General features: G+C 43.3%; 1 protein-coding gene across 1 annotated transcript; it reads left to right on the forward strand.

Moving 5' to 3' along the window:
• The first annotated feature begins 16669 nt into the window (after positions 1-16669).
• LOC126291466 (myristoylated alanine-rich C-kinase substrate-like) lies at positions 16670-21455 on the forward strand. Its single transcript, XM_049984977.1, has 3 exons — positions 16670-16753; positions 16910-17144; positions 21253-21455. The coding sequence occupies exons 1-3, from the start codon at positions 16670-16672 to the stop codon at positions 21453-21455; spliced, it is 522 nt and encodes a 173-aa protein (XP_049840934.1).
• Positions 21456-72089: the final 50634 nt, after the last annotated feature.

Raw genomic sequence — 72089 nt, forward strand, 5'->3', positions numbered from 1 at the left:
CCAGCCTCTTCCACGCTCCGCGTGGCCCGGAAAACCCAAAGATGCCATTTCCGGCACCAACCTGAAGCAGGTGGACTTCTCATAAGTAGCGAAAACCTCTTTGCCTACTTGACCACTACGAGAGTTGGATATTCTGTACCCTCGTGCTGAATCTGTACGACTATCGCAGACTTTCTGCAGCAGATTACGCCACCGTCTAGCAACGTGACACAACAACCACATTCATTCAATCACACCACTATGATAATTATGAAAAAAGAGAAACAAGGAAGGAAAGAGAAATACCAGTGAAAATGGGCTACCGGACTAATGAAAGGTGGCTACAGGACCCTTACGAAGGTGTTTTGGGATTCCTTCTACAAGCGTATAAATGTTCTGTACTGAGTAAAAGCTCTGCACTACAGATACGAGTGTGCTCAAGGTGCGGGGCGGGGGGTGGGGGGTGGGTGGTGGGGGGGGGGGTGGCAGTTGGGGGAGGGGCGAGTACTCCCCTCTTCCGTTACGCTCCCCTCCCACTGCTGATGCCTACAAGTGAAAAAGAAGAGACAGGTTCTGTGATATATTTGAACGTACGTCTCTACTTCCATAAATTGTATTGCAGTGTCACTTTAATACTAGTAGAGTTAGACACGCAAATTAGCTAAAGTTTTAGTTACCCAAACATAGTAACACCATTACTCATCTGTGGGGATGGACTTTTTATGTACTGAAAAAAAAAGATTAAACATCTAACTCTTCAGGCTTTCCCGGCGAGATCTTGACATGTGGAATAATCGGGTCTACTGCCGGATGTCTGTGTCGCTCTGGCACTATATTTCGGCCACGTAACTCGTTGTCTTCTTCAGGTGCTACCTGAGACTGCTGTGTTGGTGTGTGGTTGTCGGATGGGATATCTGTATCCCACGTTTCGTTTCGAAGAACCGGGCCTGCTCGAGCCCATACCTTCTGTCGGGTAATATAGGGGTTTGGAATGATGGGTTTGGGAAAAATCGTGAGTAATGTTTCTTTTGCTGTTGGTAGGATGGTCTTGGAAAGATATTTCTGGGAGGATCTTGTCCAGTATTAATGCCCAGAGGGCGCTAGGTGCTCTCTTTGCCGTCCGCGCCCTCCTGGCTCGGACATCCGAGGGAACACCGGGAAAGAGACAACACATTACAAGCAGCGCCAGGCGGGCGCGGACGGCAAAGAGAGCACCCAGCGCCCTCTGGGCATAAATACTGGACACGATCCTCCAACACGGCAGTCTCAGGTAGCACCTGAAGAAGGCAACGAGTTACGTGGCCGAAATATTGTGCCAAAGCGACACAAACATCCGGCAGTAGACCCGATTATTGCACATGTCAAGATTAAACATATCGCAAGGACATGAGTACACTGGAATGTAAGTTTGGTCCAGCGCTCATTCAAAGTGCTCGCGGTGTAACATTTCCCATGCCGTCGCTGGTGGGCTGCCTTACTTCTGCCAGTGACTGTTATTAATTATCCACAGGACGCATATCGCCCTAGACTAGCCTCGAGACGCTCCGAAGGTCGCGCGCGTAACGTTCCGCTTTAAAAGCTATTTCGGTTGTAACGGCAAACAGACGGACGTTTTCTGTCCACAATGCGTGTTGCACGAAAGATGTGATGGGCAGTACACTGCAAAAAAGAAATTGCAAGTGTCTGCAGAAACAGCAAAGAAAATACCCCTGACGATCTAAGGAGACATACCCTGTGTTATGATGGTGGTGTCGTCGTGCATTCCTGAACGGTTAGTGGTGCAATTCTAAGGTAATGGATAACAATAACTAATACCCAGCTACTCTCACAATCAGTACAGGTAAAATATATATAGAAAACGAAGCAATGTCTGGTGCATTAAAAGTTCTACGCTACTGCGGAACGTGTCAAAGTACAGAAGTGTTAGAAATGTAATGAAAAATTTTGCAGATATGTTGATATTAATTGCATCGTACTAATTTGTTAAATTTTAGACAAATGCTGACCAAAAGGGAAACCTACGCCGGCAGTCAATAAGCCGACCAGAAAAACGGTGTTTTTACACACTATTTGTAATGAACGCAGCGTGTATGTATGCTCATTACATTATCATCATTTCCTTTTTGTTATTTATTGGATGACGCAACAAGATCTTTATTACTTTATTTAATATTGCTGAAATTGATTTATAGTGTACTAACCGAATAAGACGATACTAACACCTATTTATTCTTCCTTCTTCCAATATTTCCTTTGCGGAGCGAGATGCATTGCTCTAAGTTACATCTGGTTAGGACCAGTCGACTTACACAGCAGGACTACAGAAGTCCCATGGACAGGATTCTTAAATTCTCATTTAGGAGGGACTGAACGGAACCACAATGACGGAAAAAAGTCGCAAATTGAACCGCATCCAAACTGTTTGCAAATGCACAGCGTTTCTTGGCTTTGAAGGCTGAATATTTCTACAGCAGCATTTATCAGAGAATTAAACTCCATTCTGGCTGAGGAATTAAAGAACAGAATCACTACATATGCCGGTGACATATTCATTGCGGAGAAAACGTGGCACCAACACAACAGCACTTGGAACTCCTTGTTAGAAATTGTTTCAAAATATGGAATTACTGTGGATCTGAATAAATCTGAATTTCGAATAACTTCAATAATATTTTTAGGACATATTATTCCAGCTTCTGGAGTTACACCCGACCAAGACGAACTTCAGGCCATTCGAGATATTGTTACTACAACAAATAAACGGCAAGTGAGAAGTTTTCTTGGCCTCATAAATTTCTTTCGCCGTTTCATTCATTACAATGCTCTTGACAGTCCACGGTTATGACAGCTTAGTGGTACAAATACACCCAGGCTCAAAAAGAATTTGACACTTTAAAACAGGCTTTTCTAGATACACCTTTACTTTCACAGCCCGATCTTTCTCGCGACTTTTGTTTGGCTACTGACACTTCAAAGACGGCGACTGGTGTATGTCTATTCCAAAAGATTGGAGAAAAGGAAGTTATTGTTCAAAAAAATATCGCAGTTGCAAACCGAGTATTATCATCTTCCGAACGTAATTATACCATCAGTGAGCTCAACGGATTTGCAGTAATTTGGACTTTCGCTGAATTTCGAAATTTCTTATGTGGAAGACACACTAAAGATTACACAAACCACCAAGCCTAACAGTTTCTCTCGACAGCCAAATTTATTCATGATCGATTAACAAGACGGGCAACGTATTTACAAGACATAGCCTTAGCTTTGCATACGTTCCTGGTAAATAAAATGTTGTAGCAAATGCTTTATCACAATCTTTTGGAGAGTAGTACAAAGTAGCTCATCTATAGATTTTATTCAGTCCAATTTCAGCGTACTGTACAAACAAGTAGCACTGGAAAATTACGTTTCATCAGCTTTAACTGACATTCCAAGGGAACGAGACAAAGACCCGATATGGAAAAACGTTAAGCAACAGAGGCGTGACGAAACCAACTCTTCAGTAAGGATCTTTTAGCTTCTAAGACAAGACATTCTTTTCAAACAATTGAAACCTGACAGTACTACAGGACATGTTTGTACACTCCTGGAAATTGAAATAAGAACACCGTGAATTCATTGTCCCAGGAAGGGGAAACTTTATTGACACATTCCTGGGGTCAGATACATCACATGATCACACTGACAGAACCACAGGCACATAGACACAGGCAACAGAGCATGCACAATGTCGGCACTAGTACAGTGTATATCCACCTTTCGCAGCAATGCAGGCTGCTATTCTCCCATGGAGACGATCGTAGAGATGCTGGATGTAGTCCTGTGGAACGGCTTGCCATGCCATTTCCATCTGGCGCCTCAGCTGGACCAGCGTTCGTGCTGGACGTGCAGACCGCGTGAGACGACGCTTCATCCAGTCCCAAACATGCTCAATGGGGGACAGATCCGGAGATCTTGCTGGCCAGGGTAGTTGACTTACACCTTCTAGAGCACGTTGGGTGGCACGGGATACATGCGGACGTGCATTGTCCTGTTGGAACAGCAAGTTCCCTTGCCGGTCTAGGAATGGTAGAACGATGGGTTCGATGACGGTTTTGATGTACCGTGCACTATTCAGAGTCCCCTCGACGATCACCAGAGGTGTACGGCCAGTGTAGGAGATCGCTCCCCACACCATGATGCCGGGTGTTGGCCCTGTGTGCCTCGGTCGTATGCAGTCCTGATTGTGGCGGTCACCTGCATGGCGCCAAACACGCATACAACCATCATTGGCACCAAGGCAGAAGCGACTCTCATCGCTGAAGACGACACGTCTCCATTCGTCCCTCCATTCACGCCTGTCGCGACACCACTGGAGGCAGGCTGCACGATGTTGGGGCGTGAGCGGAAGACTGCCTAACGGTGTGCGGGACCGTAGCCCAGCTTCATGGAGGCGGTTGCGAATGGTCCTCGCCGATACCCCAGGAGCAACAGTGTCCCTAATTTGCTGGGAAGTGGCGGTGCGGTCCCCTACGGCACTGCGTAGGATCCTACGGTCTTGGCGTGCATCCGTGCGTCGCTGCGGTCCGGTCCCAGGTCGACGGGCACGTGCACCTTCCGCCGACCACTGGCGACAACATCGATGTACTGTGGAGACCTCACGCCCCACGTGTTGAGCAATTCGGCAGTACGTCCACCCGGCCTCCCGCATGCCCACTATACGCCCTCGCTCAAAGTCGATCAACTGCACATACGGTTCACGTCCACGCTGTCGCGGCATGCTCCCAGTGTTAAAGACTGCGATGGAGCTCCGTATGCCACGGAAAACTGGCTGACACTGACGGCGGCGGTGCACTAATGCTGCGCAGCTAGCGCCATTCGACGGCCAACACCGCGGTTCCTGGTGTGTCCGCTGTGCCGTGCGTGTGATCATTGCTTGTACAGCCCTCTCGCAGTGTCCGGAGCAAGTATGGTGGGTCTGACACACCGGTGTCAATGTGTTCTTTTTTCCATTTCCAGGAGTGTATTACTGAAGATTTTGGTAGCAAACTTTTATGGTACATTCGTCTGGGTTACAGGCACTATGTTATTACATAATTCGACAAACTACTTACTTTTCCAACATGAAAAATGGATTCGACGCGTTCTAGCGAAATGTAAATTACATTAAAAGGTTAAAACATCAAATGCTTCATATTTTTCTCAGATGCACCCTCTGATTCCTGTTAAACTACGTCATTTGACAGCCGTTGACCTGTACGGACCTGCTGCGACTAGCAGACAACGTTATCCACACATTCTTGTAGCCGTAGAGCAATAGTCCCAACCCTAAGGGGTAGAAAATAGTTTCCTGATGAGTGAAAACAAGTAACGAAAATAAATTATTTATAAAATACCATTACCATCATGACCATTTGGTAAGACTGTGATACCACTTACACACGTTTGATCCCATACGTTGCCAATAATAGCATTTTTTTTAAAACCGCAGTAGATTCTCGCTATTTCTATTCCAGGAATTACGAGTGTTCCATACATCCGAGCCTCTTAAAAAAATAATAATAAAATAAAAGATTACTGTACAGCGTATCGAACCTCGATCCGCTTCCCTCAGCTGCGGATGGCACAACAAATGTTCCACGGCTCCACACATACGCTTCTCCTGGTTGTCAATTGTTTACATAAGAACACACTTTCTTGAAAGTGGTGTTTTAAGTTTTTCATCATCAGTAAAGTACCGCGTTGTGTTTCGTCTTACTTGTTGGATGTTTTGCTTGTACATCTAAAAATGACTGCTGAAGTTAGAAGAATTGAAATGACTTGGCAAAGAAGAAACAAACAAAAGGTTGCTCTGGAATATGATGTAGACGAAGGAACTGACTTAAACTGGAACGGTTTTCTTCAAAGAAATTGACTGAAGAATCTCCCAGGCGAAAAGCTATAAGTAAGTAGGGGTTTTAAGAAAAAAAGTTGAGCCGTTGTTCACGTGGTTTATTCCTATAAACATCTTTTTTTCTTACCCACATCGATTGCTATAGCCCGATTTGGAGTAGTTCGAGATGGCTCCGGTCCGGTTCACTTGGAACTATCAGGACTGTACTGTGCCAGCATAAATATATGGTAATGTGGTAGAGGCTGCAGCATGTCGAACTAATATATGAACAACTGCTTGCACACATAGACCAAACACTATACGCATACGCTCTACCACGTATCTATGAGACAGGTGCATCATGTATGCTTAAACATCTCACAAAAATGCCTTCTCCATGTTGTTAGTAAAAGTGGCACCCAAGTAAAAACGAGACACATGGCAAGAAATAAGCAAACTGTTTATCATTTCAAACATTATCCCTCTGTGATACATGGCGGTCAACGCCTTTATAGAAAATGAGTGCTTAAGTTTCCCACGGAACCACTATTGTACCCAGCCGTTTGAAGCAAATCAAGGGCTTCAGAAATATGGAAACCGCATTAAGAGATATCAGGACTGTGTAAAGGATGTGTAAGCGCTTCTCAGCGAAACGTCTCCAATGGAGTCGAAACAACCTTAGCAAACAAGCAGAATAGTGCTGTCCTCTAACATTCCTGGGCGTTTGGATTTGATGGGAAGCTTAAATTTTTGCAAAGTGCCCGCGTACAGCTCTGTGTTAATTGTCGTGCCCTGTTCCAGAAGGTTAGTGAGCAGCGGGTGGCCCTTGAAGTCAAATAAAGCTGCTACACATCCTCCATACACCCCACCGATTTACATGTTTTTGATGTCGTGGATGTGGATTTGCTTTGGACGAAGAAGTGCACTCCTGAGTACAGTCATGGTTTCAAAGGAAACTGCAAACATTTTTGCACGAATGCAGTGACCGTCCTGTCTCATAGTGGGACGAATGTACTATTCGGGCAAAGTAAGTTGACACTGAGAGCAGCGGATGTTGGGAGCGACATAAAGGCATTTCCCATTCGCAGTTGCTCCCTTCAGCCACCGCACCGAGTGTCAACTTGCTTTAAGCGTTTCGTATTAATAGTGGGATAAGTGTAGAATTCTCGTCGCCACTGTAGAGTCTTGTACGGCAAGGAAGGAAGGGAGAAGATGCTGTTATGGGTGGCCGGTATCCTATTTCTGTAACACAAATGCAAACATGGTTTAATAGGTCCTTTATGTACATGAACATGTACTTATCTCGAATAGAGTCCAAGTGTTGTGGTACAAAGTCATCAGTAATAATCCTCTTGCATACAATATCGGTATTCTTGCTATTGCTGCGCGGGATTAGCCGAGCGGTCAGAGGCGCTTCAGTCTTGGCTTGTGCGGCTGGTCTCGGCGGAGGTTCGAGTCCACCCTCGAGCATGAATGGTGTGTTTGTCCTTAGGATAATTTGGGTTAAATAGTGTGTAAGCTTAGGAACTGATGTCCTTGGCAGTTGAGTCCCATAAGATTTCACACACGTTTGAACATTTAGTCTCACTTTTGGTAAAGTCGAAGTCCCACTATCGTCACTAATCTGGTCGCAATGTACTGCCGTAGCCTGTGATGTGCGCTGACGGACACTAACTGGAATAGTGAGTCCACGAGGCTCTCCAGACGGTGGCGCCGGCCTAAATATACGCGGTCGAGAGGGCGATGGCGGCGTGTGGCTTGTAGGTGTGTCTATGGCCCCTCTCATGAGTGGCGTGCTTGATCCTGTACGTACTCATCGATCTTTGCACTTCATCTTTGGCAACCGACGTTGGCGACAGCTTACATCAGCACATTCCCTCCCCTACCCCCCCCCCCCCCCGGCCCGAAATGCTGCACCGTTGTCATGGTCCCGTGAGATCTTGAATCTGGGGGATGAAAAGCAACTGAATCACAGGGCAAATGAGACGCAGGAATTTGGTTTTGGTTGCAGCGCTGCAAACCATTGCGACCTGCTATCAAGTATACTCTCTTTCAAATTCTGAAGGTGGCAGGGGTAAAATACAGGGAGCGAAAGGCTATTTACAATTTGTACGGAAACCAGATGGCAGTTATAAGAGTTGAGGGGCATGAAAGGGAAGCAGTGGTTGGGAAGGGAGTGAGACAGGGTTGTAGCCTATCCCTGATGTTATTCAATCTGTATATTGAGCAAGCAGTGAAGGAAACATAAGAAAAAATTTGGAGTAGGTATTAAAATCCACGGAGAAGTAATAAAAACTTTGAGGTTCGCCGATGACATTGTAATTTTATCAGAGACAGCAAAGGACTTGGAAGAGCAGTTGAATGGAATAGACAGTGTCTTGAAAGGAGGATATAAGAAGAACATCAACAAAAGCAAAATGAGGATAATGTAATATAGTCGAATTAAGTCGGGTGATGCTGAGGGAATTAGATTAGGAAATGAGACACTTAAAGTAGTAAAGGAGTTTTCCTATATGGGGAGCAAAATAACTGATGATGGTCGAAGTAGAGAGGATATAAAATGTAGACTGGCAGTGGCAAGGAAAGCGTTTCTGAAGAAGAGAAATTTGTTAACATCGAGTATTGATTTAAGTGTCAGAAAGTCGTTTCTGAAAGTATTTGTATGGAGCGTAGCCATGTGTGGAAGTGAAACATGGACGATAAATAGTTTGGACAAGAAGAGAATAGAAGCTTTAGAAATGTGGTGCTACAGAAGAATGCTGAAGATTAGATGGGTAGATCATGTAACTAATGAGGAGGTATTGAATAGGAATGGGGAGAAGAGGAGCTTGTGGCACAACTTAACTAGACGAAGGGATCGGTTGGTAGGACATGTTCTGAGGCATCAAGGGATCACCAATTTAGTATTGGAGGGCAGCTTGGAGGGTAAAAATCGTAGAGGGAGACCAAGGGATGAATACGCTAAACAGATTCAGAAGGATGTAGGTTGCAGTAGGTACTGGGAGATGAAGAAGCTTGCACAGGATAGAGTAGCATGGAGAGCTGCATCAAACCAGTCTCAGGACCACCAATTTAGTATTTACCAATTTAGTATTGGAGGGCAGCTTGGAGGGTAAAAATCGTAGAGGGAGACCAAGGGATGAATACGCTAAACAGATTCAGAAGGATGTAGGTTGCAGTAGGTACTGGGAGATGAAGAAGCTTGCACAGGATAGAGTAGCATGGAGAGCTGCATCAAACCAGTCTCAGGACCACCAATTTAGTATTTACCAATTTAGTATTGGAGGGCAGCTTGGAGGGTAAAAATCGTAGAGGGAGACCAAGGGATGAATACGCTAAACAGTAGGTACTGGGAGATGAAGAAGCTTGCACAGGATAGAGTAGCATGGAGAGCTGCATCAAACCAGTCTCAGGACTGAAGACCACAACAACAACATAAAGTATATAAAAGAGGAAATGCGTTCCTGGATCAAGCCTCTTTTCCAGCTCCAGAGATTGCCATAAACCCTGAAAAAAAAAAAAGGAACCAGATGGCGCGGCGCAAAGCGATACTTGCGGACGACTGGCGCACCGAATGCTGCGGTGGTTGTAGCAAGGGTAGCAGGGTCCGATGGCGGCGGCCGTGGGAAAGTTCCTCTGCTGAAGGTCCGTCTTGTGGGTGGGGGCGATAGCAGGCGAGAAAGAGTTACAGCGCCTGTGCACGTGTGTGGCTGCTGCGAAGCGAGTATTTGTCGTTTGAAAGTGCGTACGAAACATTCTGTTTCTCTGTTGGACTGTGTGTGAAACGGAGCACTTGTTAGATGATGAATGCCATTTCGTTCACAAAACTGTTGAAAATCACGTGAAGTGGACTATGGTACATTGTCTGACACGAGTACTTCTGGCAAACCTTCTATGCAAAATATGGAGGAGAACGCTTGAATGGTGCTACGCGGTGTGGTAGAAGCCATAAGCGCCGCAAATGGAGACTTGCTAAAAGTATCTGCCACTATGAACCAATGATTGTTCCAAAATGGTCCTGCAAAGTGTATGTGCAATCATTGCCATGGCGATGGAGTCTTACGCCATGCTTAGAATGTCTGTGGTGGAACACAGCGAGTTTCCGCGCATGCTCGTCACTGTGACGTCATCTGTTCAACGTGGGCGTCCATGCCCTGCCAAGTACGGTGTCGTCACGTTAGTGTGAACAATTCTCCGATGTCCTTGGTGGAGCAATCGCAACACATCCTTTTGCAACACTTTGGGAATAACCAATAGCTATTATCCGGTGCAATTTTGAACTAGAACCATACCATCGGCTCCCAACTGAGTTCTGGATACTGTTCAATGAACGCGGCTAAGACGTGCTAATGTAATGCAACAAAATCTCGAGATCTGGGTCTTATTCCGTGACCTGCGCAATTTTTCTTTAGTGCAAGGGAAAAGATTTCAGAAAGTCAGAGCTGTGCACCTCGAAATGGCAAAAAGATGCAGCAGATGCATCAAATTTAGAGTCTGGGTCAAGCGGAAGGCAGAGGTAGGGCGTCTGCAATGCCATGTTTTGGCATAGATCCTTACGCAGTTTCATACTGATACTGCGAAAGCAACAAAGCCAAACGTTGAGATTTTTGAGCAGTGCGTGTAGGAACCGGCTTTTTCGTATGAGAGAAGGACTGCGAAGGCTTGTGATCCGTCACCAAAAAGAAAGAATAGTGATGGATTTTTGTCACCCCGTACACAACAGCGAGAGCCACTTTTTCTATTTGCGAATAATTGCACTGAGTTTGAGTTACCAACTTTGAGACAAAAGTAATGGGTCTGTCTTGTGTACCAATTTAGCGTGAAACCACAGCATCGATTCCGTAGGAAGAAGCGTCAACTTGCAAAACTATTGGCTTAGCAGCGTCAAATGCTCTACACATCTGTCACTGAGCACAGCATTTTTGTGTTCCTGAAATGCATCGTGATACTCTTTGGTCAACACGAAAGGTACGTTTTTGCCGCGCAAGCGATGAAATGGAGCCGGTATCTGGGCTTCATTCGGTATGAACCGAACGTGGTCTGTCATCTTCGCTAGTACTGACAGCAGTCCAGAAACTTTGCGAGGAACCGGCAGGTTACGGATTGCACGCAAATGAGACTGGGGGGGGGGGGGGGGGAACTACACACCCTAACTGCTTATCACATGACCTAACTACTGTAGCTCAGTTCGAAGAAAGTCACACTTTTCGAGACGACACTTGAGTCAGGCTTCACACTCATGAAAAGTACACGGATCGCCAACATGATCCTCTGGTGTAGCACCAGGGACGACAATATCGACCAGGTAGTTTGAACAAAATGACAGTTTTGCAGTCAGCCGTTCCAAGTAACGTCGAAAAATGGCAGGTGTGGAAACACTGCCGAAGGGCAAACGCACTTTCTGTGATTCTTCATCCAATAGAATTTGCAAGTAGGCACCACGAAAGTCTATCCTAGAAAAGTAATGTCCTGTAACAAGCATGTCCATGAGTTCCTCAGAGCGAGGTGACGTATAAGCGTCAATTGCTGTCTGTGGGTTGACTGTAGATTTGAAGTCAACACCAATGCGGATGCGACCAGAAGGCTTGGGCAACAAAACGAGAGGCCTTGCCCATTGAATAGCTTGAATGGAAGCAATTATACCATTATCTTGCAATTCTTTCAATTCACTGGCTACTTTGTCTCTTAAAGCAATTGGAAGCCCCGGAAAAACGTAGGCTGAGCATTGTCTTTAAATGGAACATGCGCTACAAAATTAGTAGCTTTTCCCATTCCTTCTTAAAATAGTTCTGGGAAATCTTTAAGCACGCTAGCTCTTTTTCTTTTGGAGAAAAAGCTGTCATTGAAAGTACATTGCCTTGGACAGAGGCATCTGTCGACTTCAACACAGTAAAATTCACTGTCCTAGTGTGGGATCTATAAGTGGCAGACAAACCACACTGTCCAAGCATTGCAATTTCCTGTCCGTTCTAAGCAGTGAGGTGCTTTCTAGATTTAGAAAAGCGTGGTAAGCCTAACTGTTCGTATGTACGACGATTAAGCGAAGTTACTGAGGCACCTGTGTCGAACTGAAAGTTCACACGACGGCGATCAGTTCGTAATGAGACAAATACTTCGTCAGAACGTCGTTGCACAGCACTAGGGAGAGAAGGAGGCACAACCTTAATCTCACTTTTGTCAGAGCCTGTAGCAGGTTTTGAAAACACAGCGACTTTTCTGGAGACTAGAAATCTACTCTATAGGAATCAGCATGGGTTTCGAAAAGGACGGTCGTGTGAAACCTAGCTCGCGCTATTCGTCCACGAGACTCAGAGGGCCATAGACATAGATTCACAGGTAGATGCCGTGTTTCTTGACATCCGCAAGGCTTTCTATACAGTTCCCCACAGTCGTGTAGTGAACAAAGTAAGAGCATATGGACTATCAGACCAATTGTGTGATTGGATCGAAGAGTTCCTAGATAACAGAACGCAGCGTGTCATTCTCAATGGAGAGAAGTCTTCCGAAGTAAGAGTGATTCCAGGTGTGCTGCAGGGGAGTGTCGTAGGGCCGTTGCTATTCACAATATACATAAATGACCTTGTGGATGACATCACTAGTTCACTGAGGCGTTTTGCAGATGATGCTGTGGTGTATCGAGATGTTGTAACAATGGAAATTGTACTGAAATGCAGGAGGATCTGCAGCGAATAGACGCATGGTGCAGGGAATGGCAATTGAATCTCAATGTAGACAAGTGTAATGTGCTGCGAATACATAGAAAGATAGATCCCTTGTCATTTGGCTACAAAATAGCAGGTCAGCAACTGGAAGCAGTTAATTCCATAAATTATCTTGGAGTACGCATTAGGAGTGATTTAAAATGGAATGATCATATAAAGTTGATCGTCGGTAAAGCAGATGCCAGACTGAGATTCATTGGAAGAATCCTAAGGAAATGCAATCCGAAACAAAGGAAGTAGGTTACAGTACGCTTGTTCGCCCACTGATTGAATACTGCTCAGCAGTGTTGGATCCGTACCAGATAGGGTTGATAGAAGAGATAGAGAAGTTCCAACGGAGAGCAGCGCGCTTCGTTACAGGATTACTTGGTAATCGCGATAAACTCCAGTGGAAGACTCTGCACGAGAGACGCTCAGTAGCTCGGTACGGACTTTTGTTAAAGTTTCGGGAACATACCTTCACCGAAGAGTCAAGCAGTATATTGCTTCCCCCACGTATATCTCGCGGAGAGACCATGAGGATAAAATCAGAGAGATTAGAGCCCACACAGAAGCATACCGACAATCCTTCTTTCCACGAACAATACGAGACTGGAATAGAAGAGAGAACCGATAGAGGTACTCAGGGTACCCTCCGCCACACACCGGAGTATGGATGTAGATGTAGATGTAGATCATTGCATGTGCACGAGACTGGTTTTTTGGGAGCGGGCAAAAATTGGCGTTTTTGTGCCATTGCGAAGAAACTGCTTGGAAATGGCCTTTTCTTTTGCATATGTAACACGTTGCGTTACGTGATGGGCAGTCCTGTATTTTATGGCGACCAAAACATGTAGGGAAAGACTTCATTAAATTCACAGGCCTGTTTCCATGTCTGCGTGGCTGTCCGTGCGGCTGTGTATCCGCTCGTTGTTGTGGCTGCTTGGGGCGGTCGCCTGCAAGGGGCGACTCGACCCGACAGATCGGGGCCTGGTCGGACTTATCGGCTGGTATAGCACCCGAATCATAGAGCTCTAAGTTTTAATTAATTTCCTTATTAATACAATGATAACTATACAAAATAACCCACCACCGAAACTAATTAGTAGGCCTTTAATTTATACAATAACAAATGCAGCTTCTACTTAATTTGTGTCTGGCACTATTTCTATGGACAAGGTTAATTTAATCTATTAATCTACTCTAATGCTGGTCTATTGTGCAGCGTTACTCATTGTGGCCTGCCCGCCGAGTTGATCCCAGTGGGCGTGCCTCTTGCACTGGCCTTGCAGAATTACTTAAAATCGCTACAGTCCCTAATCTTGTTAGTATTGTTAGTTTACATCTACATTCTAACTTATGCTTCTAATACCTAGTATCTAACTGGAAGTGCTGTTGCTGTTGAATTTTCATACACCTGCCTGCCTGATCCTGGAGCGCGGCGGATCTCGGTCGTAACAGCGGCCGTCCATTCCACAGCCGGCGATATTGGGCACGTGCACCTCAGTCTTTGCCGGTGTTTTGCTTATTGACCATTTTGGTTTCTAATAAATTCCCTCATAATCTTACATGACACCTCGTTTGCCAAGCCTATTTAGGACATGAAAGGCGTCAGCACGTCGTATTAGGGAATAAGTGTCTCTGTTCGGTAGCAGATGTTTCAGTTCATTCGCCACGTCCTCATGTATTGGATAGTCATAGATGATGTGATCCGGTGCGCCGTCTTAAGCGCCATAGTCACACATTGGTGTAGCCCGTTTACCAAATCGACATAAGTATGCCAGATATGATCCATGCCCTGTGTGAAACTGCAGCAGACGTCTACTTGGCTCGAAGTAACCCATCTCTAATCTTTCCTTAATACTAGACAGCAGCTGAAATGCCCTCGTAAGCATGTGTGCCCAGACCCCCACATCCTACTACTGAAGTTAACCTATGTTGATGAGATTGCTTAAGACTTACCGCTCGTTGAGATATGGTATCTATATGTGATGTTTAATTCCACTCTTCATCAATTATAACCCTTACATATATACCCTCGCAGCACCAAAGAACTGGTGTTCCCTCGATTCTTACGGTTGTATTTGTAATCACGCTATTTTTCAGCAAAAGACATGTGGATTTGTGTATAGCAACCTCCATTTTCACTTCGTGGCACCATTAAACAAGTGATGTTACTGTTCGTTCCAGTTTGGGTTCTAGGCCCTCACAGCTATGGCCGCCAACCAGCAGGAAGAGGTCGTCTGCGTAGGCTATCAAGTCTAGCACGTCCTCACTGAGTTTTAATTTTTCTAGTAGCGGTTCGATATTTACATCCCAAAAGAGTGGCCCCAGGACAGATCCCTGGGGGCACCCCTTCGTAATGGTTTTACTTACTTTTCCGCTAGGCAATGATAACCAAACCTCCCTGTCCTCACAATAGCTCCTCAGACAGCCATAGAGGGGACGTGGGCACTCCTTCTCACTCAAGCGCGAAAAGAGTGAGGGGCAACACAGGTTGTCACTGATATCCACCATTATACCTACCACATACCCCGGCCGCCAGGGCAATTGCATCAGACGCCCCTCCGAAAGCCAAACTGCATATTGGGAAATATCCTGTGTGCCGTCAGTTTGTCAGCCAATAGTTATTCCAGTAATTTCCCCAACATATCCAGCAGACATATTGGGCTGTAGGACTTGGCTTTCATAGAGTCTTTGTATTTCCCTTTCTTTACAATTACAACATTTAACGTTTTCCGGATTTTGGGAAATTTACCAAGCCTTAGGCACTCATTGAAGCACCCTGTGCTATTAGCTGAGGGGTGAGGAATTGTACAACCTCCGTTACTATGCCATCAGGTCCTGGAGCCTTCACCATATTGAGTGATTTGATATGTATCTCCACTTCTTCCTCCAAAAAGGCGTACACCACGGTTTTGTTTGTGTACTCTTCATGATCTTCCCTTCGGATCTGACGTTGCATTTCGTTGTCCTCATTCTCCTCATCGTGTGTTACCAGTCCGAGGAGTACCTCGGCATGCCATGACTCTGACATTCGGCCGCCATCGCTGATCGTCGAAAGAACCGCTGGAGATCTTATTTTTTCTCTGACCAGCTTATAGGGTACTCCCCCAAGGGTAAGTGGCCAGTTGGCACAGCACATATCTTTACAAGCTTTCATCCCTAACCCCGTTCAGTTCTTTCTGCAAGACGACTTTGGCTTCTCGGTATCGTTGCAGCCAGAACTCTTTTTCTTGCCAGACAACACTTCGCTGGTAGTACTTCCTCGCCCGTCTCACAGACTGGAACATACGTTCAAGGTCGGCAGTCTATGGTGATGGGGAGGCCACAATGGCTCTGCTCCTGGTTGATGCAGCAGCTTTCACCGCTCTAACTACTGACCCCACCAGTTCTTCAGTATACGTCTACGTCACCCTCAGGAAATGGAGTAATGCCACACTCCCGAGCTAGGCATTCCTAGTCTGTCTTACTGAAGTTGTATTGCATCTCCCATCCCAGGTCCCAGTGGCACCCCGTCACTAAGGCTGAAAACAATCAGATTGTGGTCACTTGTTGTGACTTGATCTAAGACTCTCCAGTTCTTGATGTTGCTGATGCCACTGGGTGTTGACTGGGTGACATCTATGCTCGTTCCAAATCCGCCTCAACTTCTATAGGTGGGGCATTTCCTCGTCCATTTGGTAGGTCATGGTTAGCTCTTTAGCCTACTCCCCATTGGCATCTCTAGTGCTGCAGTACCTGAGGGGGGATTTGGAATTGATATCGGTCCTCACAACGCCATGGTGGATTGAGTGATAGAAATCTTCGAAATTATTTGCTGCAATTAGAGTAATTTTGGCTCTTCTCCACTGTAAATTATCTGCCAGGTGGCAGCCATAAAGGAAATATGAACAGCTTGGGAGTATAGCTCCTGCAGGCAGATTACATCCAACCTCCACTCCTCCACTAACCTTCGCAGTTCCTGCATGTGTTTATCTGTCCAATCATTATTTCACTTGACATTGTGGAAAGTAAGTATGTTCGTTAAAATCAAGCCAGGTCTTTTTCCAGTCTACCGCAATGCCTCCATTTGATAAGACAGACTGTATCGTCAAATATTTCTTCTCGTCTTTCAAAAATCTACAAGACACCGATGGAAGACGACAAACTACTCGACCTCCCACCAAAAGCACACGGCGAAAGAGCTGACAAGATGTCGAGTAGTGGCGGCGCGGATGTCAGTCACCGAGAAGTACACCAACCAGAACTGAAAGGAGGATAACCCACAGAACCCCAACCAGCACATGCGGAAGTGAAGGAACCGCCAACTGCGACTCTCCTTGAAACTCATGCAAGTAACTCTGAGACAACGACAGGACCGATCTCACCACAGTCTTCTTCCACCGAACCATCGGAACATTCGCCTGGCTTGTCTCCTACGGGATCCCTGCGGAGGAGGAAGACATCTCAAAAGCGTCGTTTGGCACACCAAGCAGCAGAGACTTTGGCCTTCGCTCTCAGGGAAAAGCTGAAAGATATACAGGGCAAGGATCAGGAGGCAGAAGATCTGGAGGCAGTAGGGACTGCTGGGCACCCGGAGAGAACGGACAGGCAAGAAGACCCGGAGGGTGAACATCACCCATCGCAAACTGGGCTCACGAACAAACTTCCAGAAGGTGGAACACTGACAGATTAAAGAGCATCATCAGCGCAAGTCAAGTGGGCTGATGACACAGAAGATCAGGGTGTAGATAACATGGACGATGGCCCAAGTCAAGAAGAAGACCGTTTTTATTAGACGAGTTGGCAAGATAGCCTTGAGACTAAACGTGGGACGGATGACGGCAGAAAGACTACATATGAAAGTACTACACAGTCAGTAAACTTACCTGATCTCTCCAACACATGCTCCAAACCTATAATGTGACCACATTAAATATTAACAAAATTCAAAATTCAACTAAAGTGGCCGTACTTCAGGATTTTATCTATCAGTCAGACAGCGATATTGCCCTTTTACAGGAAGTGCTTATTCGAGATCTTCGTGTCCCTGGATTCAATGCAATTTTAAATAAGCTCACGAACATAGTTGTGGGACGGCTATTCTTGTCAGAGAGGGCATCGAAATGACAGAAATTTGTAAATTAGACTCTGGGAGGAGCATTCGGTGTAACATTCATAATATGGCTATTGTAAATGTTTATGAACCATCAGAAAATAATGCACGACAAGAAAGGGCCAAGTTTTACAAAAGTGATGTCTTAATTTTACTTCAGGACAGTTCTGCTGATGTTTTGCTTGGAGGTGACTGGAATTGCGTATTAAGGACCAACGGCCAAATTTTAATAAGTCCAAGGAGCTACAGCGTTTGGTGTCGAACATGAAATGGACAGATGCTTGGGAACTGAAATTTCCTACAATGGTCAAATTTACTTACTTTAGTAGCAGGGCCCAAAGTAGGATTGACCGATTCTATGTATCATCTACTCTAGAAAATGACGTCGCTGGCAATGAAGTACCCACCATTATTTCCGACCACCTAGGAGTAAAGTGCTGCTTACGGTTTAAAAAAAAATGCTTACTGGGGCAGGCCCTTTTGCAAACTGAATATAAGCGTGCTATTGGAGACCGCATTAGCTGCAGAAATACAAGAGACTTGGAGGGCCGCCTTACGAGTGCGTCCCAAACATCGGTCGAACGTGAATGGTGGACCGCTGTGGCGAAGAATTGTGGAAGACGAAAATGCCTCAATGTACCACCTACTACAACACGCAAAACAAAGGCGACGAAATTTTATAGGGTCCATCAGAGCCGAAGATAAGAGAGTCCTTACCAATCAGAAGGATATGATCAACGAGGCGTATCGATTTTTCAGTACACTATATAGTGTGCAACAAATAGGCGACAACGCTGTACGAGACCTCTTGTCATCAGCAGACCTAGAGAACACTATAACCGCAACTTCTATGCTGACCTCACTCAGGATGACGTTTTTGACGTAATTATGTGCTCACGTTCCAAGAAGTGACCAAGCCCAGATGGACTGCCACTGGAATTTTACCGAACGTACTGGCATTTTATAGGAAATGAGTTTACGGAAATGATAAACGATATTCTTCATGGGGAGAATGTCCCAGTGGCATTCACACAGAGTATAACAGCGTTAATTTCAAAGGGCAGGAACACAGTTTAGAGGATATCACTAAAACGCGGCCCATAAGCCTATTGAATTCGGACTACAAAATCGTAGCTAGGGTTCTTAAAGACAGACTTCCACCTATTTTAGGAAAGATCATCGGTAGTCACTAGACTTGTCTTCCAAGGCGCAGTATCTTTACGACTGTGAGTGCGTACAGGGACATAGTTTCCATTTTTGTAAATCCAACGGCGAATGATGGTTTGGCTTTTATCGACTTTATCAAGGTCTTTGACAGGGTCAATCACGAATATCTTCTCAAAACCATGACCTGCATCGGGCTTCGTGATGGTAATGTGAACGTTTTAGCCAACATCGTCAAGGGTTTAACAACGGAAGTATCTATTAATGGACATCGCACTAAAGACATTCTTGTTGCCAGTGGAGTCCCCCAGGTGAGTCCACTGTCAATTATGCTATACGTAGTTGCCTTGGAACCACTTTTAAGAAAACCACGTATTAGAAGGCATGCTAGTATCAGGCATGAAACAAGTGATGAACGCATTCGCCGATTACGTAGGAGTGATAATTCGAACCGCCGCAGACATAGCGAGGTTAACAGAAAAGTTGCACTTGTACTGCACAGCATCGGGTGCGAGGATAAATGACAGAGTGCTTTTCTAAATCTGAACGGACCATCTGACGTCACCATCACTTGGGCGAAGAATGTGGACCGGCATACAGCCCTGGGAGTTACTCTCTACAGCTGCCCTCTTCGGACAATAGCATTTAATTGGAGAACTGTACTAGACAAGATCCGTGGCACGCTCATTTTAAATCATATGAGAGACGTCAATATCAAGCAAAAAAATTAAGTTGATAAACTTAGTACTTTTATCTAGAGCAATTTATATCGGACAGATTTTGCCAATACCGAAGGGAATAGCTAAAGCGATAATGTCGACCATTTGTAGCTACATTTGGCACGGGAATATCTTTCGAGTTGCTGTGGACGCGTTGACTTTACCACCGGAAGAGGGAGGCCTTGGTCTCACAGATCTCCACAAAAGATCTACTGCCTTATTCCTTAAGCGGTCTTTTCAAGTTATTGAAAGTCATCCAGACGGTCTAACAGCTGAATTATTCAACTTTTTAAAACCGCAAAGCTTCTAACCGCCGATAGATATGAGTCAGATGAATTATAAATTCAAACATAGTAGGTTCTTCTACTTTGAATTAAGCTACATGAGCTGTATAGTACGATTTAAACGAAAGAGAAACTGTCGCTATGTATTCAACAGTTTACGAACGGTGGCAAATTACAATAAGACACAGGCAAAGAACCCAAACAGAGACTGGAGAACTATATGGAACAACATAAACAACAAGTTACTACCAACGGAAGTTCAGGTGGCATGATACAGAGTGGTGAATAACGTCATTAGTACTAACGAGAAACTCCATTCCACAGGTCTCAGCGACACAAACACGTGTCAGAAATGGCACGCAACTGACACGTTGGATCACCGCTTTGTCTACAAAGGCTATGAAGATATATGCCACGAGGAAAAGCAGCAGATCGCCTTTCTGACTCGCAGCGATGGGAGGGAGCTTAATTTGAATCTTATTTTCTTCCCAGAAAAGGCCTTTTTTTCCTGCACCGAAAAATAATGCAATACTATGGCTTCTTGGGAAATGCGTGAGTTACATTGTCAATTCGAAAGGGGACGATAATATCATGGCATACCGGACATATCTCTGTGAGGAATAGTATCAAATACACCAGAAAAAAGATCATAAAAAGAATTTTGGAAATACGTTAAGGATCCTGTTTCACAAATAGGGAATAGGTTAAGATGTAAATCAAACATCCCCAGGAAGAAGTGAGCTAAAGTGGGGGACTGTTGGTGAGGGCGAAGTACGGTGGGGACTTCGTTGGCACCGTGGCCGCTACAGTAGCCGCAAAGGCATCATCAGAACCCAGAAACAACAATGCTTAGGCCAATGTATCATTTTCGTTTCTCTTAAGACAATGGTGTCCGGATCTTTCGCACTCTCGCTGCATAAGATACAAGAATTTACGTTGTTATACTAAAGAAAAAGAAAAAAATATACAAAAAATGTTCCAAAAAAAGTAAAGAAAACAAGGTGTAAAGACACATAAAATAACAAAAATAAAAAAGTCATAAGGAGGTTGCGTTGTGGCCGCAATTAACAAAACAAAAAAGTGGTTCTTTGCGTGCAGTCGGCTGCTACTGGTGTTGCTAGTTGTGACTGCTGATAACAGATGCCGTAGCAATCAATTCATGGAGTGAGTTGTATGTTTTGCCATAGTCTGTCTCTAACAAGCAAGCACAGGTGACATAGGTTCAAACACAGGAAGCTTGCAGCCCCTCGCTGCCTGCAGACACCGAGCAGCCACACTAGGAGGGCGGCCTAAGCCGTAGGCGAAATGTGCTCAGTCGCTTTGGCGCGACGTCGAACTACAAATAATGCTGTCACAAGCGTGAGCGTCGTACACATCTCCGGCGGTATTCCGCAAGGTTACCGCCCTTCGGTTGTGCCATTCCAGCACTGATCGAAGCGCGCTAGTTTTGCAGGTGCCAGCCAGCCAGCCAGCCAGCCAGCCAGCCAGCCAGCCAGCGGTACAGCCGAGCAGCAGCAGCAGCAGCAGCAGCAGCAGCGGTCCCGACCAGCATCAGCGGTCCAGCCTGTAGCAGCCGGCCACCCCTCCTGCAGCAGCGGTCCAGCCAGCCAGCCAGCCAGCCAGCCAGCCCGCCCTCCATCAGCGGCAGCGGCTTGAGCAGCAGCAGCTGCCCCGTCCGCGGTAGCGGCGCCAGCTGCGGCATTCCTGCCAGTCGGCGTCGGCGTCAGTGTCAGCTTCAGCTTCCGCGCCAGCAGCGTGGGACTCCGGTCGTCGTCCGTCTTCGTCCGTCCCCAGTTTTCTTCTTCTTCTTCTTCTTCTTCTTCTTCCCCTTTCCTTTTTGTCCTGTGTACGTTTCTATATCCTTGTCATCATGTCAGCCCCCACCACCACTACGACCACTACTACCACAGCCATAGTCTACACGTCCCCCTCTGCCGCCACCACCACCATTACATGGTGTGCCCAGTCACACACCCCTCTTTCCATCCCTCCTCTTCTCACTCTCCCTTCGCCTTCGCTCATTGTCGCCCCCTCTCCAGCTTCTTCCTCCCGCTCCTCTCCCTCTGATCCTTTCCCCCCACTCCCCCAGCCTGTCACTGCAGCTCCAGCTAGGGTGGTGGCCCGTCGGGCCACTGCCCATGCCCAACTCTCCCCATCGCCTTCGCCGTCACCGCCTCCACCGTCGCCTTCACCGTCACCATCTCCGGCGCCGTCTGCTGCGTCCACGCCGGGACCTGCCCGTTCCCGCCACCTCCCTCTAGCTCCCATCCCTCATGTCACCACCCACCCTTCTGCCGCCGTTAAACGCCCTAGTTGCACCGCCACCTCCTCTGCTCCCAAAAGGGCCCTGCCACGTCCTCCTTCCCCCTCCCAGGATCCCATGGATGTCGCCCCACCTGCCCCTGCTCCCTCCGCTTCCTCCTCTCCCTCCCCCCCTTCTTTCTACAAATACCTCCTCCATTCTCATCTCCTCCCCCAGCCCTACCCTCCATACTGACATCCTCTCCCGCCTCCCCATCACCCGTTTTGGCCCCAACGCTTCCCTCACCCCTGCTCCTTCTCCATCTCCCACCCGCCAACCCCAACACCCACGTTGCCCGCCGACCCTCACCGCTGTGATCACTCGGCTCAGTCCGACGATCACGGAGGAGGAGATGTTAGCGGAGCTCAAGGCGCATCCCACACTGGAGGTGCGGGCGGTCCGCCGCCGCATTTTCAACTCATACGGCCCCACCCGCCTCATGCAGGTTTTCTCCGAGGACACCCCCTCCATTGACCGTCTATTGAAGGAGGGTGCCTCCTCTTCCACCAGCGCTATAAGGTCGACCCCTCCCGTTCTCGTCCTCAATCCCTGCGCTGCCAGAGGTGTCTGCGTTATAATGCACAGCCCACAGCTGAGTGCGCGAGGCCCCCACCTGCCTGCATTGTGAACAAACCCACTTCCTCCGGCAGTGCCCTAACCTACAATCCCCTCCCTCCTGCAATACCTGCAATCTCCCCCATCCCACCTACTCCCAAAAGTGTAAAGCCCGACCCCCTCCGACCACTCCTGAACTCACTGATCCTGTCCGTCCTCTGGACGCTCCCACCCCTCCTGGCAATTCCCTTCGTCCCCCCCATCCCCACTGCTGAGGACATCATCAGGTTCCTCACCATTGTCTTACAAAACGTCCACCCTTTCCAGCGCCCTCACACCCTTCAACAGATCTCCCTCACCGCCCGTTCCATTTTCCATTTGAAAATGTATGCCACCTACTGCAACAACCAGGCCCATTTCACCTTCTCCCGTCTTGACACCCTTGTCTAAATCCCTGTCATGGCGCGACAGCACCGTATCCTTTTCAACAACATCCGCTCCCTTCCCGCCAACAAGAACCTCTTCCTGCACACCCTTGCCACCCACCACGTGGATGCCTTCCTCCTCAATGAAACTTTCCTCCAACCCCACCACACCGTCCACACGTCGCCCTACCTCCTTCAACGCTCCGATAATCCCCTCCCGATTGCGCGTGGCGGAGTTGCCATTGGTCACCACCGCCAGATCCCAGTACGGCTCCAACCTCTCCTTCCCGACCCCACCGAACACCTGATCCTTAGTCTCTTCTTCCCTGGCCTTACCGTCACCTGCGCCACCATCTATGTCCGCCCTAACGTCCCTATTCCCTTCGACTTCCTCTCCCACATTGACCGTACCTTCTCCTCCTACGTGATCGCCGCTGACCTCAACATCCATGGTCGTTCCGCCGCCCAGTTACGGCGGTGGCATCGGTTCCTCATCCCCATCCCCCAGCACACCCGTCCCGAATCCAACTCCACTCCCGATGTTATCCTTCCCTCCCCTAACCTCCTTGGCCGCATAACGGTGGATGTCCTGGAACCTATTGGTAGCGACCATCTCCCTGTCCTCCTCACCATTTCCGACGGTCGTCGCCCCCGCCCCGACCCTCGTACTGACCCTCCCGCAAAGTATATCCATGACTATTCCTGTGCCAACTGGAATGCCTACCGGGATACCCTCTACACCCAGGTCGATAGCCACCCCTTCACTTACCGCCACCCTGACGATGTAACCCATGCCGCCTCCTTTCTCCAGTAGACCTTGTCTGAGGCCGTGGAGGCCCACGTCCATACTGTCGCCATCCACCCCCCTAGGCCGTCGTCCTCCTCCGTGAATCCTGTCGTCTCTACCGTGCCTTCCTCCACAAGCGTGACCCGGATACACTACGACGCCACCGGCAACTCCAGCGACACATTCGTCATTTGCTCGAAGCCAAGAAACGCCGGGACTGGCGACAGATGTGCACCCATTTGAATGCCACTCTACCTATCAACTCGACCAAATTCTGGTCAGCCTTCCGTCGTCTTAACGGAACTAAACCCTCCCCCTACTATCCTCTCCTCCATGATGATCACCCGTTCCCTGACACCCTTAGCAAGGCCAATCACTTTGCCTCCTACCTCTCCGATGTATTTTCCATCCCCGATGATCCCCAGTTCGATTACTCCCTTTTCCCAGATGTCTGCGATCGAACTGACACCTGTGTCCCTCCCCTAGCGCCTGGTTTCCAGTACTTGGGCAACATTGCTCACACAGAACTCAATGCCCCTATCACTACACAGGATCTCATTGCTACACTCCGCACCAAACGCAACACCGCTCCTGGTCACGATCGTGTCACGTACCGTCACCTTCGTGAAGCTCCTGTCTCTTTCCTCTCCACCCTGGCCAGGCTCTACAATGTAGTCCTGTCCACCGGTTACTACCCCGACCTGTGGGAAACCTCACGTATCCTGATGTTCCTTAAACCTGGTAAACCGCCATCCGCCGTCTCCTCCTACTGTCCCATCAGCCTTACAACGGTCTTCAGGAAGGTCCTGGAATCTATCCTCACCCGCCGCATCCACCAGCATCTCTGCCAGCACCACCTACTTCCCATCACCCAGTGTGGCTTTCGGCCATCCTTCTCTTTCGACGACCTTCTCCTTCACCTCACTCATCTCCTTTCTGAACAGCTTAATTCCTGTCACTCTTCAATCTTCCTCTCCCTGGACCGCGAACGTGCTTATGACCGCATATGGCATTCCGGTCTCCTCTTCAAGCTCCAAACCTTCGCCCTTCCCATTAATTACGTCTGTCTGATAGGCTCCTTTCTCTCCCGCCGTCCTTCCTACGTCACCATCCATAACACAGATTCCTACACCTTTTTTCCCTCAGCCGGTGTGCCCCAAGGCTCCGTCCTCTCCCCCCTACTATACCTATTGTATACGGCGGACATGCCGCCGCCGTCACCCCCCGTCCACCTTCTCCAGTTTGCCGATGACACCACCTTCCTTGCCCTTGCCCCCACCCTGCAGCGCTCCCAACACCTTCTCGAATCCCATCTTGACCGGTTCACCGCTTGGTGCAACCAGTGGTTGCTCAAGGTCAATTCCTCCAAGACCCAGGCGATCATTGTAAGCAAAACCACCCCCTCCTTCCGCCTCCTTGATTTCTATCTCAACATCTATGGCCGTCCTATCGCCCTCACTCCCACCCTCAAGTAGTTAGGCGTCACTCTCGACCGTCGCCTCTCCTGGACCCCCCCATCTCCGGACAATCCAAGCGAAGGCACGCTCCCGTCTCCATCTCCTCAAACTCCTTTCCGGTCGTACGTGGGGTCTAGACACCTCCACCATACTCCACACCTATAAATCCCTCATCCGCCCTATCCTTTGTTACGCCCATCCGGCCTGGATCTCTGCCCCTGCTACCTTTTACAACTCCCTCCAAATCCGTGAACGCCATGCTCTCCGCCTCGCCTATCGCATCCGTTTCCCCTCCCCCATGCGGATCCTGTATGATCTCATTCCATTTCCCCACCTCCTCCTTTTCCTTGAGAGGCTAAGGATCCAGTACACATCACGCAAACTCGATCCTCCTCACCCGCTTGTATCGCCCATCCTCTCCCGCCCCCACCCGCTGCCGTGCCTGTATTCCCACATCCCACCTGGTCTCCATCTCTCAACCCTCCTTACCCTCTCCCAAGGTGGCTTCCGCTAGCTCCCCCTCCCTGATGATGTCCTCCCTCCCTCCATATACCCCTCCTACCAACTTTGAACCTCCTTCCCTCTTCCTGTCTCTCTTTCTTTGGGCACCCTCCCCCCCTCATCCCTTTCTCCCCACTCCTCCCCCGGGCTTCCCCTCCCCTGTCCCTCTACTCCTCCTCCCATGACCTCAGCCATTGGCGTCTTTGTTCTCCCCTCCCCTCTCCACCCGCCCCTCTTGCAGGTCCCCGGACTCGCACACGCTACGTGGACTTTCGCGCGCTGGAGATCATCGCCATCAGTGTCTCATGTGTGCCGTCGTGTTTAGTGTTCAGTGTTCACCGTCGCTCTCCATCGTTCACCTGTGCCATCGCCGTCTTCCGTGTTTGTGCGTCGTGTCACCAGTTTTAAGTGTGGACTATCGTCAAGTGTAAACGGCTCCGTGTTTGCCTTTCTGTGTCAACTGTTTTCTTGCCCACCATTCTGTAACGTATGTGTAATCTTCCTGTTTTTTCTCATCTTGTATCCTCTGGCTGAAGAGCAGCATAGAATGCTGCTGACAGCCTGCCTGTTGTACAGGTTTTAAAATTCCAATAAAGAAAAAAAAAGCGTGAGCGTCGTGTAAAGTCGGAAAAGTCGGCTGCATGGGTGAGTGCCAAGTTTGTGGAGCGTTTCGTAGTATGCGCAGTGCTATGGAGACGCGGAAACTTGTTGTGGCCCAGTGTTTTGCAGTTGGACGACAAGAGTGGTACACAGTAGTAAAGAGCGAGGCACTGAGTTGGCATGAACAATGGAGTGCACAATAGGGCTTGAGATGTGCTTGTTACCTCAGGTGCTGTGTGATTGTCGACAAGGAGTGAAAACGGAGCAATTTGTGACCGCCCTTTCAATTTAAGACGTTAAAAACAGACGGAATTTGCATTCGTAATACCAGATCATCGAAACTACTTGGAACTCTTGTGTATATGAACGTGTCCGCGCCTTTGTACTCTGGTCCCTTCACCGCTACAAACCAACCAAGCATCGTGTCCGTTCACATTAGAGTCGTAAAGAATGGAGAATAGCGCAGCTTGGTCGTGCATGGGGGCGTAGCTCAGTTGTCGAGAGTTCCATTCTCACAGGGGGCAGCACAATTTCAATTCGAGTCGCAGTCACGGCGCGGGACGGACGTGTGGCGGTAGCGCCGGCGCCTTGGTGTAAACAACGACTGTGTCGCTGGTAAAAGGTCTGTTTTGTACCGCTTCTTTCGTTATTGCGACTTGTTTACTTTATATTTGAAGACAGAATGAATACGGTTAATGTTTTGAGGAAAGATACGATCAAATTCGCGTTTAACAGAAACTTTGTGAGACCGAAAGCTTTTGAGATTAAGCTTTGGTTTATGGAGAAAGTACAGATTTCTGTTGACGATGTTGTTGGTGTTCATTTGTCCTTTGTTGCAAATGCTGCCTTTGTTAAATTGCAAAGTCCCGACTTATGTTCTTCTATGGTAGATAAATGTGGTGGTGTCATCAATTTAATCATTCCGATGGGTCTGTCAGTGATGTTCTGGTTTCTCATGCTGGTCTTGGTATCAGAACTATTAGGGTCCTTGAGTTGCCCTTCGAGATTCCGGAGGAAGAGATAAATAAAGTTCTTCGGCCATATGGTAGGATTATTTCGAACATTGCAGAGAAATGGTCAGAGTCCTGCATGTTCCCTGTCTTGAATGGCGTTCGTCAAATTAAGATTGAGCTTCAGAGGCACATACCTTCATATATAACTGTGTGTGGCTATCGCGCAGTAGTTATATATGACGGACAACCCCGAACTTGCTCTCTCTGTAATTCGACTGAGCACATGAGGAATGAGTGCACTAAGCGGCGTGTTCCACAGCTCCCGGCTGCAGACACTGCAGTTTCAGGCCCGGCGGTTAGTCTCAAGTTAACTTACGCGGCCGTTGCTTACACTCGCGACCCCGCGGGACGTGGGGAAGCTCCTTCTGCACACGCGGTACCTGCAAGTAGCTTAGTACCGAGTCTCGGTGCCGCTGTTCTGGGAACATACAAGCGGCACTCACTTGATGAAACGCGTCAGATGTCCATTACAACTGAAAGTCTTTCAGATGTGCAGCGGGAGATGCTGCACACTTCAGGAATTGACATTGTACGGCATTGTTCGACTTCCCAACAAGGGGGTCCGACGGCTTCAGATCAGTCAGGAAAGAATACTACCGGTCCGCCAGTCCTTCATATAAAGGAAACTGACGGGCCAACGGAGGAAACGTCGAATGGAGGAGACGAGGCGGAAGCAAATGCGAAAGGCCACCACTGTGTACAGGCCGCAGATAAGGGCAAACCACCTAAAGTTATCGATGAGCTGGTGACGGAACCAAATATTGGGTCTCCAACCGACACCGACAACATAAATTTAGATACACAGAAGGGACAGAAGTCCTCAAAGGATTGCCCCACAAACTCCGCAGGAAAATCTCCCGACTCGTCTCCTGTAAGATCCCCGAGTAGAAAAAGAAACTCCAAGAAGCGGAGATTGGCCCATGAAGCTGCCGAGAGTTTGGCTCCTGCTTTGAGAGACAAGCTCCGGTCCATACAGGGGAAAGACAAGGAGCTGAAAGGTTCTTCTATGGCAAGTGCCGACGAGGGCCCTGCAAAACACGGCAGTCTTATGCAGTCTGAAACCGGACACCAACCTTCCCCTAATGAGATCACCACTACTACTGCAGATATCGTAGACCAACCAGCGCTCGATCGAAGTACTGTAGGGACCAGACTGGACTGGGCAGAAGAAGGAGACGAATGTACTGATGAAGATATGGAAGAAGATTCCCTAAAAGACGAAGACAACTTTTATTAACAGAGTGGATTTACCGAATGTTATGTGTCATAAGAAGGAGAAATACGAACGACGACAGGGCGGGAGTATTTATTAATCTTTAGTACAACTTCAGCTCAAATGATTAAATAATCAGTATGCAACAAACGTATCACGTGACTACGTTAAAGATCAATAAAATACAGAATGACCTTAAAGTGGCTGCTCTTAGAGACTTTTTATATCAGTCTGACACAGATATTGCGTTCTTACAAGTAGTTCATATTATGGATCTGTATGTAGCTGGGTACCGACAAGTTTTAAATGTAGCTCCTGAGTGTCATTGTGGGACAGCGATCCTTGTCAGGGAAGGGATCGAACTGAAAGATGTATGTTTGTTGGATTCAGGGAGGGGCATTAGATATACAATTTTTAATACAACTTTTATCAATATCTATGCTCCATCCGGAAATACTGCTAGATACGAGAGGGCTAGGTTTTTTAAAAGTGAGATTTTAACTTTACTTAAAGACAACCCGAGGGAGGTTCACATTGGCGGCGACTGGAACTGCGTCTTAAAGGAAAAGGACCAACCTCCAAATTTTAATAAATCCAGCGAACTTGATTCTCTAGTCCACCACATGAAATGGAAAGACGCGTGGGAAATAAAATATCCCACTGCGGTCCGATTTACCTATGTCAGGAGTCGGTCGCAAAGCCGCATTGATAGAATCTGTGTTTCCTCGAACTTAGAAGAGAAAGTTGCTGCAATTGAAGTCGTACCCACTACTTTCTCCGACCACCTGGGCGTACGATGCAGTGTGAAATTAATGAAACAGAAGACGTACTGGGGTAGGCCTCTGTGGAAATTAAACATCACCATGTTGGCGGAGAGCTCTCTCGCGGATCTAATTGCAGCGACTTGGCAGGCCTGTCTGATACAGCGTTATAAATATAGAATTAATATAGAGTCGTGGATCTCTGTTGCCAAGAAAAAGTTACGAGCTACTCTGATAGAGTACAGTAAAGACCGAGCGAGGTGGGTCCGAAATACGATTGAATTCCACTATTCTTGCTTACGCGACCTCTACGAGCAGCCGATGACTCAAGACGTTTTCCTACAAATCAAAAGAACCAAAGCAAAGCTCCTAGCTCTCAAGAGGTCACAGTTAGAGGGTTTAAAAATTAGATCACTCACACCGACTGTTGTTCAAGAGGAAACTACCTCAATATATCATCTCATCCGCTATGAACAACACAGGAGACGGAATTTCATTGCGTCCCTCCGAGCCGAGGACACGAATGTCCTGACAGTTCAAAAGGACGTTAAGAATGAGGTTTTCCGATTTTATGATACCCTTTATGGAGAACGGCCGATTGAGGATCCGGTAGTGAGAGACTTCTTATCGACGTCTAGCATTGAACACACCATAACGGAAGAGGATAACCTCGATATTCGAACAGCAATAACCGAAGACGACGTGTTCGACTTATTGAAGTCGTCACCTTCTAAGAAATCACCAGGCCCTGACGGATTACCTTTAGGGTTTTATAGAACTTACTGGCATATAATAGGTAACACTTTCACTGCCATTATAAATGAAGTCTTGCATGGAGAGGCCGTCCCGCCGGAATTTAAAAAGTGTATCACTGTGCTTATTCCGAAAGGTAGGAACACAGAAATAAAGGATATCGGTAAAATGAGACCTATCACCTTAATGAATTCTGATTACAAAATAATAGCGCGGGTTTTCAAAGAGAGATTACGGCCAGTCTTCGACAAGGCCATTGGGTGTCATCAAACCTGTCTTCCTGGACGCAGTATGTTCAAGACTGTCAGTGAATTTAGGGACATAGTCTCCATCTTTTCCAACACAACTGAACCAGGCGGTCTTGCTTTTCTCGACTTCGCCAAGGCGTTTGATAGGGTCAAACACAGATACCTTTTCCAAACCTTGAAGTGTATGGGATTAACTGCTCCAAATGTGAAACTTTTAGCTAACATTTTAACATGTATCAGCACCAAGATATGCATGAATGGCCACTACAATAAGGATATTTTGATCAGAAACGGAGTTCCACAAGGGAGTCCATTATCCATGACGCTGTATGTTGTCGCACTGGAACCTCTTTTAACACGTTTAACTGTTGCTTTAGATGGCATCGCCGTATCAGGTACGAAGAAAGTTACCAATGCTTACGCTGACGACGTTGGTGTGATAATAAGGAGCTATGAAGACATAATGCGTTTAACAGAAAATTTGCAGCTTTACTGCAACGCAACGGGTGCAATAGTTAATGAGGCGAAGAGTGCGTTTTTACCTCTTAACGGTCTCCCGGAAGCTCTGATTGCTTGGGCGCAATGTGTTGACCATCATACAGCCCTGGGTGTCACCTTTTATAGTTGTCCCCTTCGAACAATTGCATCCAACTGGAAAAAGATGTTGGACAGGATTCGAGGTGCTCTCATGTTACATCATATGAGAGAGCTCAATATAAAGCAAAAAACTAAACTTGTAAATGTTTCCGTTCTGTCTAAGGCCATGTATGTGGGGCAAATTTTACCCATCCCTAAAGACATAGCAAAAGCTGTTATGTCGACAGTCTGTCGATACATTTGGCAAGGAGAAATTTTTAGAGTAGCTGCTGCAATGATTACCTTAAAACCGGACGAAGGAGGACTTGATCTAATGGATATCCAGACGAAAACTACTGCCTTGTTTATAAAGAGATCCCTGCACCTCATTGAAGACTACCCGACAGGCGTAAGATCGCAATTGTTCAAATTTTTTAGACCGGCCAGTTTGAAGCCACCTGTCGATATAAGCACGATCAATTATAAATTGCAACATATTCGATTTTACTATTTGGAGATTAGCTACATGGAATCTGTTTTACAAGACATACATAAGCGGAACTGCCGCTATATGGTCGATCGTTTATGGTCAAGAGCTACCCAACATAAGCAGGAGACAAAATTTCCACATCGCAACTGGAAACACATTTGGAGAAATCTCCATAATGCATTCCTTCCTACAGACGTCCAAGTGGCATGGTATAGGGTAGTATACGATATCGTTAGTACTAATGAAAAATTATATTCCATCGGACTTTGTGACACAAATAAATGTCTATAATGTTCTGAACTTGACACTTTATCCCATCGGTTCCTTTGTAAAGGATATAGAGACATATGGAACGACCTTCGGAAGCAGATTTGTTTTATTAAGCGAACTGACGGTCGAGAACTTACATTGGACGCTATATTTTTCCCGCATGAGATTATCTTTCCTCCACAAAAAAACAATGTAGTGTTATGGCTCCTGGGAAATTTCATCTACTACGTTGTCAATAAACAAGGGCATGACAATATTCTGGAATATACAGAATTTATACGAGGACAATGTTACAGACTGTATCGTAAAAAGGATCACAAAAAGAATTTCGGCAATATGTTGAACATTCTGTTCGAGAGACATGGAGAGGGCTAACTGCGTACAGTTCCGCGCCAAACTTGGAAGAGTGCTGAAGTAGGGTATAGCTGTTGAGGGCGAAGTACGGTGGGGACTTGGAGGGCCCCGAGGCCGCTACGGTAGCCGAGAAGGCCTCAACAGAACCCTGAAAACGCTTCACTACCAAGTGTCGCATCAGGCGGAAGCATGCTCGCACCTACTGGATTTGCAACTCGCCGATCTTTAAGTATTCATGTATATATAATTTTTTTTCCTTTTTCTTTAGGAGGCGTTTCTTCAGTTACAAAAGGGACCAAGCATACAGTGGCCCAGGTTTTAAGGAAAATGTACAAGAAGACTTGCGCGTCCATTCCAACATATTTATTTTACCATGTTTGAAGGAAAACACATTTTGGTTTACTAAACTTCACAATGTAAAAGAAAGACTAAAGCCAAGAAGCTAGCCGAAGAAGGCAAAAAAGGTGAGCGAATGGATGGGCTGTATGGGGAGAAGAGAGGCCCAAAGAAATAAAAATAAAAAAAATTAAAAAAAAGTGGTTAAGGCGTCTGACTTGAAATCAGATTCCCTCTGGGAGCGTAGGTTCGAATCCTACCGGCTGCGTGCGATTTTGCGTAAAGAGGAGCAAATATTTTCACACTCATGAACGCGGAAAAAAAAAATTGGTAGAGCGTTCGCTTTGCATGTGAAACGTCCCGGGTTCAAGCCCCGGCGCCTCCATGTTTTGTGGTCACTGCATGGTAAGTGTTGGTCGCGGCGACCCTAAAGGCAGGCAAGATGTTGCAAAGCCAGCGTCACAGACTGATATGATGTATACTGACGTAAGGAGAGCAAGATATAAGTGTGGGGACCGGCTGTTATCGAGGTGTCATCGAGTGCAGATCTGTCTTAGGTATCACGGCTTAACCTCAATGAAGTCTAGAGAGTGGACAACACGTTCGTCTTACTCAGAGCGGTGTCCGAACTCTATTTTCGATGATATGCGTGCCACTTTCATTGTGGCCAACTACGATACGATACAGAACGCAGGAAACCTGAAAGACATCTCTCGGACACATTGAGAGTAGTGTTTGTCTGCGGAATAATTGGAATGCAAGGGTCTGTGACATTGATATGGCTGTATGTAGCACCATTCGTCATGGGGGGGGGGGGGGGGGGGCGTAGGTCAGGTGGTAGAGCGCTCGCTTAGCATGCGAGAGGTACTGGGATCGATACCCACCGCCTCCAGAATTTTTAACACACCAACATGCGCACTCTGCCATGCAAGTGGAATAATTCACAGCCAGCAGATGTGTCAAGTTAGATACGAGTGAACGATTAGCATCCACAATTGGCAAGTGTGCTGTTTTGCTCAGGAAGTACTCTCCTCCCACCCCTACACTTAATTTAGAAACAGTACAAGTGCTCCCATAAGTTTCTCAAACCTATGTCGGAAAGATCTGCCTTGCACTGTCTGTCACTAGCGTGAGCATTGTGTCAGCGTCCCTTGGACAAACCGACCAGCGAACGTGTCCGTGCACATCAGAGTAGCGCGTTACCACTATTTACTGCCCATGCATGCCTGGTATATCCCACATGGATGGTGTAATAGGCCTATGTGAAGCTGCCTGTAGTAACAGATATGCATGCTTGGCTTGCTGGTGCGCAGATCTATGGTTCAGGCACATTGTGGAATAAGGACTTGAGAATGTGTCTTTCTGAAGAAGGTTTTGGCCGAAAACTGATATGTCTCTCTTTCCATCATGTCTGTCTGGATCTCAATGGTTTAGCTTCACATTGATTACCAATGTATATTTTCCATAATAATGCTTATATTCTGACCTAGAATTTCCATTGTTTAAATAAATTAAAAATTTAGATAGATACTTATAATAGTGCTTTTCTTTCCACACATCATCATTTCCCATGCATAATTTTATGCCAGCCTCTTTCCCCAGTACACAGTAAAGGAGAATGTCTAGTAGTATATGTTGTGACACACACAATGACCACTGAATAGTCAAGAAATATGCCACAAACTTCTGTTAACCTAGTGCCTTAGTTACAAAAACTAAACAGACAGCTGTTATTGTTCTGGTAGATCTGAAGTTACTAAACCCATGGTGGGCATATTTCTCCTATAAAATTAACTATTGGCTTTAGTTACATTCTGTCATTTTAGATCATGTTGGTGTAATAGTTACTGGTCTGTAATTTCCTGTATGTTCGCGACTGCCATCTTTGTGTACAAATATCACTTAACATTGTCCTTTAAACGTAAAGTGAATATTCCTTCTTCCACAGTCAGATAAGAAGAGCTGTAGGCTTTGCTAGCCACTTCAGACAGCATTTAAATAGTTGATTAGACATGTTGTTTAGCCCCTCAGTAGATTGTCTTTAAACTGTGTTTTACTTTTACTAGTCAGATAATGGATAAACATTGTCTTGTGAGGAGAACTTTCTGTGCATTTTATGACAGTAGACTTTTACATAATTAATTGGTTGTAATGTTAGTTTAAGATGTTACTGGTTTACTGAGAGTCCACAATTTTCTTCCCATTATTCTTGATGGCTATGTTCCCATTGTTCCTTGTGTCTATTCTTTTTTGTGGGACAATACAGTCTCTGTGATATTAGTGGAACCCATTTTGTTGTGATTCAATTTGGTTTCTTTGAACACTTCATTGGATGCTCTCTTCTTGTCCCTATAGGTATCACAATTTACTTGTGTTTCTTCTGACAAGTGTTAACTGTAGTTTTTAGTTCTTCCTTATTATGTGTTTCGTGTTCTAGTGAGTGCTTTACTTTCCATTTTTATTTCTGCTTGCTACTGGATATGCAAGATTTATTTTGTAGGCCAATGTTCTGCAAACTGATTGTCATCCATTGTTTCCTATTAAATAATCTTTGTAGTTTGCCTAGGCTTGCTGGCTTTGACACAATTCACAAAGCTGTTGTGTGACCTTCCTGTCTTGTTCTTGCACTTCAGTAAATACCCCATAACGATCTGCAGTGGCTCTATTTAAGACCTGTAACTCGGCTGTAAAATTATAAATTGATAATTACATGATCTGTGTCTCTGTAATTTCACTGACCTTGTAGGGCTGTTTCAGTATAACAGTTGTCTTTCAATGAGTTCATGTTTAGATCACCTGGTGCCATTATGCAAGAGAATTCACTGACAGTCCTGTGTGAAAACAGGTCTAGCTCCTTCAGAAACCCATTTGCCTGACTGTTTGGTGATGTGTATAGCCCTGCTGTCAAACACTTTCTCTTTTAAGCATTGTCAGTATTGCTGCTATTCCAAATTACATTTATTTTCACTTGTCCACTGACTGTGGAATGCAATTCCTCCTTTCATGTGCTGCAGCTCCTCCACACTTCTATTCATGTCTACAGAAATCAGCCACCTTTTTATCATTCTGTTTGTTAGAAAATAAAACTCATGTTATATAATAGTTAAATTTTTTAGTTCTGCTGCTACTGCTGCTTCTGTTTCATCTATTTCACTCCATCCATACTGTATACTATAGTGTAAAATTTCGACAGTAGAACATTTGTACGTCTATCTATCTTTTGGTTACCCCTCTCCTGAGGCCGGTGCAGAAAACCTGGTCATTTAGATTTTTGTTCCTTCATTCCTTCTCCTCCTCCCCCAATTTCCTTCCATGTGCTCTGTGGATGACAGTGGTATTTCTGGTGGGATCAGTGACGCCTTCTTCTGCAGGGCTGAAGTTTCTCCTTCATTTTCGTAAGTCAGTGATGGTTGTCGCGGGTCAGTGATGGTTGTCGCGGGGATATTTATTAATATTTCTTTCATTGTTGACAGTGAGATTGGTCTCTTTTTCTTTTCTTGGACAGCTTATACTATCTGGCTTTTCTTTGCACAGAATGGTTTTTCAAATCGTTCCTGTGCAGGATATGTTCCATGAAATGCTCCTTTTCTGAACTTGTGGCTCCAGGAAAAAACATAGCTACATATATTATTGAACTTTGTTTGCACTTTTAGTCTTTATTTACATGCCAGGCTTCATTTAGACCATGCATCTGTGGATTGCTTACGAGAGAAACACTTGCTGCATGTGGAATTCTTTCTGAAGTTCCTTTTAGAACCCTGTCAGCATTGTTGTTTCAATATTTATAGACACCTTTTTCTCTGCCATTGAAGTTCGTTGCATCCTTTTCATCCCCGTCTCACATGTTTTAGGGCATCCTGTAGGACACCAAGCTTGTTAATGCCAGTTACTTTGTATTTGATTTGCAATGTAGCCATAACACTTGCAGAGCTTCTTACATACATATCAGAAAATATTTAATTTTGTCCCTTCTTATTCATATTTGGTGATGCATTCTGCTGATACATGGTATTTTCTTGTATCTTCAAAACACATATTTTCTTGATTGTGTGCTCATTATGGTTTATAGGCCTACTGGGGAACTCGCCATGTAAAATATAGAGTAACGCATCATTCTTGGTAGCTCTATGGTGATGTGGAAATCCAAGTGGTGTTAATAAGGTAAGTAAATTGTGTACCTGTTTCTCTTCATCTTCATTGTTCATGTCTTTATCCTATTATGTGTAACTAACAAGCCGCAACTGAAATACATAGTTAATTTTCAGTATTAACTGGACTGTGTATTTTCTTGTGACAGTGGCTTCACTGCTGTTCACATGTCAGTATCCACTGAAGTTCCATAAAAAAGTGTATTGTGAACACCGTAAAACATTGTTTGTCATCATTGCAGGTCTACACACTGTACTGCAATGTTCTTCTGTAAATTGATCTCATCTTTCAGTCAGATGATGCCATAAATTGTCCTCAACTAGATTGAGTACCACCTCACTAGCTGTTAAATGTATTCATAAAACTTTCACCATTCTCCAGTAACATTGATCCAAAATCTGTTTCTTACACATTCATAAAGTTAATGTGATATCAGCCTGTGTAAACGTTTTTTTCATCTGCCCAAGTGAATACTTGCATAACAAGATGGAATATGTATTTACAGTACTGCATGGATGCTGCCGGTAGCTTTCAAGATGTGATGGATCACCTGTTGGTGCTTTCATTCTGCGACCCGCAATAATTAAGTGAAACAGTTGAAGTAATCTTTTTAAGTGTTGCTGTGTAAAGTGATCAGTGTATTATGGTTATCTTATTCTGTAGAACCTTCAGAAGTGGTGCTACCAGCCTCTGCCAGTTTAGAGCCATTCCTGAAAGTCACTGACTGCTGACCTTGTGAAAGGCTATTAATCGGACCAAATGCCTGGATTCACATTGGACTTGCTCTTGTAGCAGTAAGGACACTGATGATCAGTAATTGTTAAGATTATCAGCATGTTTTGTTCCTCTAAATCAGCTCTTTCTATTGAAATGCCAGAGCCAAATTAACTTGGTTATCAGAAACTGCATGTGGGGTTCAGTGTGTAAGAGTACTGTGCAAGCTCACTAATATGGAAGTCATGATTGTGGTTACAAATTGCAAATTGGTTTGTAACATAGCTTGATGTCTACATTTATGCCATATCCAATGCACTGTTTATTATAAAAACTGAAACTGCCAGGTGAATTGAGAAGACCTGTATAGAGTAGAAGAGCTCCCAAGAAGTATTTTGGTGAGTGTACATACGTCATGCACAAACTCAAGGAGGGGTTGGCAATCACTTTCAACCCCATGTAGGAAGAAATTGGAATTTGTTAATAACATGAAATTTAGTATAACACGGTTCATACCCTCTGCAACAACTGAAATTTTAGATACTGTAATACTAGGTCCATATTTTTTTTACTTTTGCTGTTTCTGCTACAAATGCACAGACAGATGAATGGATTCGTGCAATAACCATATAAGTTACATTTTTCATACTTCCAAATAAAACACTAATTCCTCCAATAGTTTAACTTCATTAACTGGTGTTGTCTTCATCCAACCACATTTAGACTACCAACACAATTATAATTGCCTACTTACTGAATTGAAGAAATTGGACTAGTATCGCTTTTGCACCACAAAGTTCTATTTAATGTTAAAAAATTAAAGTAACCAAAACAAACAACTATTGGTTCTTGAAAGCTTACTGAATATTATGAGCAGTATGTGACTTAAAGAGAATTGCTACAATAGTGAATCATAAGTATTTATGGTACACAAGTTCATTATGCTTCTCTTTCTGATGAACAGTGAGTGGCATCTGTAACTGTTCTGTCCCAGATAACCTTGTCATATAATCCATGTCTGATGCTGGCAAGTTCTTGTCCAGCCTCGTGATCTGTTTGTTTGTCTGACTTAACTAGCAGAGTCACTTCCTAAACTTCCGTCTCAGTTGTTGACTTTCAACTAGAAGATTAATATTGAAATCACCACAAAGAATAATCAGTTTCATTTTGTAAAATGTAATTAGCAACAATTCCAATTTATCCAAAAAGACTTCTGTGTTTCCACATGGTGACCTATACACTGTTATGACTATGACTATTTTCATCAGGCAATATAGCTGGACAGCAGCTGCTTCAAAAAAATTTTCCATACTTACGTTCTCTGCTTCACATCTATTTTTAAATTCTAACTCTTGTCTAAGGTAAATACCGACTCCACGACCTTTTGCAATTTTCCTACTATAATGATAATGCCTACAGGAAAATTAAAGAGATCTTTGGAGAAAAGAGAACCACTTGCATGAATATCAAGAGCTCAGATGGAAACCCAGTTGTAAGCAAAGAAGAGAAAGCAGAAAGGTGGAAGGAGTATATATAGGGTCTATACTGGGGCGATGTTCTTAAGGACAATATTATGGAAATGGAAGAGGATGTAGATGAAGATGAAATGAGAGATACGATACTGCGTGAAGAGTTTGACAGAGCACTGAAAGACCTGAGTCGAAACAAGACCCCGGGAGTAGACAACATTCCATTAGAACTACTGACGGCCTTGGGAGAGCCAGTCCTGACAAAACTCTACCATCTGGTGAGCAAGATGTATGAGACAGGTGAAATTCCCTCAGACTTCAAGAATAATATAATAATTCCAATCCCAAAGAAAGCAGGTGTTGACATATGTGAAAATTACCGAACTATCAGTTTAATAACTCACAGATGCAAAATACTAACGCAAATTATCTACAGACAAATGGAAAAACTGGTAGATGCCGACCTCAGGGAAGATCAGTTTGGATTCCGTACAAATGCTGGAACACGTGAGGCAATACTGACCCTACAACTTATCTTAGAAGAAGGATTAAGGAAAGGCAAACCTATGTTTGTAGCATTTGTAGACCTAGAGAAAGCTTTTGACAATACTGACTGGAATATTCTTTCAAATTCTGAAGGTGGCAGGTGTAAAATACAGGGAGCGAAAGGCTATTTACAATTTGTACTGAAACCAGATGGCAGTTATAAGAGTCAAAGGGGATGAAAGGGAAGCAGTATTTGCGAAGGGAGTGAGACAGGGTTGTAGCCTCTCCCCGATATTCAATCTGTATATTGAGCAAGCAGTGAAGGAAACAAAAAAAATTGGAGTAGGTATTAAAATCCATGGAGAAGAAATAAAAACTTTGAGGTTTGCTGATGACATTGTAATTCTGTCAAACACAGCAAAGGACTTGGAAGAGCAGTTTAATGGAATGGACAGTGTCTTGAAAGGAGGATATAAGATGAACACCAAAAAAAGCAAAACGAGGATAATGGAATGTTGTCGAATTAAATTGGGTGATGCTGAGGGAATTAGATTAGGAAATGAGACACTTAAAGTAGTAAATGAGTTTTGCTACCTGGGGAGCAAAATAACTGATGATGGTCGAAGTAGAGAGGATATATTATGTAGACTGGCAATGGCCAGAAAAGCATTTCTGAAGAAGAGAAATTTGTTATCATTGAGTATTGATTTAAGTGTCAGGAAGTCGTTTCTGAAAGAATTTGTATGGAGTGTAGCCATGTATGGAAGTGAAACATGGACGATAAATAGTTTAGACAAGAAGAGAATAGAAGCTTTCGAAATGTGGTGCTATAGAAGAATGCTGAAGATTAGATGGGTAGATCACATAACTAATGAGAAGTTATTGAATGGAATTGGGGGAAGAGGAGTATGTGGCACAACTTGACTAGAAGAAGGGATCAGTTGATAGGACATGTTCTGAGGCATCAAGAGATCACCAATTTGGTACGGGAGGGCAACGTGGAGGGTAAAAATCGTAGAGGGAGACCAAGAGATGAATACACTAAGCAGATTCAGAAGGATGTGGGCTGCAGTAGGATGAAGCTTGCACAGGATAGAGGAGCATGGAGAGCTGCATCAAACCAGTCTCAGGACTGATGACCACAACAACAAACAAATGATTTGCCACTTTAAATGGATTAATATGAATACTATTAATTTCATGGTCCTTGCACTAATGTTCAGTAATACACAAGACATCAGGTTGGGTGTTAGTTACTGCTATTTCAAATTCACAATATTTGTTCTTGAGGCATTGCACATTTAGAGTCACAATCATTAGAACACGGGAGTGAGCACTGTGTGGTGTCACAAGGCTCAGGCCTGCCCCACCCCTCATTAAATCAACCAAGACTCATACGAATAATTGTAAGAACAGTTATTATTATTATTATTATTATTATGTTCTTTAAGTTTGTTTTTGGGTTTTCAGAAATACTGTGGGAAGAAAGTTTATTTATGTTGCAGATAACGTGGAAGATGTTGCCCAATGATCACCACGAAAGTTCAATGTAGCGGCAAGTGGGCAAGGAATAAAAGAATGTCGCAAACTACCGCGAGCCATGGAAGAGCCTGGGCCATGAGGGTGTTGAGCTTCCTAGGTCATTGTTGGACGACATCGAAGGAAGAGATATACTGTTTTCTCTTTGTAAACAGATTGATCAAGTCCTGAAAGAAGATCCGCTGTGTGCCAGCCAGGCGCGCTGCCAAGATTGCATAAGCTGGTCGGCGAGTTACGTCAGCCGCCTTTGTGGCGTGACATGCTGTTGCCTCCTTGAGCCCCCCGGTTCTAGATGTACGCTCCCCGGTTCTCAGCTACACTACAGATCAATAAGCTACGCTACAGATCACTTTGCAAATAAAACCTTTATTTATGAAAATATACAGTACAATCACCAACAAACTTTACATATTCACATACACCTTTTCCTTTAACCCATATAAATATAGACTCATTGACAGATATTTTCCTCCTGTTCCGTGTATATGAAGACAAAGAAGAAGGCGAGACATATGCTGATTTACCAAAATCCTTATTGGCTAGTTCAGAAATATGGTAGGTGCGAAAAGCAACAATGTCTCTGTCCACAAAACTTTCAAGTCCTGGAACATTTGGTACTCCTGTACCACCGCAAGCAATGGCTACGGTAAAGCAACCATTACCATGATCAAATGAATCATTTATATCTAAACTAAAATTAAGTCTGAAACTGACGAATACAGCAGGACCATCCAGCAGGGCTTGAGCAGCGACAGACTTAACTGGAATACGATTCTTCTTGTCTCCAGCTGTTGTAGCAAATTCGATGTTATTGATGGTCTTGTAGACTGTCTGTTTAGAATGGCGGCGATATCTTTATTTATGTTGCAGATAAGGTGGAAAACGTTGCCCAATGATCACCACGAAAGTTCGATGTAGCAGCAAGTGGGCAAGGAATAAAAGAATGTCGCAAACTACCGCGAGCCATGGAAGAGCCTGGGCCATGAGGGTGTTGAGCTTCCTAGGTCATTGTTGGACGACATCGAAGGAAGAGATATACTGTTTTCTCTTTGTAAACAGATTGATCAAGTCCTGAGAGATTCGTGTAAATCATATAGGCGGGTGACACATTAGGTGGGACCCAATTCCTGTAATACTTCCACAGTTATTAAAACTTTGTTAAGCAGCAAAACCAATAGTTCATCATTTATATAGATAAAAAGTAGTAAAGGTATAGGAAAGCAAGAGTTGCGGCACCAGAACGAAAAGTGAAACATCGCAACGAAGGAGGACGTAAACAGTGGGTGTTATGTGGTGAAAACAAATCAACTGATAAAATAGTAAGTCTGTAATTAAGCAAAAAGCCACACTGAAACTGATAATATTTCTCCTTTCATGTAACACTGTTAACTTGGAGTTTCCATTATGGCCAGATACCAAAAATCCTGTTGTACCACATGTTTCCTGTTTCTGTTGCTGTTCCTACTTTAAGATGTCACCACACATAAACAATTCAACTATAATAACAAACACCTCCAATAGCCTTATAGATAACATTTTCTCAAATATGTCAGCAACTGACTTACAGGTAACAAACATAGATTTAGGATTGTCTGACCACAATGCTCTGACCATAGAAATCCCTTTAAGGTCAAAGGAAAATAAAGGTGTAAATAATATTTACAAAAGAAACTTCTCTGTGAACAGCAGTTGTCAGTTCATAAGTATCTTAGAAAATGAAAATTGGTTAGATGTTATGAAACAAACAAGTACAGATGAGGCATATAGTGTATTTGCATCGATTTACATTATGAACTTTGAGGTCTGTTTTCCAAAGAAACTGACCAGAATCAAGTCTACTGGACACACAAAGTCAAGTTCTTGGATGCCTCTTGGCATTAAGAAATCATGTGTAAATATGAAAAAAAACTGAATTCAGAGTTGAGGGAGTGTACAGATACTGATTTTATAGAATATGTAAAAAGGCATAGGAAAATATACCACAGAGTACTTGCAAATGCAAAGTTACTAAGTAATGATATGGAAATAAACAGTCCAGAAATAAAACTAAAATAGCATGGGAAATTGTGAGAAAAGAAACCGGGGTACCTATCAAAGACAAGGAAATTATTCTAAAAGATGAGGAGAATAAAATCGTAGATAAATATGCCATGCCTAATTATATAAAGAATTACTTTTTAAATGTACCCCACACATTAAGCTGGAATTTTGGGGAGCAGATTAAGATGGACGCATCCAAGGCAACCAGCAGTATGATGGCAGTTCCAACAAATGAAAAGAAAGTTTTAAAAGTGATCTAAAGTCCCAAGTCCAAGACGTCAGCTGGAATAGATGAGGTTCTAATAATACTAGTCAATAAAACAGCTAATCAAATAGTGAAACCATTGGCACACAAAGCAAACTTGTCAATGGGTAAGGGCGTTTCCACAGAAACTGAAAATTTCTAAAGTCGTTCCCATGTTGAAAAAGGGTGATAAGCTTAAAATAGAAAACTACAGACCTGTCTCACTTCTCCCAACTTTCTCTGAGGTTTTAGAGATACTAATTAAATATAGTCACACATTATCCCCCCCACGAACCATGGACCTTGCCGTTGGTGGGGAGGCTTGCTTGCCTCAGCGATACAGATGGCAGTACCGTAGGTGCAACCACAACGGAGGGGTATCTGTTGAGAGGCCAGACAAACGTGTGGTTCCTGAAGAGGGGCAGCAGACTTTTCAGTAGTTGCAGGGGCAACAGTCTGGATGATTGACTGATCTGGCCTTGCAACATTAACCAAAACGGCCTTGCTGTGCTGGTACTGCGAACGGCTGAAAGCAAGGGGAAACTACAGCCGTAATTTTTCCCGAGGACATGCAGCTTTACTGTATGATTAAATGATGATGGCATCCTCTTGGGTAAAATATTCCGGAGGTAAAATAGTCCCCCATTCGGATCTCTGGGCGGGGACTACTCAGGAGGATGTCGTTATCAGGAGAAAGAAAACTGGCGTTCTACTGATCGGAGCGTGGAATGTCAGATCCCTTAATCGGGCAGGTAGGTTAGAAAATTTAAAAAGGGAAATGGATAGGTTAAAGTTAGATATAGTGGGAATTAGTGAAGTTCGGTGGCAGGAGGAACAAGACTTCTGGTCAGGTGACTACAGGGTTATAAACACAAAATCAAATAGGGGTAATGCAGGAGTAGGTTTAATAATGAATAGGAAAATAGGAATGCGGGTAAGCTACTACAAACAGCATAGTGAACGCATTATTGTGGCCAAGATAGATACGAAGCCCACACCTACTACAGTAGTACAAGTTTATATGCCAACTAGCTCTGCAGATGATGAAGAAATTGAAGAAATGTACGATGAAATAAAAGAAATTGTTCAGATAGTGAAGGGAGACGAAAATTTAATAGTAATGGGTGACTGGAATTCGGCAGTAGGAAAAGGGAGAGAAGGAAACATAGTAGGTGAATATGGATTGGGGCTAAGAAATGAAAGAGGAAGCCGCCTAGTAGAATTTTGCACAGAGCACAACTTAATCATAGCTAACACTTGGTTTAAGAATCATGAAAGAAGGTTGTATACATGGAAGAACCCTGGAGATGCTAAAAGGTATCAAATAGATTATATAATGGTAAGACAGAGATTTAGGAACCAGGTTTTAAGTTGTAAGACATTTCCAGGGGCAGATGTGGACTCGGACCACAATCTATTGGTTATGACCTGTAGATTAAAGCTGAAGAAACTGCAAAAAGGTGGGAGTTTAAGGCGATGGGACCTGGATAAACTGAAAGAACCAGAAGTTGTACAGAGTTTCAGGGAGAGCATAAGGGGACAATTGACAGGAATAGGGGAAAGAAATACCGTAGAAGAAGAATGGGTAGCTCTGAGGGATGAAGTAGTGAAGGCAGCAGAGGATAAAGTAGGTAAAAAGACGAGGGCTGCTAGAAATCCTTGGGTAACAGAAGAAATATTGAATTTAATTGATGAAAGGAGAAAATATAAAAATGCAGTAAATGAAGCAGGCAAAAAGGAATACAGACGTCTCAAAAATGAGATCGACAGGAAGTGCAAAATGGCTAAGCAGGGATGGCTAGAGGACAAATGTAAGGATGTAGAAGCTTATCTCACTAGGGGTAAGATAGATACTGCCTACAGGAAAATTAAAGAGACCTTTGGAGAGAAGAGAACCACGTGTATGAATATCAAGAGCTCAGATGGCAACCCAGTTCTAAGCAAAGAAGGAAAGGCAGAAAGGTGGAAGGAGTATATAGAAGGTTTATACAAGGGTGATGTACTTGAGGACAATATTATGGAAATAGAAGAGGATGTAGATGAAGACAAAATGGGAGATACGATACTGCGTGAAGAGTTTGACAGAGCACTGAAAGACCTTAGTCGAAACAAGGCCCCCGGAGTAGACAACATTCCATTAGAACTACTGACGGCCTTGGGAGAGCCAGTCATGACAAAACTCTACCAGCTGGTGAGCAAGATGTATGAGACAGGTGAAATTCCCTCAGACTTCAAGAAGAATATAATAATTCCAATCCCAAAGAAAGCAGGTGCTGACAGATGTGAAAATTACCGAACTATCAGTTTAATAAGCCACGACTGCAAAATACTAACGCGAATTCTTTACAGACGAATGGAAAAACTGGTAGATGCGGACCTCGGGGAGGATCAGTTTGGATTCCGTCGAAATGTTGGAACACGTGAGACAATACTGACCTTACGACTTATCTTAGAAGAAAGATTAAGAAAAGGCAAACCTACGTTTCTAGCATTTGTAGACTTAGAGAAAGCTTTTGACAATGTTGACTGGAATACTCTCTTTCAAATTCTAAAGGTGGCAGGGGTAAAATACAGGGAGCGAAAGGCTATTTACAATTTGTACAGAAACCAGATGGCAGTCATAAAAGTCGAGGGGCATGAAAGGGAAGCAGTGGTTGGGAAAGGAGTGAGACAGAGTTGTAGCCTCTCCCCGATGTTATTCAATCTGTATATTGAGCAAGCAGTAAAGGAAACAAAAGAAAAATTTGGAGTAGGTATTAAAATTCATGGAGACGAAGTAAAAACTTTGAGGTTCGCCGATGACATTGTAATTCTGTCAGAGGCGGCAAAGGACATGGAAGAGCAGTTGAACGGAATGGACAGTGTCTTGAAAGGAGGATATAAGATGAACATCAACAAAAGCAAAACGAGGATAATGGAATGTAGTCAAATTAAATCGGGTGATGCTGAGGGAATTAGATTAGGAAATGAGACACTTCAAGTAGTAAAGGAGTTTTGCTATTTAGGAAGTAAAATAACTGATGATGGTCGAAGTAGAGAGGATATAAAATGTAGACTGGCAATGGCAAGGAAAGCGTTTCTGAAGAAGAGAAATTTGTTAACATCGAATATAGATTTATGTATCAGGAAGTCGTTTCTGAAAGTATTTGTTTGGAGTGTAGCCATGTATGGAAGTGAAACATGGACGATAACTAGTTTGGACAAGAAGAGAATAGAAGCTTTCAAAATGTGGTGCTACAGAAGAATACTGAAGATAAGGTGGATAGATCACATAACTAATGAGGAGGTATTGAATAGGATTGGGGAGAAGAGAAGTTTGTGGCACAACTTGACTAGAAGAAGGGATCGGTTGGTAGGACATGTTTTGAGGCATCAAGGGATCACAAATTTAGCGTTGGAGGGCAGCGTGGAGGGTAAAAATCGTAGAGGGAGACCGAGAGATGAGTACACTAAGCAGATTCAGAAGGATGTAGGTTGCAGTAGGTACTGGGAGATGAAGCAGCTTGCACAGGATAGAGTAGCATGGAGAGCTGCATCAAACCAGTCTTAGGACTGAAGACAACAACAACAACAACACATTATCTTAATATCCACAATCTGATAAACAGTAATAAACATGGATTTCAAGCTGGAAGAACTACCAAAACAGCTGTACTGGAATACACAAAAGAATTAATAACTAAATTGGAAGAGGGAAAAAGTGTAGTTGGGAAATATCTAGATTTGTCAAAAGCCTTTAACACAGTTGACCACGGCATACTTTTGGAAAAACTTGAAACTATAGGTATCAGAGGACTGGTAAAAAAGTGGTTTGAGCCTTATCTGGAAAAGAGGATACAGGTTGTTGAAATTACAGCACCAAATATTAATCAAAATATTAAACTATGAGCAGATCCAAGGGAGGTCACAGTAGGAGTACCCCAAGGAAGTGTATTAGGACCCTTGCTGTTCCTCATTTACATTAATTATATTCAGGTGTCAGAGAGAAAAGCTAGAATCATGTTATTTGCTGGTGATACTAGTTTAATAGTTAGTGATATGAAGCAGTCATTGCACAGTACTCTGGACCATATCCTACAAGATATACAAAAATGGTTTAGTGCTAACAAGCTAACACTGAATGCAAAAAAACTAATTATGTGCAATATGGTAAAATAAATGAACATGATGACCTAATTCCCACCATGGAGGGCAAATAACTTGAAAGAGTACAGTGTGCAAAATTCCTGGGGAATGCAAATTGATGAGAAGATTAACTGGAAGGACCATGTGGTGAGCTTAGCACTAAAACTAAATTGTACTTAGAATAATTTCAAGAGTTTGTAGTAATGACTGTACCAGATCAGTATATTTTTGCTGTTTTCAGTCCATTGCATCCTATGGGATAGGATTCTGGGGAAAAACAAATTGTTGTCTACATGAGATTTTCAAATTACAAAAATGCGCTATTCAGATAATGACCCAGGGCCCACCTCAAACTCATTTTAGGCCCCTTTTTAAAGCATTGAAAATTTTAACAATTCCCTCATTATACATTCTGAAATGTCTGTTGGTGATGAAAAGAAATCAGGACAAAATGAAAACCAATACAGACTACCATAATTACGATACACGGCAATGTAAAGATCTCCACATACAAGCTGTAACAAAAACCCGAAGTCAGAAACATGTATATAATCAAGGCATCAAACTTTTTAATGCACTACCAAAACATATCAAAGATCTGGGAAATGTGGATAAATTTAAAACTGTTATAAAGAACCACATGCTTGACAAATGTTATTACAGCATAAGTGAATATATCTGTGCAACTGTATAAGAATGTAATAACTGTGAAAGAATATAAGTTAATGTGACAAATGAAATTACGTCAGTGAATATGTCTGTCAAGCACATAAGAAATTATGTTATAAAAACACTTATTAGTTGTATATTGTACTAACATAAGATAGATTCATATGAATTCAGCATGGATAAAAAATTTGTATAGATATTATATAGTTGTTAAAATGTACCCTGACCAATCCTATATCACAAATGTTATCATTGGGATGATAATAAATAAATAAATAAAATAGACAGGTTGTCATAATGAAGCACTACAGCAAACTAGAAGCTTATTTGCAATGGAGTACTAACAGACCCTTTATTTTGGAGAAGTAAACTTCTCATTGTCAGCCATCTTAGTGTTAGGCTGATACAGCAGTTTTGAGGGAGACGAGAAATGTAAAACTACATCATGTTTTTAACATCAACCACAGTGAACTCCTTGGATGTATTTCACATGCCAGAATGGCTACTGTTTGTTGCAGTGACAGTGCAAAGTATTGACATCTCTGGTTCTTGCCCCAAAGACCCAGTGTCAAAAACTCTATTCCCTGTACTACACTGAATTGGATACATGGAGAGGTCTCAATCTTGCAATGTGTAATGGAGAAATTTTCCAACAATGTAGTGGTACTAAAATCGTATTTTTGGCCAAAACTGCATATTCCTGGCTAATGCACCAATGCCTTCATGAAAAGGGAAACGGTAAAATTTTGGAGGCAAGTGCTACTAAGGTCTGAATTCATTACGTTTGTAACAGGTTGCAATGAGAGGTACCAAGAAACAGTTTGAAAGATGATGTAAGCAAATTGTAATTAAAAGGTATGGTATGGTACTCAAATAGTGATGCATACAGTCATAATTTGCTAAATGCTAGTTATTAAGCATATTATACTACTTCAACTCTTGCAAAACAAATTTGACTGGATCCATGAAATGTATGTTGTGTACTGATCCAATGAAAATAAATAAAGCGAATAAGCTACTGCGTCTGCCAATAGAAGAAATTCTCCTGAAAGCAGCATTGGTATCTTTGTCTGTCTGAGTAAATAATTTTGCTGCCGGATCCAGATCCATTGCAGTCAAGAAGCTAGGTGCAGCTATAAGTACACACTCCTTGTGATAGGAGACAATGTAGCCAATGTGTATGGCTCATTATTGCTGTGACCCATAAATATCGAGTCTTTTGAAACTGAAACTGATGATGGTTACACATTGATCAAATGATTAGCAAGCACGAACTTCATAAACAAAAATGTACCTGTAGTGAATACTAAAAGAACTTTCACAAAGAGAGATGTAAACATTTTAGGTGACTGCCCCAGGTTGAGGCTAGGAGGGTTACAGAGACACAAGAGATGATGCAGGAAGAGTTCCCACCTGTGCAATTGAGAAAGGCTGCTATTGGTGGGTAGAATCCACTTAGCAGAGACTATGAAGCAGTCCTTGAAATGGAGGAGGTTGTGTTGGCAGCATGCTCACAACTGGGTGGTCCAGCTGTTTCTTGGCCGTAGTTTGTTGGTGACCATTCATGCAGACAGCTTGTTGCTTGTCATGTCACCACAGAATATCCTTGTCCTCCTTTCCCCTTTCCTGTTCCCACTACAGCACTAAACAGCACTCTTCCACAAGTGCACACAGACTTCTTTCTTCTCCTTTCCTGCTGCCCCCGCCCCTGCCTCACCCTGCCCTGCTCCCCATCTAACCTCCTAACTGTACCTGGTTGCCATGCCTTTTCTCCACCTCATTCTGGTTGTTCAGTCCCAATAAAGATCTTACTAGTTTCTTTTTCTTGTGCCTATCTGTGACTCATGTCTATTTTAAGGTGAGTAGCAACATCCTTTTCATAAAATTGTTAATATACCATCCTGGATTTTGTGTTGGTAAATACAGTTGTGCACCTTATTACCTCAAAAATACTTTCTGGCTCATCTTGATGAATGGTAGGGGTAGGCAAGAGGAGTGTCAGTCTTTACAAAAGAGACATTATCTGCTCTGAAGTTGCCTACATGTTCCAGTCTTGAGATTACAAATATTGTGTATGTGGAAATCCACTTATCCTGGAAAATTTTGACATTAATGGTGTTAACAGCTACTTACCATTGATCATGTACCTCAGTGGCTGCACGAAAACTAAAATGCTATGTTTGCTAGAATAGTCAAGTTTTTCACAAAGTTATGAATTGCAAGGAGTTGGTTACGCATATAAGGTACTCAGATAAAAGTAGCCTACTTGACATACGACCATTTGTCATTAAGGTTGTAATGTAGGCTACAGCTATATCACTTTTTCAAACTTGTTCATCTTTTATCTGAAAAGCCCATATTGCAGGAGTATAACCAGACACACTGAGGGATTGATATTGTGTAATTTGTCATCAAATTTTGAGCAGCCTAATTTGTGTGACAATCAAATGATTGAAAACATTCTGAAAATTATCCTGTGTTGCAACTAATTTTTTATTAAAAACTGCTGTAATAAAAAATACACACCAGGCATTGAGTCAAAAGGTAGCAAGAAGAAATAGCTGGAAACTTTAAAAAGTGACAACCCTTCTTATATGCCTATTCCAGTAGTATTGCCACAGAACTGAAACACTTTCAGTATCAGCGCAGCAAACTGGTGTGTGAAGAGAGCAGATTCTGGAAAGTATCAATTTGCATGATTGGTTGTCTTATATTGCTGTGTTGTGAATAATTTTCTAGTTTTGACTTTATTCAGTCATAAATAAATACAACTATAAAGACGAATACATCTTTGTTTTTCTTCTGTTTGTTCCTATACTGTTCGACTGATTGCAGTGAAGCTGATCAGCTCTAATGAGTTCATGCCTTCAAAAGTTTGTTAGGATAGCAATGTGTAGGTACATGGTGCAAGACCCCCTGGATGTGGTAAAGTTACAATTTATGAAAGAACAAAAGAATGAAACAGCGATTATCACAGAAGCAAGGACTATGTACGTCAGCAAAGCCATTAATTGTGAATGGTCCCCCTGCCCCCTGCGGGTCCGTGGAAAGAATAGGCCCGAGGTATTCCTGCCTGTCATAAGAGGCAACTAAAAGGAGCCCCTTCCCCTCAAGGTGGTAGTGTGCACCGCAGTCCTTCTCCCTTTCTCACTGCTTTCCTTACTGTTTACCTTGCCTTCTTCTCCTTGGCTCCTCCTCCTTGCCTCCTTCTCCTTGCCTCCTTCTCCTTGCCTCCTTCTTCTTGCCTCCTTGTCCACCCTATGGTCTCCGCCTTGGTGTTTGAGACAGTCTGTCCGTTCTCTCCCTCCCTCGCTTTTTTTTCTTCTTTCCTCCCTGTGCATGACTGAAGGCTGACCCACGCGTTCGCATGCGTAGCTGATAACAGGGTAATGCGTAATTCTCTGCCCTGGGTAGACAAGTAAGACACGCACGTACCCCCTGGTAAAGGCCAGGCCCAGGGAGGGGTGATTGACTGAGCTGACACCTTCCGACCATACCGATTAGTCCCTCCATCCATTTCTCGGGAAGTGTGACCTGAGGTGTAAACATTCACCTAAGGCAGGAGCACCCTCTGATAGGGTCCCCACAAGGAAGGACCACGTCATCGGAGACGCTGGCAACCATGGGGAATTCATCCGCAATGGATGTCTCTCCTTCTTCTCTCTCGACTTCTGCCCAAAAACAGAAACTTGACCAGTCACCAGTGACATAAGTACTACCGCCTCCCCCAAAGTTCCTCATAGTTTCTAGGTATGAGAACGGAAAGGATTTTTCATCTGTCAACTCTTTCGTTATTCAGAAGGGCGTAGATGCCATAGCTGGACCTGTCAAGTCTTGTACCAGGATGCATTGGAAACTGAGAGCGCATTTCAGACACAAAAACTCCTTCAAGCCACACTATTGTACATGTTCCCCGTCTGGGTGGAGTCTCACTGCACTTTGAATTCGTCGAATTGTGTGGTGTGGTGTATACTAGATCACTCGACAGATTGACTGACAAGGAGATTCAGTCTTTCCTCACTGGGCAGGGTGTGATGGCTGTCCAAAGGGTCATGAAAAAGTTCAGCAATGACCGTCTACCAACCTGGACACTTTTCTTGACCTTCGATAGTGTTCAACTGCTTATGAGCATCAAAGCGGGCTATGAGGTTATTTCTGTTCGCCCCTATGTCCCCTCACCTACGTGCTGCTACCAGTGTCAGCTTTTTAATCACACTCGCCAGTCTTGTTCTAATGCAGCTAAATGCATCATTTGTGGCGGGGATTCCCATGAGGGTGACTGTCCACCTCCGTCTCCTCATTGTGTGAACTGTCAGGGTGACCATGCAGCATCCTCCAGTGACTGTCCCATCTACAAGGATGAACGCTGTATACAGGAAATTCGGATCAAAGAAAAAGTGTCCACCTCGGTTGCTTGCAAGCTATTTGCTGGTAGGAAGCCCACACTGCTCCCAGCGGGGAAATACAGTACTGTTGTCGCCTCTCCTCTGCCTACCAGGGATGTGTCAACGCAGAGATGTGATCTGACCTTTAGTCCTACGGTCGTCCGTTCAGCCAGTGCTCAGATCGCCCGGTCAGCATCTCCTCTCCCTCCTCTCACCCGTAAGACACAAGCACCTTCATCAGCCACTGCCAAGACTAAGACCCAGAAGTCGGATGCACGGGCCTTCAAGAAGGAACCGTCCCATGGAGACTTTCTACGTACCCTGAACTCCCAGCCATCGACCAGTAGTTCGACTAAACGACCTTCTGGGAAGGCTCATAGGAAGCAAAGTTCTCCTTCTCTGCCACACGTTCCACATCATTACGAAGTGTCGTATTCATGATCTATGGAACAAGTATTAATCTAATCTAATCTTCTCCTGCGCCACCCAGCGGTTGCCGCCCCAGGCCATCATCCTTTTCGCCTGGCCGCACCGCTGGTAGCCAAACATCTGGCTGTTCACTGGCAGAAGAAGCTCCCCCTTCCGGCCATCTTAACATGGTGGCTGACAAACCTATTGAAAATATTGACGATGATTCTTTGCCTATTAATGGCGGCAGCAGTGCTTGCTCAAAGCCAGGCCCTCAGCAGCCTTCAAGGTGACCCCTTCTTGCTTCTCCTTTTTCTTTTTCTTCTCACGATGGCACTTATTCATTGGAATATTCACGACATTCGCTCAACCAAGTGGACTTAAAGTTGCTGCTATGCTTTCACTGTCTGCTCGTGGTAGCTCTCCAGGAAACGAAGCTCCACCCATGCGATCGTATTGACTTGGCACACCATACCTCTGTGCGTTTTGACCTACCCCATGTGGCAGGTATTCCTGCTCATGGTGGGGTTATGTTACTGGTCCGGGATGATATCTACTACAATTTCATCTCATTGCACACCGATCTGCAGGCAGTTGCCATCCGTATTACACTCCCCACTTTACATTATCCATTTGTACCATTTACACGCCATCGTCATCTGTCGTTACTAGGGCAAACATGATGCAAATTATTGCTCAGCTATCACCACCATTTTTGTTGACTGGAGACTTCAATGCCCATCATCCCCTTTGGGGCTCTCCGGCATCGTGCCCAAGAGGCTCCCTGTTAGCAGACCTTTTCAACCACCTCAATCTTGTCTGCCTCAATACTGGCGCCCCTACCTTTCTTTCGGATACAACTCACACCTACTTCCATTTAGACCTCTCTATATGTACTACCCAAGTTGCACATCGGTATCAGTGGTACACTCTTTCTGATACGTATTTGAGCAACCACTTCCCTTGTGTTATCTATCTCCAGCATATTAGCCCATCTCCATGCTAAATTAGTTGGATCATCTCCAAAGCCGACTGGGGGCTCTTCTCTTCCCGGGTGACATTTCAGGATAAAAACTTCACAAGCTGCGATGGTCAGGTCGCACACCTCACGGAAGTCATTCTCAGTCCTGCTGAATATTCCATCCCTCATACTACTTCTTCTCCACGTCGCATACCGGTCCCCTGGTGGACTACAGCATGTACAGATGCTTTACATGCTTTACACACCTTTCACTGCCACCCTATGATGGCAAATTGTATTAATTATAAACAATTACCTGCCCAGTGTCGTCATGTTATTAAAGAAAGCAAGAAAGCCAGTTGGGCTGCTTTCACAAGCTCCCTCAACTGTTTTACTCCTTCTTCTGTTGTCTGGGGTAGCCTGCGCCGGCTATCTGGCACTAAGGTCCACTCACCAGTTTTTGGCTTGACGGTCGCAAATGACATCCTTGTGGCCCCTGAGGATGTCTCCAATGCCTTCGGCCAATTTTTCGGAGAGGTTTCGAGCTCCGCTCATTACCACCCTGCCTTCCTCCTCCGAAAACAGGCAGAGGTGGAAAGGCCACCTAACTTCCGCTCCTCGAATTGTGAAAGTTATAATGCCCCATTCACCATGCGGGAACTCGAAAGCACACTTGCCCTGTCATTGTCCTCCACTCCGGGCCCTGAGTCTATTCATATTCAGATGCTGAAGAACATTTCTCCTGCGGGTAAAGGTTTTCTTCTTTGTACTTACAATCGCACCTGGATTGAGGGTCATGTTCCCACATGCTGGCACGAATCTATTGTTGTCCCGATTCCTAAGCTGGGAAACAACAAGCACTTGTCTTCCAGTTATCGACTTATTTCCCTTACCAGCTGTGTCTGTAAGGTGATGGAACGAATGGTTAACTCTCGTTTGGTTTGGCTGCTCGAATCTCGATGCCTATTTACCAATGTACGATGTGGATTTCGTAGGCACTACTCTGCTGTTGACCATCTGGTTAACTTGTCAACCTTCATTATGAATAACTTCTTGCAGAAGCGCCAGACAGTGGTTGTGTTCTTTGATTCTGAGAAGGCTTAAGACAACCGTTGGAGGGCAGGCATTCTCCGCACCATGCATACGTGGGGCCTTCGCGGTCGCCTCCTTATTTTTATTCGTGCATTTCTAATAGATCAAAAGTTCAGGGTGCCTTGTGGGTTCTGTCCTGTCCGACGCCTTTCGCCAGGAGAATGGGGTGCCACAGGGCTCAGTTTTGAGTGTCGCTCTCTTCGCCATAGCGATCAACCCAATAATGGATTGCCTCCCAGCTGATGTATCAGGCTCCCTTTTCGTGGACGATTTTACCATCTACTGCAGCACGCAGCATACATGTTTCCTGGAGAGCTGTCTTCGGAGTTGTCTTGACCATCTTTACTCCTGAAGTGTCGCCAATGGCTTCCCTTTTTCTGCCAAAAAGACGGTTTGTATTAACTTCTGGTGCTACAAAGAGTTTCTCCCACAGTCCTTACATTTTGGTCCCATTGCTCTCCCATTCGTGGAGACAACAAAATTTTTTAGATCTTAGATTTGACAGGAAACTTAGCCGGTCTCTACATGTGTCATATTTGGCTGCCCGTTGTACCCGTTCCCTAAATGTCCTCCGTGTTCTCGGCAGAACGTCGTGGGGAGTGGATCGAACCATCCTACTTCACCTATATCGGTCGATCATCCGCTCAAAGTTGAATTTTGGAAGCTTTGTATACTCCTCTGCATGGCCATCCATCTTATGCCGCCTCAACCCTATACAACACCGGGGGTTACGTCTTGCGATCATAGCGTTCTGTACTAGTCCCATTGAGAGTCTTCATGCTGAAGCCGGTAAATTGCCACTAACCTACCAGCGTGATATACTGCTTTGTCGGTATGTCTGTTGGCTATTATCAATGCCACCCATCTCATCGTTCCTTTTTTGACGAAACTCTCGACCGTCAATACAGCTTGTATCTATCTGCCTGCTACCTCCTGGAGTTCACTTTCATCACCTCCCTCAGTACCTTGAGTTTTCACTCCCTGCAACCTTTAGAGTGGGCGAGAGCCAAACACCACCTTAGCTCCAGGCTCAGGTTCGTGTTCACCTTGACCTCAGCTCGCTCCCAAAAGAGGTTACACCAGCTTCGGTACACCGCTTGCGGTTTGTCAAACTTCGTTCAAAGTTCCTTAATATGATCTTCATTTATACAGATGGCTCTAAGACCAATTATGGTGTGGGGTGTTCTTTTATTGTTGGGGCACACAGTTTCAAATACAGGCTCCATGGCCGTTGTTCGGTCTTCACAGCTCAGGTATTTGCCACCTATCAGGCTGTTCTTTACATCTGCCACCACCAACATTCTGCTTATGTTATCTGCTCTGATTCCCTGAGCGCCATTCAGAGCCTCAGTGATCCATATCCAGTTCAGCCTTTCATGCACCGGATCCAGCACTCTCTTCAGCAGCTGGCGGATGATGATTCTCTGGTTACCTTTATGTGGGTTCCTGGCCATGTCGGTATTCCTGGGAATGAGGCTGCAGATGCTGCGGCCAAGGCTGTGGTCATCCAGCCTCGTACAGTTTCTTGTTGTGTGACTTCATCAGATTTTAGCAGGGTCATTTGTCAGCGCATTTTATCGCTGTGGCATGCCGATTAGTCTACACTTAGTGAAAACAAGCTTCAGGTCTTGAAACCTCTGCCCACGGCTCAGACAACCTCTTCACGTGCTTCTCGGCGGGAGGAGGTCATTTTGGCCCGGTTATGGATGGGCCAGTGCTGGTTCAACCACCGCTATCTGCTGACAGCTGCACCGGTGCCGTTCTTCCCATGAGGCAAGTGCTGACAGTACACCACATTTTAACATCCTGTCCAAATTTTCATACACTGTGCATTGGTCTTTGCTTGCCATGTACTCTGGATGACATTTTAGCGGATGACCTAGGAGCAGCTGCTCGCATTCTTCGTTTTATCCACTTGACAAACCTGTCTAAGGACATAGGATTAAGCTGCTTTCTTTTAATCCCTTGCCTGTTAATGTGCCTTTTATAGTGTTGTCCTTTTTAGCTGCTGTTTTAACCTTGTGCCTAGCAGTGCATTCATAATTTAGTCTGGGCACTAATGACCACTGTAGTTGTGCACCATAAAACCATAAAAAAATTAAAAAATAAATAAATTTTTGAGTGGTCAGTAAAGAGCAGACAAATGAACAAAAAACATCATTCACTTTTCTTTGTACTTTTTTCGTTTCACTCTCACATACGCAGGATTGCTTCAATGTGTTGCTTGATGTAAGATGTGCAACGAGTGCTTTGTATTATGTGTGATTCTGAATAAGAGAAGACTTAATAACAGCACTAACTATTTGTATTGAAGGGAAGTGGAGTGAAGCTGGGAGGATTTCCTCCATCTTGAGAGGTGCTGGTGTCTGTGGAGTAAGCTGTCTGCTTCCAAATTGAAATGCGACAAGAAATCCACGATCCTATTTCGTAACATAAACACAAGTATAAGAGCTTTCAGAAGATGAAATAATTAAAATACAAAAAAAAAAAAAAAAAAAAGGAGGGACGCAAGGTAAAGTGAAGGAAGAGTAGCACAATTTCGTACACACAGACCATTTACTAATAATGTAATTGCACATCCATTAATTTTTTACATTTCTATTATTGTTATAATAAAACTGGTGAGAGAATTGCCAGCACCTCAGGTCACCAATTGTAAGTAGGGTTTGTTAGCTATTGTTATAGAAAGAGATTTCTATGATATTGTTATTAGTCATAAAAACTAGTAATCTGTATTTTCTTTTTACCTGAATCACAATGAGGAGCAAGTAAAGCAAAAAGGAAGAAAATTTTGGAGAGAAATAAGAATTGGACCCAGGTTACGTTAAATATTCCAGAGTAGACCATTTTGTTTGGCACAGCAAAGATAGGATGGCTTTGCAAGTTGTTTATAAGCTTAGGCTCGGCAGTGCCTCTTTTAATGTAGATGCATAGCTTTTCCTTATTATTCCCTTTCTTGAATTTTATGTGGAAAATTTACCAGAATTTTCCAGTGTGATAAAAGTTGCCAGTAAAACATAAATAATGGTGACACAATAGTTTGCATATCATATTAGATGTAAAACAGGATTTGACATCGTGCAAATTACAATTAAGTGCAACAATTAGCATATGAATTTTTAGAACTTTTTGTGAAATTTTTATTTTTGCATATTCATACATAGCAGAAAAATATATGACCATTGTTGATAGCAATAGAGGAAACGCAATCAGCCGAGGTGTATAGAATTGTGCAAACACACAATTGAAGCTCAGGTGCCATGCATGTCTGCCACAAAAAGTTCAAGTAGGTTAGAGATGAGAAGTCCAGGTGTGACAAATGATAGCGAGGCTCCACAGCAGAATAACCTTGACGACACAGTCTTCACAATTGACAATAAAATGTCAGGCCGCTTTCAGAGGGACACATTGCTTATGAATGAAACATAGAAATATACAAATATGAATCTGGACTACACGTTACAAAGCTGACAGTAATCACAGTAGTACAACTGATGGACTGCTATGACAGTTATTACCTATCATAAACATGGAATTAGATAATGTGCACACCAATGTTAGTGATATGGAACAAGATACGAATACTGAAATTGATAATTTGACACAAGATGTGAACACAGAAAAACACCAACAAAAGTGTTACATAAGATCTAAATACAATGAAACAAGAACAAAAAAAGTATTTGTGAGTCACAGTCCCACAGAAGTTCAACAACTGAGCCAAGAATTTTCACACTGAAACTGACGAAATATTGAATGATACGAAAGACAAGCAAAGCTTGAAGTACTTTCTGAAGTTAATGATAACATTACAGTGTTAAAATAGAAGGTAGATTCTTTCAATGATCATCATGACTAGTAGAGCAACAGATAAAGAAAATTGCAGATGTGAAGACGTATATCGAAGCAACACAAAATGAGTTGTCCTTGACAGTAAAAAAAGTTAGCCATGTTGTTAAACAAAATAGACAAACTATGAAGGTATACCTCTGGCATATAACATTCTTAACTACACATAATAATGGGGTTGTCCATAGTTATGATCTGCCGCAGTCAACATCCTAAGTACATTGACAGTCACTGTAAATTAACTACTGGAGAGTTAATTTAGTTCAGTCTTGTGTTAAGTTTAATGATTTTATACTTTCAAAACAAAATCAAAGTATTACTACATTAGCCTACAATACATAAAATACAAAAGGAACAGTTACATGCTCATTGCTCAAAAACCAAAACCAGACTGACCTACATTGCCAACATGTCTGTAACTATTTATACTTTCTTGACAATCCCAAACAATTGTTTAGAATGATTATTAAATAAATTAACAATTCAAACTGTCATCCTAAAACAAATGACACATTTCAATGATTACCTAGATTCTTCTATGTTAAACATGAGTGAATTCTAGTCTCTATATTAATTGTATCATGTATGAACACTAAGGTATCAAATGCTAACAATACACTTCTTATATTTAATAAATACAGAAGAATCATATCATACAAAATGTTCCTACCAAGTAATGGACTTCTACACATTAGTTACTAACCGACTGTAAATTATACATAGATGTAGTAGAAAAGGCTATTAAAAAAAAATAGTGAGCAAGGTAAACATTAACCATTAACATACACTCCTGGAAATTGAAATAAGAACACCGTGAATTCATTGTCCCAGGAAGGGGAAACTTTATTGACACATTCCTGGGGTCAGATACATCACATGATCACACTGACAGAACCACAGGCACATAGACACAGGCAACAGAGCATGCACAATGTCGGCACTAGTACAGTGTACATCCCCCTTTCGCAGCAATGCAGGCTGCTATTGTCCCATGGAGACGATCGTAGAGATGCTGGATGTAGTCCTGTGGAATGGCTTGCCATGCCATTTCCACCTGGCGCCTCAGTTGGACCAGCGTTCGTGCTGGACGTGCAGACCGCGTGAGACGACGCTTCATCCAGTTCCAAACAAGCTCAATGGGGGACAGATCCGGAGATCTTGCTGGCCAGGGTAGTTGACTTACACCTTCTAGAGCACGTTGGGTGGCACGGGATACATGCAGACGTGCATTGTCCTGTTGGAACAGCAAGTTCCCTTGCCGGTCTAGGAATGGTAGAACGATGGCTTCGATGACGGTTTGGATGTACTGTGCGCTATTTAGTGTCCCCTCGACGATCACCAGAGGTGTACGGCCAGTGTAGGAGATCGCTCCCCACACCATGATGCCGGGTGTTGGCCCTGTGTGCCTCGGTCGTATGCAGTCCTGATTGTGGCGCTCACACGCACGGCGCCAAACACGCATACGACCATCATTGGCACCAAGGCAGAAGCGACTCTCATCACTGAAGACGACACGTCTCCATTCGTCTCTCCATTCACACCTGTTTCGACACCACTGGAGGCGGGCTGCACGATGTTGGGGCATGAGCGGAAGACTGCCTAACGGTGTGCGGGACCATAGCCCAGCTTCATGGAGATGGTTGCGAATGGTCCTCGCCGATACCCCAGGAGCAACAGTGTCCCTAATTTGCTGGGAAGTGGCAGTGTGGTCCCCTACGGCACTGCGTAGGATCCTACGGTCTTGGCGTGCATCTGTGCGTCGCTGCGGTCCGGTCCCAGGTCGACGGGCACGTGCATCTTCCGCCGACCACTGGCGACAACATCGATGTACTGTGGAGACCTCACGCCCCACGTGTTGAGCAATTCGGCGGTACGTCCACCCGGCCTCCCGCATGCCCACTATACGCCCTCGCTCAAAGTCCGTCAACTCCACATACGGTTCATGTCCACGCTGTCGCGGCATGCTACCAGTGTTAAAGACTGTGATGGAGCTCCGTATGCCACGGCAAACTGGCTGACACTGACGGCGGCGGTGCACAAATGCTGTGCAGCTAGCGCCATTCGACGGCCAACACCGCGGTTCCTGGTGTGTCCGCTGTGCTGTGCGTGTGATCATTACTTGTACAGCCCTCTCGCAGTGTCCGGAGCAAGTATGGTGGGTCTGACACACCGGTGTCAATGTGTTCTTTTTTCCATTTCCAGGAGTGTATAAGCCGTGGAAGGTAGGATCGGCAATCTTTTAGAAGAAAATATTGTCAGATCTCACAATATACATGTAAGGATAGGAAGCACACCACAACCTGTTGGTATTTATCCACAAATGAAGTCATATAGCAGGTACCAGTGACAGTTGTACAGTGCAAAATGCAAACTTAACCACAACTCCATCACCTGAGCAACTACCAACTGGAATTACAGGTAACTACAATAACAACATAAATATGACTGAAAATGCCACATGTCTATCAAAAATTTTTGAAGATGAAGGTTTGCTGATACATCGACAGTTTCCTACATTCACCACAAAGGTAAAAGAAAGAATCAGGTAGTATTTACAAGTGCTTTTTTTCTGTATTCTCATGCAACTGGACAGAAGCACAGAAAATCAGATTTGTTGTGGGGTATACACAAGGTTATGTACTTTCATGGGAAACTGAAATGGCCAAACGTTGCAGCACTTGCATACAATTTGAATGAGCTTTCCTTGACAAATACTGGTCTGAGGCAGTACAAGACAGACTAGGACACACGAGATTTTCAACCCCGCATCATTCATTGGCAAATAAGGTAGTCTACACGAATACTTTGAACAATACGTGAGCAAGACACACTACTGGATGAACCCAATATCACAGGTAGACATATAAAACATTTTGAAATGTCGTCTACCATGGAACATTAGAGAAAAATTAGTCACAATGTCAGAGCATGACACTGAATATTTTCTGTCAGTGATTGATTCTATAGACTTAATATATCGAGAAAGACCTGTTCTGAATAGAGCAACAGAAAATCGGACACAACTGCATAGTTACATAAATCAGGCCATGGAACGTGATCTAAACACACAGCAGTGATGATACGCACAACAGTACAGTTACACACCCAGAAGTAACGAATACGGGAATGGAAAATAGAAAAAATTTAAAAGAAATTTTGAAAATGGGAGTTATTTCAGTACATGATCAAATTACAATTCACCACCACAAGGCCATACGCTGAATACAAACAGAAACAGTCAGCCACAGGAGTGGCCGACATGCGCCAACGACATGCCTTATGCTATACAACTCCCAACTTATGGACAGCTAAATAATGGCACAGCAGTTTCTACTAATAACACGAGCACTCGCAAAGAAACATCATGAGCAGCCAGCAACACAAAGTAGTACTCCAGGTAATGAATTCAGTCACATTAAGCCTTCAGGAAACCAGGTATTGTTTAGCACCAGGTAGTGACTTCTCTGGGAGTGGGGGAGAAAGAAAACTACAAACTTGTTTCATAAGATTTGAAAAACGAAACAATGTCAAGGGTGATCTGTATCAGCATGAGTTACACACAATGAATAATATGCAGGAAGCACAAGTACAAGCAATTATTAAGCTGAAAATATTTAATATTGACACATAGTTAATTTTAGATACAGTTTCACACACACAAACCTAATGTGAAAATCATTTTTCTGTGAATTGAAGAAGAGAGGCAAATTTCCAACATACCCTGTCCAAAATTGCAAGGTGCAACCTGCTACAGTCAGTAAGACTACATTGCTGACACATCAGGCACTTATTCCATTACAAATTGAACATTTTACAGTGAAGTGCAACTGTCTTATAATTCACAAGCTTAGTTGTCATAATTGCACGGACACATTTAGAACATACAAAACACAGACTGACATAGGTAATGGTAAATGCCACTTCTATGTAAGGATTAGATTTCTTCTGTTGATTTAGTCAAAACAGCCTGATCAAAGTAACAAAGTAACAAACACACACCAGATTCAAATGTAATAGTACAATATTCGCTTCCAATTTACAAATTTGATCCCAAATGAGAAACAAACACTGATGTTAGTGACGAAATGGTAGGGCATACACTAAGTGCATCACAGATGCTAAATGATATGCAATGACAATAACTTTCAAAGCTGTTGTGTAAGTATGCACATGTTTTCAGTAAGAAGCCTGAAGTAATCAAACACTATGAATATAAATTCAAAGTTTATCCTCATCAAATATTTTGTGTAATGTCATATCCTATTCCATGGGCAAAACAAGAGGCAGTAAGAGAAGAGATCAATGATATGATTAAATGGGAAATTATGTACTCTTCATTTTCACCTATTGGCGTCCTATATTACCAGTAATTAAACCAGTATGGTCTGTAAGTTTAGTTCTCAATGTTAGAGGTATCAATAAGATTATAGTAACAGTGTGCATGACACCAGACATCTTGGACAAATAGCTTTTAAAGTATTACAATACAAAATACTTCAGTATACCTCAAGTTGTCCTATTGGCAAAGAAAGCTCCACAAAGAAAGTTGATAAGATACAGCATTTGTTTCTGGTGGCAGGAGGCATGAATTCTGTGTTCCAGCTTTCGGACTAAACATGAGTCCAGGCATGTTTATATTGCTTAGGTAGCTCAGTTGGTAGAGCACTTGACTGCGAAAGGCCAAGCTTCCAAGTTCAAGTCTTGGGCCAGCACAAAGTTTTAATCTGCCAGTAAGTTTCATATCAGCGCACACTCAGCTGCAGAGTGAAAATCTCATTCTGTGTGATATTTGTTGGCAATGGTATGATCTCACTCCATGACACTTCCCCAATAACTGAAAGCAGAGGAATGTTCTTCTCTGATCATGTAAGTAACACAAAATGATGCCATTTCAAAGGAAGTATTGCATGCTCTCATATTTTGTAGAAAATGTTCTGACTTGGGATTAAGTGGTATCATAAAGGAATGATCCATCTGCCAAACTACAATCTTCGCATCTCCTTTTCATTTCTCATATGCTAATATTCTGCTCCTGTGCTTGGGATCAATGCCTGTCATGATCTTAACTCATTGTAACTATACGTATTCTGTTTCATAATTTTGTTTCTTCAGCAGTTTCTCTGTGTCAGCTTGCTGAATGTCTCACTTGATCCTCTTTCCTAATTTCATTTTGTTCATCTGTTTTCTCTCAGCCTGTTCATTCTCTTAGGTTGTGAAGCTAAACACACTTCTCACTCCTGATTTTTTTCATTTCTTCACTGCTCTGTTTCTTTCTTGTCAGTTCAGCACAGGCAGTATCTTCTCCACTATTACATAACAGCATCCGGATAAATGTTAATCTTGCATAACACACTAAAATGCCACTTTCTACACAGTTCAGTATCTTAAACAATCCACTTCCATTTAACATTATTTCATTTTCACTTTCCCTTGGTTGACCATAATAGATTTCCAAAAATACAGTAACACAGTGAGAGGATACAAGATTTTCTTTGGTGTTTTCAGTAATAATCCTGAGTAAAATTACTGGACCAATCAGAAAGTCCCTTGCCATCATAGATCATAGAATGTAAATGAACAACCGTCACAAACTTCATGTTAGTGAGAAGAGGGGTATCATCATTGTCTCGAGAAATAATGTTACTTCTACCTGAAATGATGGTTTCTTTGGATTATAACCTGTTGTTCTGTTTGTCTGTGATATTCCTTTCGAGCTTTGTGCAGCACTGAGTACAGTTGAGCTGCATCTGGCATCACCACAAGTGCACCGCATTGTACACTGCTCAAAAGAATATCAACGACATGAACATCCAATGGAAAGTAATGTCATCTGCATTGATGGTTATTTGTATGATGTTTATTTTGATCACTAATATGTGACAGTACAAGTCTGTCACTGTGTGATGCAGAAGAGAAGGTGAAAAATGTGCTTTTATCATCAAGTTGACAGAATAGTCCCTTGGTAAGGTTGCTAACTACTGTATTGAATACATAAAGAGTTATGCTCAGAGTCCATAACTTTTACTGAATGCAGAAGTATCTGACAGATGGGAACTCATGCAGCTGTTGTCTCACTATTGCTTACATATACACTTCTGACACACCTAAACCTCCAGATGTCAGACACTCAGATTGGTACTAAACATCGTATATTGATAGAGTATCAACAAAAACACTGATTTAGTTTGTGATGTATGCTGTCATCCAGTAGAAGATGCATAAACAGTAATTAATAGTAAAATCAGAAGTACAGAGAATAGGCAAAAGGTATCTGTGTAAGGGAAAGAGGAAGTACATTTTGAAGTTTGTAGTAATGTTCTTTTGGCAATCTGCTTTCGTTTCATTAGTTCATACTACTAAACCTATAGCGTATATTTGTATAGATAACCACACCTATTTATACAAATGTACTCTGTATGTTTGCTACTTTCAACTAACGAACAAAAGCAAGCTACCAAAAGTACACTGCTACACACTCTGAAAAATCCCTTTACAACAGATAAGTGTTTTCCCATACAACAATTTCACATGTCATCTGTTAAAATAAATTGTCATCAGAGGGTTTTGAACTTAAGACCTTTAGTATAACAATCTGACACTCTACCATCTCACCTACTAGAGATATTGAGATTTAGAGCTTATAGATACTATTTGCCTAGACTGTTTACCCATCTTCTCCTGGATGGTAGCACATGGTACAAACTAAGTCAGAGTTTTGGTTGGTTTGGGTGCGTCCTGGAGATGACCACCAACACAAAGCAGGGTAATGAAATGTTCAATATTGCTCTACAATGTACTGAAACATTATGGAAGATTCTCAAACGTTTTGGAACAATTTAACAACATTCCAGAACAGTCTAAGGCAATATGCAATAGTCTGGCAGTCATAGAAATTTCGGCACTTGATTCCCAACTGCTTCGCACCATTCTGTAATAAGCGCATTGATATGACGCTCTCATTTGGCATCTATATCTTTGAAACCTATTCATGCAGTTCGAAAGCAAAACCACTTTCATGGATGTGGGATGAAGGGCTACCATACCATATAACCCTGACGGTGCTACACAAATAGGTTGCACAGCTATATCGAAATATGGGGACGTGCTACATTTACTTTTATTACATGTGTTGATAGATTATCAGCTTTCACGGATTTTTAATTTTTTTCCACACACACACACAAAATTACCACATCCAGTGTATTGCTCAGTGCCCAAGATGCCTTTTTCTGCTGTCCTCTTTAATCTACATTGTGTAATACTGTAATAAAGAATTCCTGACAAACAAGAAAACAATTATTAGTTGGCAAAAAAGCCAATTAGATACAATTCTAGACTGAAAATTGAAGGATTGTACACCATACTACAAAAAAAAAAAAAGAGTACAAATAGTAATGTCCCTATTTATTCTAAATTGTTCAATACACACATAGGGAGGGAACAGCATCTTGAACAATGACAGTTCATCAACATCAGAGGAATTAAAAGCAGCAGACAGACATCCCAGCTGCCAGACGTGGTTATATACACTTAGGTTTACAGTTACTAATACTTAACAGGCTGCTAGCACATGTGCGAGGCCTGCCACTGTACTCAAAACACCACAAATAACTGGCTTAGACAGCAGACATTTTATTCAATGCAAGAATTTAATATTGGTCCACAAAATAATATTGAGTACTAATGTTGGTTTAGTTATGTTGTATGTTAATATCTGTATGAATTCACCAATCACACTGTAATCTTTGGCAGTACTGTAATCACCCAACAATTAATTGAGAAAATTACAGTTTAATCAGTGGTGTGCATGATAATATGTGCTGTGAAATTTTACTAAATGCCTTCTCTAAAACCTACAGAGAAAAGATGGTTTGGAACCCCACTCATAACGCCAATACATTGGATCTAATGGCAACAAGTAGATCTGACCCCTTTGAGGATATTCACATCAAAATTTGTATCAGTGGCCATGATGCACTTTTGGCAACAATGATTACCAAAGAACAACTAAAACAAGCAGAAAGATTTATGGATGTCCTGTAAACTTTATAAAAAATCAGTCGGAAACAGAGATTAATGCATAATAGGTGTAAAACAAAGCGTAGGGCTATAGATAGTGAGATACGGAAAGAAACATATTTGGCTGTGTAGAGGGCAATGTGTGAAGCCTTCAGTGCCATAGCAGAATACTGACCTGTGATCTTTCACAGAACCCAAAGAAATTCTGGTCATATGTACAGATTGTTAGTGGCACCAAAGTTAGTGTCGAGTCCCTGGTAAATGAGACAGGAACTGAAACTGAGGGAAGAAAAGCAAAAGCTGAAACACTTAACTCTGTTTGCAAATGTTCCTTTAGAAAGTAAATCCCAGAAAAATTACCCCAATATAATCGTAGTACCAATGAAAAGAAGTGTGAAATAAGTATTAGTGTCAGGGATGATGAGAAAAAGCTGAAATCATTAAGAATGAACAAGGATCCTGGGCTCAATGGAATTCCTGTTGGATTCTATACTAAATTTTCAGATTATTTCTTCCCCCCCCCCCCCCCTCTCCCTGCCACCACGCCTCTCTTCTAACTATATATACTGTAGATCACTCAAACAAGAAACAGTGCCCAGTTTCTGGAAAAATGCACTGGGCACACCCATGTACAAGAAGGGCAGTAAAAGTGATCTACAATACTACCTTCCAGTATCCTTGACATCGATTTCTTGTAGAATCTTTGAATATATTGGAAGCTCAAACATAATTAGATATCTTGAATAGGCTGATTCCCTTAATGTAACCAGCATGTATTCCTGAAACACCGATCGTGTGAGACCCTACTCACACTTTCTCCAATGACATACTGAAATATTTCTGACAAGGCAATCAGGTAGATGCAGTATTTGTTGACATCTGAAAAGCATTTCACTTGGTAACATATCTATACTTATTATCAAAAGTATGATCATATAGGGGATCAAGTGAATTTTGTGACTGGATTGAGGACTGTTTGGTAGGGAGGACGCAGCATGCTGGTTTGGGAGGAGAGTCATCCTATGATGATAATATGAATGATTCACTGCTGGAGTCAGTCTACTCATACAAATGCCTGGGTGTAACACTTTTTAGGGATATGAAATGGAATGATCACATAGGTTCAGTCATGGATAAAGCAGAGGAGACTTCGGTTTATGGTAGAATACTGGGCAAGTGCAACCAATCTACAAAGGACATTCCTCACAAATCACTTGTGTGACTGGTTCTGGAATATTGCTCGAGTGTGTGGGACCCATACCAGATAGGATATATACAGAGAAGGGCAGCATGAATGGTCATAGGTTTATTTTATCTGTGGGAGAGTCTTGCAGAGGTACTGAAGGAAATTAACTGGAAGACTCTTGAAGACAGATGTAAACTATCCTGAGAACGCCTGCTAATAAAGTTTCAAAAACTGGCTTTAAATGATTACTCTAGGGACATATTACAAACTCCTACATATTGTTCACATAAGGATTGTGAAGATAAGATTAAAATAGTTACTGCACACACAGAGACATTCAAACAGTCATTCTTCCCAAACTCCACATGTTAGTGGAACAGGAAGCATTGGTAATAGCTGGCACATTGAGAGTAGATGTAGATGCAGGTGTAATGTACTGTTATGTACTGTTACACGAAATTATAATGTGATGATAAGGGCTTTGAATATTCATTTCCCTGGTGTGCGAGGAATAAAAGACAGACTTCAAGAAGACTACAATAATTTCAATTCTGAGGAATTCAGATGCTGACAAGTATCAATATTACTGAACTAAGAGTTTAACAAGTAATCGTTGCAAAATATTGGGGTGGGTTCTTTACAGAAGAAAAGAAAAACTGATAGAAGCCGACTTTCAGAAAGATCAGTGTGGGTTTTGGAGAAGTGTAGGAACCATGTGAGACCATACCAGCTCTACAAATTGTCTAAAAAAAGAGAGGTTATGAAAAGGCAAACATACATTTATAGCATTTATGGAGTTTGAGAAAGCTTTTGACAATGTTGACTTGCATACACTCTGTGGTATTTTGAATGTAACAGAGATAACATACAGAAAGTGATAAGTTATTTATAACTTGTACATAAACCTGACTGTAGCTATGAGTCATAGGACATGAAAGAGCAGCAGTGGTTGAGAGGGGGGTGAGACAGCATTGTATCCTATCCTGTATGTTGTTGAGTTTGTACATTGAGCAAGGGGTATAAGGAAGCAAGAGGGAATTTGGAGATGAAATTGCAGTATTGAACTTTCCATGCAGATCTTATGAACTATGAGTGTTGATCCTGAAGTAACATTCCCAAAGATCTCCAGCTGCACTGTTAAAGTGCTAGAAAAAACTGTCAACACTGCTGTGTGCAGCTGTATTGGCTAAGGGGCCATCAGCAAAGGAAATGCAATATTCGTTCATAATTCGCTTTTGCACATGTAAGGGACTCCATGCATGGATATTCATTGTCAGCTGATGAACGTGTATGGTGACAAGTGTATGTCCGTTCAATGCATTTGAAAATAGTGCACGGAGTTTAGTGCCAGTCAGGAGGAGGTCCTCAATGAAGAACAAAGTGGAAAAGCTTCAGCTTCCGAGGCAGTTATCAAGATGGTCCAATGCAAAATGCTTCAAAACAGGAGGTTCACCATCCATGAACATTTTGCTCAGATTCCTGGGAGTTGTTACGGTACAGTTGAAAGAGCTTTGATGGAAAAATTGGAGTATCACAATTGTTGCCCTTGATGGGTACTGTGTATTCTGACAGCAGAACTCAATGCTATATGACTTTGCTGTGCTGCCTCATTCCTTCAACAGTGTCAAGAAGATAAAGATGGATTGTTGGACTCCACAGTCATGGAATACGAAATATCAGTGATTATTTCACTCCCAAAGCGATTGAAAAATCCAAACAGTGATATCACTCAGGGTCAACAGTCGCAAAGAAATTTAAACAAACTCCTTCTGCTGGCTAATTCATAATGACTGTCTTTTGGGATTATAAGGGGATACTGGTGATGGATTTCAAGGAACATGGGACAACAATCACTCATACAGTTATATTGAAACAGGGAAACTCAGGCAAACTATGCAGAACCACCAGAGAGGACAACTGGCAGAGGGTGTAATCCTGCTTCACGATAATGCTCGACCTCATGTCTCCTACCAAACCCAAGCACTTTAGACAACCTTTGGTTGGACTTTCATGCCCCACCCATCTTACAGTGCAGACCATGTGCTTTGTGATTAACACTTATTCCCCAAGTTAGAGGAACATGTGGATGGCCACCGCTTCTGGAGTGACAACGAAGCAAAAGAAGAGGTGAAATGCCTCAGAAGGTTGGTGGCAGAGTTCTACGGCATGGGGAATCATAAATTGGAGCACCACCTACAAAAATAGAAAGAGTAGCAGTTATGTGGAAAAATAGAGCTAAAAATTTTCTTCTTTCCAACAGAGTAAATTCCTATGAAAATAATCAACCCTTGTACTTCAAGGGAGTGATTGTTAAGTACATTGACTCTCTGGCTATCTTGTATTAATGGACTACATTCTTTGTAATTAAAGTCACCATACTGCTTAACTGATTTCTCCTTTAGCTATTGCTCATATAGATTTAATTTTATTATCTCAGATGTTGATTTCAGTCAGTATACAGAGATTTTTGATCACTTTCTTGAGTACAGTACAGTGTTTCTCGCAATACAAAGTCAGTCCTACTTTTTCATTTCAAACCGTTTCCTTTCCCTTGCTCATATTTTGATTCCTTTTATAATCCAGAGCTTATTTGAACCATACTCTGTCATTTCATTGGGAAAGCCGCTGTTAGAGCTTGATCAAATCCAGTATATAAATACATTCAACTCACTGGAATTGATGTCTTTCACATTATATACATCTTTCTAATGAATCTTTTGTAAGACTACATTGAAAGTTTCTGTTGTTTGGTCATTTATTCGTATGTTTTGTATGATACAATTTAGTATGGGTAGTTGTGCCTCATGGTCAGAGAGATCATTCACTATTGGATAACATTTATGTCACTGATAAAAGTTTACTTACGAAAATGTTGTATATTATTATATTGCTTTTCTGTGTAATTCTGGTGGAACATTAACATCATAACTCATGTTCCAAGTGGTAAGCAATATTCTCAAATCATTCCATTTATCTGCATGACCAGAAAAGTAATATTACTGAAATATACAAAGAGTGTCATTACAACTCTGTATGAGCCTGAGTTATTTTAATTTTGATGCCAGTCTCATTATGTTCTATTTATGTCGGAATAACACATGTCTGTTTTCATTTTGGAACATGTAGTAGGGCTAATGGAATTTTAAGAGTAAGGCTTCTTTTGCTTAGATGTCTTTCTTGTGAAGTCTCCCTCTGCAGTTTCTTGAGCATTCCTGTGACACTCAAATGCTGCCCTAGCAAACACGAGACAAGCACAGCAACTCTTCTCTGATATTTTCTGTCTCTACAGTTAATTAATTTAGGAAAAGTTCCCACAGCAAAAAACAATATTTAAGTGATGGTTGAATGATGGATTTATACATGACATCTTCTTCTTCCCTCTCCCATTTTCACATACATTATCATTGAAATAACAATACCTGTGACATGGTCTCTGTTGTAAAATTTAGAGAGAAAAACCTGTACAAGGTTATGGAACACAGAAAAATGTGGCTGGCTGACAGTTAAGAAGAATCCAGATTTTACAGGATAAATGTATCTCAACTACTCCAGTTACGTCAGCAATACATGTAAATCAACTCAAGTTCCTGCTACTTTAATTCAAGATTGTACATAAATTTGTTCAGATGTGGCAACATATTTGCCCATTTCAATTTAGTTCTTCCTGTGTGAAAAACCTGTTGTGAATTAGCCTTAGCGCTTCGATCCATGGCTTTCAAGATGCAATGTGAGTAAAGCACAAGTCAGATTTTGCACAATTGATGGTTTTGAAAATGGTGCTAGTTTGCACAGAGAAGGTCATTGTACCAAGACTGATTTTTACTTTTACTGTTTCATTCCAGTGGTAGTTTTGATGCGGTATATGTAGGATACAGTAACTGTAGAACTTACAAATTTATTTCAGATTTAATTATATGTATGTGACTAACATTATTTAAAGGTAAGACTAGTTGACAGAACTTTTGTACGTTCTGTAAATCAAATGACATCAAATTTTTTCCTAGTTGTTTTGTGCAACCTCTGTGAAACCTTTTTGTAGACACACTACAAATGAAAATAACTCTACCAGGTATCTGCTGGATGTTTGTATTGCTCTTCGATATGGGGAGATAGATGGAGACTTGCCTTAAATTACCTACTGTATGTTGCAATAAAATGGTTGGTAAAGTTTGTAAGCTTAGAAACACGCTGTATGGTTTCAAGCACTTCCTCAAATTATGAATGTTAAATTTGACAAAGTAATAGCTGACTTAGGATGTGTGAGCAGTGATTATGAGGATTGCTTGTATTTACGTCTGCTAAGAGCAATGAAAC

Source organism: Schistocerca gregaria, chromosome 9 (genome assembly GCF_023897955.1).
Source record: "Schistocerca gregaria isolate iqSchGreg1 chromosome 9, iqSchGreg1.2, whole genome shotgun sequence".
Classification (NCBI taxonomy): Eukaryota; Metazoa; Arthropoda; class Insecta; order Orthoptera; family Acrididae; genus Schistocerca; species Schistocerca gregaria.

Coding starts and splice junctions, on each gene's coding strand:
- LOC126291466 (XM_049984977.1), top strand. CDS start 16,670: ATGGAAGACGACAAACTACTCGACCTCCCACCAAAAGCACACGGCGAA. Junction 16,754..16,909: donor CGAGTAGTGGCGGCGCGGAT/GTCAGTCACCGA, acceptor ATCTCACCACAG/TCTTCTTCCACCGAACCATC. Junction 17,145..21,252: donor CAGGCAAGAAGACCCGGAGG/GTGAACATCACC, acceptor CTAGTTTTGCAG/GTGCCAGCCAGCCAGCCAGC.